Consider the following 72,089-nt stretch of genomic DNA (forward strand, 5'->3'; position numbering starts at 1 on the left):
AAAGAACCACAAAAAACACAAAAAACACACAAAACCAAACAAACAAATAACGAATCAAAACAAAACAAAACAAAATTATAAAAAAAGGCAATAATACTAAACAATAAAAGCGAAGCTATTCAGAACATCGATGAGCTGGTTACAATATCTATCAGAAAGATTGTATTGTGAGATAAAAAATCTATAAGCTGGTGAAAATGGAATATAACTTCGTCGAAAAAGGCAGTTGGTAAAGGCATTGAGTTAACTGAATACTTTCCAATTGTCAATGGATAAATGAGATGAAGCTCTATGCTGGACACCACTGGGAAGAGACAGAAGGGCAGACCTCGTACCACCTAGAAGAGAACCGTTCTGTCTGAGCTGCAGGAAATTAGATACACCTTGTGACAAGCTCTACACATTTGGAAGGATAGAATAAAATGGAAAGACAATTTTCCAGCGTTATGTTCCTGGATGAAGAGCATGTGTTTCATTTCCATTTGGTGTTGTTAATGTTTATTTTTCATACATAAAGTGCATGCGAAATGAACAACGATATACAATGAAATAATTCTATATCATGTCAATTTAAATAATCTACAGAGATGTCAAATAACGAATGGGCAAGCGTCCGTAAACCTTCAATTTCTAAGAGCATAAACTAATGTGTAGGAATATTTCAGGTGTGAAACATGTTTTCTAATTGACTGACGAAACTTCTTCTAAAAAGGAAAATAAAGTATTTGCAAAATTTATCATACAATTCAATATGAATATTTATCTAGCTTAGTTAAATATGATATTTTAATAGAATTAAAATAAAACACTATAACTGCTTACTGCAGGATTATGCGTTATATCATACTGTATATCGCTTAGTTCGTGTCAGGTAAAGTCTCTAAGAAATCTTATCCACCGTTCTGTAGTAGAAACTGGCGGAACAATTTCACTCTAATATATAAATATACTGTTTATGCATCTATGTCAGTTTTTCGTGTTTTTAGATTAAGACTTTTCGATTTTCTCTAATTTCACTTTCGATGAAAGTGTTCCCTTATTTAAGTACATTTTAGATGGTTTGGAAATAATGTGATATTTATTGAAGTCGATAATGTTTTAATATTCCATTTTATAGTGTCTATCATTTCTCATGATGGATCATAAACTGCTTTCTATTAACAACCCATATCCATGCCATTAGAAGTGTTTTCAACTATATTCTGCTAAGTAAAAGAATGGTAATTCATTTATCTATCCAAAATGGATTTTGTCTACTCTTACCTATATGGCAGACGATACTAAATTGAATCCATTACTAAATTAAAAAAAAAAGAATGTCTAGGAAAATATTAATTATAGTCAAGAAATATTATGATGCTTTAAGGGGATGAGATCATTTTTGCATGTGTAAGACCGATGACTTGCGCCGTTAAGTAGCAGTCTTTATAAAAATCAAACAGAAGGTGATTCATGCATGTCAAAAACCCATCGAATCTAGTTTTATTTTTTTTGTTTAGAAACAGTTACTGATCACATAACCTTAGTAACTTAGTCTTAGTTTTTCATCTGGTTGTTGCATTTTTAAGATAAAAAATATATATATTGTACATGAAATTTGCACTTTGCAAGAGTTATCGTCCTTGATTTGAGTTCATTTACTTTTAGTGGGACATGAATGTATGGTTTTCTAAAAAGTGCAAATCTGAATGCAGTAAAGATTGTTGTTATGTGAAATTATAGCATATGTAGACTTTGAAAGCATCATTTGTTTGGTGGATTTTTCTTCACCAGGAACCATTGGCAGTGTCTGAATTTGATATGAACTGGTACTTAAACAATTACACAGAAGAGTGGCTTGAAGGATAACGTTGGTGCACGACTTACTTGGCATGTGATACAGTATTTTGACATAGAGTATTCATTATTTTATAAATTTAATCCATGCTTATGAAAACATTTGCATAGATGTTGCTTTAAATATGTCACTAAGTTCATCTTTGTTAACAATAGTTTTCTGCTGAGTTTCGATTTACAATATACAAGAACAAATCTTTCACTTAAAAGAGCCTTCACACATCGGTCGAGAAGTTAGTTAATAAGATTTTGAAGTTGTGAAGGAACTCTGGTTATATATCTTATCGTTAATTTGAGCTTTTCTATTGGTTCACAACATTGTTTTTTACTATGTGTGTCCTCATGTCAATGTTTATTTTATGTTCGATTGTAGTCGCTCATCCAAATGTTAAGGAAGTGGAACTCTTGGCCTCCACAGTGGAACATCGGTGTGAGATGTTAATCTCAAAATACTGTGAATGAAACAATAAGGGTAACAACAAAATTACCGAACAGTAATCTGATTCATAAACAAGTCAAGTCCAAAATAAACCTGGTAAAATAGATATTACACCATCGTAGTTGCTGGTATTGCAATGGTCCTGACTTAGTACAGGCACTTCAGCCGAAGTGGTTTGTTAAATTTAGGTTTTACAAGTGAGACCAATAGAGAATTAATTGACTTGAAACAAAGAGAAATATACTAGGAAAGTATAATTTAATGACAGAAGTAACACGCTTACTGATAGGATAAAGGATTTTGAACATAATCTCTTTTTTAATGTGATTGTGACGACATCACTACATTTTTTTTTATACTAAAATGATGTATAAGGAATTACTCTCGTACTTTTCTGTCTATTTGACATTATCTTAATGCCCGCGCACGCTTAAAAATAACTGCGACGAAGGTTATTTAGTGTGCACTCCGTAAGTGAAGTAATTAACCACGTAATTCTTCATAGACAGAAAACAAAATAAAACACCCATTCTATAAATGTTGATTTTTCAGAACATATGACCACCTTTATACATACCTAAAGCGGAATAATTTGTTCACCATTCAATATAATATTCATGATAATGGCATTTATATTTATGTTCTTAATATAGCATCAATAAGACAAAGTTTTGCTTAAAAACAAAGAAACATTTCACTTGGAAAATATGAAAATTAGTTCACCACAATAAATTTATAATGTTTGTCCAAGCGGGGCATAACACTAGTAAATATATCTGATCTTCCAGTCTATGACATTTATTATCTATTTCCATCTGTAAATAAAACATCTATTGGTCAGCATAATTCCTATGAGGATATTTGATTGAAAGTAACCTTTTTTTATTTGGCTCTTAAGTGCTCCCTGTCATTGCTTTACTTTCTATTGTTAATTATTATTGGAAATAGGACCCTAAAGAACTGAACTGCATCATTGATCTTTCTACTGCATTAGCGATCAACGTAGAAAATGTAAAAAAAAAAAAAAATACCACTCATATCATCATTGCGAATTTTGGTATTCTGTATACAAGTTTTAGGAAGTAACCTCTCATCAGCATTATTAGAACTAAATATCTAGGAAGGTATATAAATCCCCAAAATAAGTTGTATTCAAACCAAAAATATCGAAATGGGAAGCCGAATCCAGCACCGTCAATTATCTAACAAGTGATTACAAGCAGTATAACATCAGTGTTTATGGCTTTTGCATTTCGTTATATTTCGATTTCGGTGAATAATCTGAGATAAATCTAGTAAGAAAGTTATTACTATTTAAATGATGAAAACGCCTGGGGACCGTTGCTTCAAAGCAGTGGCATCGATCTATTGGTTGTGAAAGCGAAATTAACACTTATATTACATGCTTTTAAACAACTCGGCAGGTGTTTCTAGAAATGCAGAGGACGCTTACCCTACCGGTGCACCTGGTCCATGCTCCCAGTTTTTAGTGGAGTCCGAGTTCCTCATTTGCTTTTGTTACTTTGTATGTATGATTTTAGTTACTTTATGTTCTTTGTTGTGTATGTCTGTTTTCCATGTCTGGTCTTTGTCCCTGGATTACATTATTTTGATTACCGCTTTAACCTTGGTTCCCTTGATTACTCTTTAAAGAATTGAATGATGAAAACAATTATTTAAAAAAAAAACTCTTAAAGATGGGAATTATATAAATTAGTTGTACGTGTATATCCCAAGTATTATAATTAAATTTTCGTTTGTATAAATCTATAAAAGACACAATTCCTTAAGAATACCTACTTACTTCCTAATTTTGTAAAATCTTTAGCAACTTATCCCAACACCATCTATACCTATCGTGGATTATCATGTCTCTTACAGAAATATAACAACGCCAATGAAATCGAAGCCACACTTTCTACCATCAGATACAGTAATTATACCAATCATTTTAATATTTTACAACCCAACGCAACCCAAAAGAGGAAATTCCAACATATTTCAAGAATAAGTCCATCATCTAATCTCTTACACCTATTCCACGACAAAATGCGTTAATTTGCTGTGCAGATGAAGCATCAGTCATTACTTTGATATTTTCGTATACTTGGTTTTGGACCTACACATACCACATACCTGCTGTTCAACACATACAGCTACAAAGCTGTTGAAGAACAAATAATGTATTATCACAATTTCGTATTTGTTTTCTTTAGTGCACTCCAAAACACGACGATTCTTTGTAAGTGAAACCTAAACTACCGTATATTAGGTTCGTTAGGAATTTCACACAGACGCAACCCACCACAAGCTGTACAGCGGATGTCTTGCAAGAAACAATAACTTTTTTTTTAATTTCGGATTGCTTGGTCAACCCAGGTATTCGCCGGGTTTAATGTATTTGTATCTGTTTGTTTGTCCCTTTGTTTTGTATGACTTGGTGTTTGAAGGTTGAGACTTCGGTTTTTCAAACTTTCTATAGGAATTATTCAGTTTTTATACCTTTCTACTTTCTAATAAGCAATATATTTATAACACTTAGCTATGAAATTTTGACCAAAATAAAGAAAACGGCTATTTTCACTCGGTTAACTAGTCGAAGACGAAACTTGATCTTTTATAACTATGAAACATTAATATTTCATCTAGATTGGTCTTTATTGTTGATCTCCATTGTCATATATGACATTCTGTTGCAAAAATCAAATATTGTGAGAAGGTCATTACATTTTAATGCGCCAAGTGTACAAAGGTTACAAAGTAAGTAAAAAGTGCATGCATTTTTACTATGTAACGACATTAATGTGGTATCATGGCATTTTAGTATACCCGGATGTCCTAATTAAAAAATAATTTAGAATTTGAGAATTGTTTTATGCTTACATTCATTACATTTGCATTTAAGATTTGATAAATACCACACAGAAAAAAAGAATTGTCTCTTTAAAATACAATTAAACTGCAAGAGGCTAGAAAAAGAATTTGAAATTTATAGACATGCATCATACTTTAGTAATACTCCTTATCTCGTATTTTGTGAATTATGATTATCGTGAAACTCAACAAGAAGTAGTTAGTAAATTTTAATTGTTTCTGTCGACTGTTGGTTCTTAGTATTCCTTCATTTTAAAATAATTTTCATTCGACAGTTATCGAAGTTTATCTTGACAGATACTTTGTCTTTCAAGAAATGCTATACCAAAGGCAAAATTGATATGCAGAAGTAAGTGATAAAAATGTTGTCAGTGTCTTCAGGAAGTAGACCTAGGGTACGGAACACAACTTTTACAAATCATCGGAACGTTTGTATTCAGGATTTTAAACCAATCTCATGTAAGCATCAAAGTAAGGTTGATTTCATTCTGTTTCAAAAACAATTACGTTTAAAAACGTGATCCATGCCTGGCTGGTAATATCGTTTCGTCATTCTGTTTATCAATTTAGGGAAAAATGAATTTATATAAACAAGAAATGTTAAACGAGATTAGAACCGTCTTGTTAAAGAATAAGGTAACTGAAATGCATAACAAGTTCAGCTTATAGTGCAGTAAAAATGTTAAATATACAACATGTACAAGGACAAAAGTTCAAACAAAGAAGTCAAAACTACTTATATGTGAAAAAAGTAATTCAACATTTTTTTCACGGAAGCTTCAACATAGGTTCTACAGATTTTGTTTCTTCTAATCATTATAACAGAGAAAAAAAAGCTGATGATCATTGAGTAATTTCACAGCTTGATAGCATCCCGCTCCATTGCCTAGGTACTGAACAATACTTGACAGAAATAGTGATTGAAACAACAGCTTTCTATAGAAATAATAGTTTCATTTACTGTAATTTCATGTCAGAAATAGATAGAAAAATAATTTACCCAACAAACCAACTATTATTCAAAATCAGAATGTACTCCTTAAATCACACCTTGTTGAAGTAACGATATATATTCAGAAATGCTGGCATATAAAAAAAAGTTCAATGCTATGCCCTAAATACACATTTTGAAGTGTATTCTATATTAGCTTACATCAAGTGAAAGTAATACTTTAATTAAAATAATCAAAGATAAACAAAAGAAAAAAAACCCAATCAGTTGAGTTTATTGCCCGTATTAATAAATCAATAACGTACAAAACAACTACCTGAAAAGGGTGAGTAAGAATTATTATTAGAATCAGACATAATGGAAAAAAAAAGCAGAAACATGCAATGCAAAAACACACCGATCTCACAATATAATTTCACTCGAGGATGTTTTCTCCACTTGAAAAGACCATATTAATTTCTGCATCGATGGATTTGCTCCAATAGGTTGTTAGAAAAAGAAAGTTTTCTGTCCTTGAAATGTTGACTTTCAGTGGATTTGAATGAAATCATAACTCAATTAACCAAAATGATATAATGGTGGGTTATTTCATATCATGATTCTCAAACTGCCTGACTTTTACAAAGATTAGTACTTCACCGCAAATGTCAACTCTTTAAAACGAACAAATAGGTAATTATAGAACACGAACACAGTCAATAGCGTAAAGAAATAAACAGACATATTTCCAATACACTAATGGTTTACTTCACACGAAAGAGTCCATTTTGTTTGAAAAAATTTATTTAATCTTGTAATATTGATGGCATTAAATGACACACTACTCCAAAACATTATGATATTTACGTGGGTACAATTTAGTTTTTTTAATTACGGCATTATTTGGAGTCATTGATCTCCTGAATTGAAAATTGGATAGAGAGAGTAATTTGCGTTCATTTGTAGTATAATAATGACGAAACAAGAAAAAATCAAGTTTGATTAAAAACAAAAAGCTTAAACAAACAGAAACCTTATAAATGGTACTAAAATATCCCAGGTTAGCGACCACCACTGACTTTTGAACATCTAATTTCTATGACAGCTCATTGATATAGTTCAGCTGACTGTCTCGAATAGCGACAATGATAACAGCTTAAATAATGCAATTAGACGACTCGGCGTCCTTGGTTTTCATATACTACGTATTTAACCCTTCACTAAGAAATCCAACAATTGACATATTTGTGCATTATAGTTCATCAATGGTCATCTTATTGCATACAAGGGCGAGAGGCTCTTGAGAACCTGATTCGATCACCTAGCAAAACAAATAATCTTTCTGGACTCTCAGGGGCAATTAATCTAATAAGAAATCAACATACGAATCAACATGTCATACAACATCAAACATAAGTTTTATGGTCGTCATCATGAACTCGTGGATCGTTACAGTGTATCCATCTGCGCCATGAAAACTTATTTGTTCAACGCGTCATAGTTTTCCTTTCCTCTTTTGTCTACCCCTAACGTAACAATTTATGAGCAACTCGGCGGGTGTTTCTAGAAAAGCAGAGGACGCTTACCCTACCGGTGCCCCTGGTCCATGCTCCCAGTTTTTAGTGGAGTCCTAGTTGTTCATTTGCTTTTGTTGCTTTGTGTTCTTTGTTGTGTGTGTCTGTTTCCTATATCTGGTCTTTGTCCCTGGATTGCATTCATTTCATTACCGCTATAACCTTGGCTCCCTTGATTACTCTTGAACTCTTTACGACTCAAATCGTCCTTGCAATAAGGCTGACTTTATAAATTTAAAATTGACCTCTACCTATCACTGCTGTAACTCTGGTAAGCTGTCGTAACACGATATTGACCCGATGATGCAATTGTAGGTTTTGTCATGCTAATCGTTTCAAAAATTGAAACTTGTGTACTGCATACAGATATTTGCAATATTTATATGATTGGTATTTTTGTATTTAGAAGTTTCAATCGATCTATTACGGTTTTTAAGCAATAAGCTAAAAAGAACCAAAATTGTCAATGTTGACTTTTCAAGGGCATTAACTTCGACGTCATATAATTTCGACCAGGTATAGACTTTTGAAGAATCCTTTCAAGCTGCAGAAAGGACTTCAAATTTATTTCTTTGTAGTTTCGAAATTTATGTAGAAATTGGTGCCTTGACCCTTTTAATCAAAAATAGGAATGGCAGCCATGTTTTACACTTGATATACACAAACGAAACATTAGTTAAAGAAGAAACCTCAAGTTAATTAACCACCACAATTTGGTAATAATCGACCTTCAGATGAAACGAATTATCGACAGAAGAAAACGAAAGACGACGACGGACGCAGAGTGATGAAAATAGCGCAAATGGATCTCTGATCCACCTGACCAAAATGATTATCAGACTAGTTTGTTCTTGTGTTGTTGTTTATACATTGTATATTCAATACAATAAAAGCTTTCGTAACTGTACCCTTAATAAACTGAAAACCCGTCTCCATCAGATATCTTTGGAGGTCTGTTTGTATCCAATGATTTGACACGTTTTATTGAAGTTATATATTGTCGTTTCCTTTTGTTCCCCTGACATTTTCTTACTTTTCATCAAATGTCTTTTTTTATGTTAGCCTTACCTTTGCACCTGTTATTCGACGTGTGAAAATGAGATGCATAATTTATTTCTCGCTCGTTGACTTTTATCACATCGATTCAAGTTTTCCTTTTGTTTGCAGGTCCCACAAAATTCAACATTTAAAAGTCTTAATCCAGTACTGCTGAATCCACAAATGTCTAGATGCAAATAATGACCATTAAATAAATAAATAAAATAAATGAATAAATAAATAAATAAATAAATAAAATAAATAACACAATAATCAGAAAATAGTTATTCCACATGCAACTTAAATACATGTATCTGGATGTGCTAAGTGATTTCATTTTTTGTTATTTTCTGTGCTTTGACTATAAAGTTACTGTCAAAAAAGTTTGTTATTTGATTTAAAAGCTAATTATAGCATAAAACTTTGTACTTAGGCATAGGGTAGCCTTATGTATAGGACGCAGAAACGTACCACCAATATAAAAAATAGGAGATGTAGTATGAATGCCAATCAAACCTCTACAGGTCACCTCACTGTCTTCAAGGATTGGCAAAAATCGATACCTTTGTTTGTATTTATCTGTTTTCCATGTTTGGTCTTTGTCCCTGGATTACATTCTTTTGATTTCCGCTAGATTCCTGGTTCCATATCCGCTAGATTCCTGGTTCCCTATATTGTTTTTAAAGCAACAATTGAACTTGTACAGGTCACCACACGGTTTTCAATAATTGGTAATAAAGCAAGCTGTAAAAGGCCCAAAATAAATAGAGAGAAACTATTCATGAAAGACGAAAATCTATAGAAAAATTATAAAACAAATAACAATGAAAATATAAAAAAACGCAGACAACCACTGGACTACACCTTTCTGGCTTTGGGTAAGTATATAAAGTGTGTGGCGGGGTTAAACATGTTTATGAGCGCTCAACCCTCCCCCAACCTGGGACAGTGGTGGGAAAATACAACAACAAACTATAAAAATTGTTGTATTCGGATTTAACTTTTGAGACCGATACAGATTTACAACACCTTAACAAATAGGACCAAAGACAACAAGATATATCGACAGACTTCTGTAAGCGAGTTCAAAATCTAAAAGCAACCGATAAACACACCTTGTTCACTCAAACAAAAGTATCAATAAAACACGTCCAACAAGATTTAGTGAAAATATGTCATAAAATATAGAAGTAAAACAAGGTTTGCGTGCGAATTTCAAGATAAAAACACAATAACGGTCATATCATATTTAGTACAAATACGCTAATAGATAAAATTTGAAAATTCAGGTTAATTGTTTCAACGAAAACTCGAACACGATGAAATTGTTCAGTATAAACAATGACCAGACAAGCACAAAACCCCAAATCATGATGATGTATTCGATTCCGTGACTGAGTAAGGTAAGTAAGTGAAAATTAAGCGCTTCAACTGACAATACCATTGTAACATAGCGTGATATATCGCTGATATTGTATTTTCTGATGTCCAAGACGGTGACAGTGATTATAGCTTTATTCTGTAAATAAAGTATTGGTTAGTGTCATTGATTGATGGACAAGCCAGGCTAGTTTGAGTGGAAGAAAGCACACTTTCATTTCTAATGTCTAGGCTATCATTTTAAAATTCCTTTTTTTGTTTCGTCTGTCAATATAAATCAATATGCATTAAAGTAAGCATGCACATATACGTTAAAACAATTGTTACGTAATGCTGTAGTTCAATGTTTTGTGTCACATTGGAAAGCTTCTTAAAAGTTTATTCACTGAAAGCAAAATCAACAAGACCAACTTAACACTTCCTTCGGTATATTGTACATAATTCGCTTAATTTCATGGTTTCAGGGTTTTTGTTTGAAGAATATGATAGTTTTCTTTTTCGGTATGAGTTCGTATGTTTTTTTTGTAGAGAAAAACGATGCTTTCTTATAATAAAAGAGTTTTATACAATTCATAACTCGCTAAAAAGGAAGAATGAAATATTTATTTTTTTTTCACTAAGGAGAGAAGAAAATTCCTATATTTTAGCTGTACCCAATTTTCTTACCTACGGTTTGAGAGAGAATACTTACGTTTTCCAGTCAAAAACAATTGGCACAATTGAATAAATAGTTGAAAAATGATCACATCTCGCCGATATGGTGGGATAATTCTTGTTTTGTTGCACGCTTCATCCCCTGCTCTCATTCTGATTAACTTATTTTACGAAATAAACAGTCAGGCAAAGTTGGTAAAATCATTACGTAGCGAAAACAAAACAGGATATTGATAATAAAAAAAGTGAAAATAGCCACATTTAAAATGAAACTTAATGCAAAGTAAACGTAATGAAAGTCTGCCAAGGTAGACTTTACATAATATCAATACCAAATGATACCCTCCCCGCAAAAGTCAAAAATGGCATATTCAAGGTAAAAACCTTCATCACAAATGATCATAATGAAAAAAATAATGGTAGGAACGAACGATAATAATGACACAGTTGTGGTAGGCAACACGAACGATAAGGACGTACTGAAGGCAGAAACCCTCACCATGACCGATATGACATATTGATGGCAAAAACCCTCAACACGAACGATAATGGCACATTGAGGGCAGGCATCTTCACCATTAACGATAAAATAACGTAGTAAAGGTTGATACCCTCACCATGAAAATTAATTTGACATATTGATGGCAAAAACCATCGACACGAACGATAATGGCACATTGAGGGCAGGCACCTTCACAATTAACGATAAAATAACGTAGTAAAGGTTGATACCCTCACCATGAACATTAATTTGACATATTGATGGTAGGCATCCTCAACACGAAAGATAATGACCTAATGAATAGAAAAAAAATGGGTACAGTGAAACGTAACAAATGCAACAGCGTTTCACCTAAATACAAAACAAATAGAAAATATTTTCCGAGATCATCAAAAGGCCTGCAATAAGTGTCAACACACCTTTAAGTAAGTTCTTGAAGGCCCCGAAAACAAAGTAATAAAATTCACGGTCAATGACGATGACAGTTCTTTAAAATCAAATTATAATGTAATTTAACTACACAAGGACACTTTACTGACAAACATTTCCTGACTGTAGAAAGCAGAAACCCTCATCATTAACGAAAAAAAGTCGTGGTAAAGGTGGATACCCTCACAATGAATGACAATAATTACAACTAGCTTAATGTCTAATGATTTACCGTCTCTTTTTTTCTATCGATACGCTTTGTACTCCAGTTAAAGCATTATACAAATTAACCAATAAACAATAAGCCATAAATGTTTACAACTGTAATTAATTCTTCCCGAAACATCAGCATCAGCCTTTAACCATCTTTTTATTGTCACTATAAATTAGCTTTTTCAATAATCGATGTTCGTGTCATAATTAATGTAATGGAGTATTATGCCTACGTTGTTCGCGTTATCATTAAATTGACCCTGAAGACTAAGTTAGGTAAACCTCATTATTGCTATTGATTGTGTCCTTTTGAATTCATTTCGTATCTATTAATATTGTTAATTGCCTCAATACATATATAAAAAACGGCATTGTGCCATGTAAATGTTTTAATACTCCAAACAAAATCAAAACAAAAAGACAACAACTATATATAAAAACCCGAACTACCCTATTGCAAGCACAATGTACCTGAGTATATGTGAATTAATTTTGAACTAGAGAGACATAGATCAAAAATAATAATATTTCCATCGTTTTGCTTAAGGCAAGATTTATGGTCATTATAAGTTTCAGTTATTGCAGTTAATGAGATTTTGTTGTTTTTGCTTCTGTACTTGTAGGATGTATCATCACATTTCTGACCTTAGAGATAATTATTGAATATCTTCAGCATATCCATCGATTAAACACTATCATGTCCCTAGATTATTCATTCTATTACAGGTAATGTATATCCTTTCACTTAATGTGCTATTTCTGTTACTTCTAGCCGTCCTTGTATAGGAACCCTGTCTAAGATCTTTAACTTACGTCTATAATGTGTGAAGGTGTAAAATACCTATATAGATTTAATCATACCAAGCTACAAACAATTTTTCTTGAATAGGTAAAGCGTTCCATTGAAACAAAATTCCAACTGCTTTTGTTTCATCCGTATCTTTAATTACGTCGTTTCTCCAGCTGTAAGCTGACGAGGGAGGTGTCATGTTATTATAATGGAGCACATGAATAGTGCCTAAACAGTAATATAATTCAACGTTTATTATAACCGTGTCGACAATTGTTACATTTCATATTCATTGATTTCAGAAATCAAATGAAGATAATGTGAAATGCAGTTCTACATGAATTTCACATGAACAATCTTGTGTCTTGTGAGATATTTGTCTATATTTTACATGTTTTAGATCACCTCAATAGGTTCTTTAGCAAAGAGCAATCAAGGAAACCAAGATTCGAGCGGAAATCAAAAGAATGTAATCCAGGGACAAAGACCAGACATGGAAAACAGACATACACAACAACGAATGGGAGCATGAACCAGGTGCACCGGTTATTAACCGATGTTATTAGTTTGGGTATTTATTTGTGATTTCTGTCCATTCATAACTTTACTGTTTCGACCATTTCCATTTCTGTTTCACCACTTTAGACTTTCTAGTTTTTATTGTGCCCTTACCGGATTTTATTTCGTACAAATACATGAAACCTACTCATACAAATATTGAAAATGTACGTATTGCAAGAAGTTACTTCTTATCAGCAACATTTAAACCAATTACATAAGAAGAACTTAATCCATAAGTAAATAACACACAAGAAGTACTCAAATATAATAATTACGAGATAAAAAGCAAAATCTAGCTCTGAAAATTCCATCAAGAAAGGGAGAAAGCGTAAGTGTTTTATGCTATTGAATTTAGTAATACTACAAATTTTGGTCAAAAATCTATAATATAAATCGAACAGACATGTCTGACTGTTGAGAGGGGATGGTATATGGCTTTTCAGCAGTGGCATTAAGATAGTTTTGCTAGCATGAGACTAGACGGTTAGTGTTGTGAAAAAAAAAAAAAAACATCTTTAATTAATCGTTCCGTTGTCATCGAATTTTCCTATATCCTTTTTAAATAAGTTAAATATTCATGTTAAGTACGCTTTCTATTTTTCAAGATAATGCGCAATACTATATAGACATATTTATAACGCATTGTATACAGATCTTTTGTGTTAGTTGCTAGGAATTTGCACATTACTAAAGCATTGACATCCAAGTGAGTCACACATGTATCTAAGCATTTGAAAAACTTCTACATATGAGTGGAAAACAAAGCGTTTCATTTTCAGATTCCTAACGGTTCATTTGTATTGCATGAATAATTCACTGTCCTACGAGACAATAAAATGAAAAATTATGCATGGAAATTTTGAAAACGCATAAAGATTAAGTTAAAACCCAAAAAATACTGTATACTGAAACATTATGTCTTATATTTTAAATGCAATGTTGATGTCTGTTGGTTTGTCGGCATTTTTAAATATTACTATTCAAGAGGGCCAGAAACATACGGAAAACCAAAACAATTTGATATGCGAAACTATTTCATCGGAACCTGAGTTGTTCAATAGAAAAAAAAAAAAAACAATACGATCTACTCCTACTATTTGTCTCGTTTTCCATTGGGAACTATTTGTGTCATTTTATAAATAGTTAATAAATAGTTCTATTGTAAACGCCACTGCCAATAGCATAACCCAAGAGCATTGAAAGTTCACTGGCGACCAAACGTTAAGCTGATATTTAAATGACTTTGTAATGACTTTGTAATGCATACAGAATTATTGATTTTCAAATCAGCGAATTGATCTTAACAACTGAAGCTTGCAGCATTACGCATTAGATGTTTTAATTCCAGACTAAAAGATGTTTGTTATTGTGTCTAGAAGGGATACATGTTGCAGACGACACACTCGATCGGAGATTTCTAGAAACTGATTTTAGCCAGAAGTGAAATGCCAATAACTGTATTGGAATTTGGTTGTTTCTCATAATTGCCTTTCACTGATCGATTCCGGATATTATAAGGTTATATATTCTACTATCTTATGTTTGAACTACGAAAGCGTGGCTGCTTAACTCTGGTTGGAGCGACGTCATTTTAATTGATTTCAACTACTTCGGTTCTTAAAGATCTGGACTTTGGTAAAGATAAACAATGCCGAATTTAAGAAGAAGGGAGCGTGACAAGACAATGGAGGACCCACATCCGTCCTCTGTTTTACGACACATCTCTGCCATAGCTGTTCCTGGGATGTATTTATATTACAAGTACAATGAGTTTAAACGACAAAGGATAGAGGATATGAAACGTAAGGTAACAGAACGGGAACTGGATCATCTAAATCAAAAAATTGTAAGTACTGCAAGATTTAGTTTTCTATTTTGTAACAAAAAGAAATAATTTACTATCATTAAATGCTAACGTAGCATTCAGTTAAAGAGGTTATTAGAATATTGAATCAGAATGGGTATAGAGTCTATATGAATATATCAAAATTACATATGCAAGTTATGCTTTAAGCAACAGTTATAACGAATAAAGTTGTGACAAAAACTATAACATGTCTAACAAGTTTGACCCTCTGAACAATATGGAATCAGTTAAACAATGTGCTTTCAATTTCTCAAATAAAAAAGATCAAATGTGTGCATTATATGTTCAAATAATTAAATATACATTTAAAGAGAGTTTTGTGGAATTTCTAAAACAATATACTTGACTTAAGCTCTAAAATATCATAAGCCATTTAACATACGTCTTTTTCTTTATATAGCTAAAGTAAACTGAGATATGAACTTCTTAAAGTGACGTACTCGCTGAAATTAAAAACAACTAGTTTACAATGATAAAGAAAATAAAATATAAGTAGGTAAACAAATCAGAAGAAAAGGTTAAAAAACTAATAATAATAAGATATAACAATAATACTGGCAAAAGAAAAAGTAACACAAACAAACGAAGCAAAACTATGCACGCAAAGGAAAAGCAAAAGAAATAATAAAAATATAGAGATATAAAAAATATTAATATATTTTTCATTTATGACGTAAAATTCCTTTACAGGGAAACATTTATTTCTTGTTTTATTTGTAAGTAATAAAATGTCTTCTACCTATCAAGAGGTCTTTTTATGGAGTAATTCTACAAAATCATTTCAGGCATTACAATAATTCCATTTGAAGGCTATTTGCCGTGTTACAAATTAAATTTCAGTCAACGGCAAAAATATATTTTAGAATGATCTCATGTAATATTTTTTCCGACCGGAAATATAAGGCGAGAACTTAAACATTTGATGTAAATAATGCCCGGATTGAAACCTACAAATGTATTACACAGAATGGGTTTCTTTTACAAGAAGTAGATTTAATGAAGGGATCAGAGTTCGTTTTTCTTACCACAATGTTTGTAACATTATTATTTTACATTAAAATGATACGGATACTCATGTAAAGAAGGATATGTACTTTATTTATAAACAGACACCCCTTTTGTCTAGAAATAAAATAATATCATTTATCATGGTTTTGTTGCCAGTTTGTTCAATCATGTGATTATTCGACAATGCATCTGACAGTATCAGCAATGAAATATAAAAGATTCATAAACAAAACGTTGAAAGTGACATGCTTTTATGTCTGTGAATTATATGTTCTGGAAGTAATTGATCAGGATGCTTTAAAAGTTTTACAAATAAATAAAAAAAATGACACAGACTTAATAGTAAGCTGAGTCCGTTTATCTGTCATGGAGATCTTTTGTAACTATTCGGTAAAAATACAAGGAAATACGTCGCTACACATTAGTCTTGATTGTGTTAAACGTTCTGCAACACTATCTTTATATACATATAACCCTTTAAATACTTTCTGTTCTATGATTAACGATGTTAGTACATTACTTAGCTGTTTTTTTTCCATTTAGTCCTTTTCTACAATTGCAGCTAATATTATAGGCTTCTACCGTTGCATTTGTATGTATAGTTTTTACCAACCTATTTATTCAGTTATTAAGAGACAATTGTCGAGGTGCATATGGCTGGTACTTGCAATAAATAAATCGTGATATTGTTCAAGATAGAGAATATTTTATTTATAAGTATTTAATTTGAATAATGGGAGTTTTTTGTATGTATTCACACAATCCCTGGATGCGAAGGAGTCAATGTTTAATGATAGTTGCTTTTCAATGTTCCCGTTCGTGATCCAAGTCGTTAAAATTATTGTCTACAGAATTACTATGTTTGGAAACATTTTGTTTCGTTCCAAATGACGCCTTCATGATAAAGAATAAGAAATATTGTAGATTTTTCATGATATTCAGTAGGTGAATTGACAAAACCATTTCCTGATTGTTGGAGGAAATACCTGACATTACTGAGCTGTTTTCCACCTACTAATTCAATTTATCAGGAACGGTAACAAGTATAAATATACCTTATTATATCTGATTCAACAATTATAATTGATATGTTGGAAAACCCAGAATGTTGAATCGACTGTACCTTATAATAATTGGCGAAACACTTGCCACAAATAAAGATAATGAAGGAAAAAATGATTCTATCAAGTCACATAAAATGTCTCTTCGACGTCCTACATACGTACATCCACTGTCAAAACATGACATGTGGTTGTTTGAAATTTGAACGCAGACGCAAGTCATTTGGTATGATGAGTGTTGCATATGTCCGTTGCATATTCCCGTTCGTCGAGATCCAGCGGTGAAACAGTATAAAGGTACATTATCAATGAAGTTGAATGTAATTTACATACAAGTAGCACCGAAATTAAAGAATGAGGTATATTTTTTTACAATACTCAATTTTCATAGTTTGTAAAATCTTTTTCACTAGCAACACAGTAGCTGTTGCGTTTTATATCAAAATATAACCGCCGCCTTGACGCTAACGGTTTCATTGCAAGTGCCATCAAAATTAGAAACATAACGTCGATCGGAAGAAAGAAAAGCTATATAACATTATATGTCGTCCAATAAAATCCGTAACGGGAATGTTGTCAACATCTACTAAATATTAGGAGACAGATATTAGTATTGGTATTTGTTATGTCTCTTATGTGTTTGTGTCACTTGAAAGTCAACGTTATATGAAAAGATTTGTTTGTAATGCATACATTGATTGCTACCGTTCTATGGTCATTTTGATTGCTATCAGTGTTTCTAGAAAAGCAGAGGACGCTTACCCTACCAGTGCACCTGATCCATACTCCCAGTATTTAGTGGAGTCCGAGTTGCTCATTCATGCTTTTGTTACTTTGTATGTATGACTTTAGTTAATTTATGTTCTTTGCTGTGTATGTCTATTTTTCCATGTCTGGTTTTTGTTCCTGCACAAAGATTTTGATTACCGGTATAATCTTGGTTCCCTTGATTATTCTTTCTATGGTCATTTTGGTTGCTATTGTTCTATGGTCATTTTTTTGCATTTGTTTAATAAGTGAAAATATTGTTACTAAATCAATTTGTGTTTCTTAGTACATCGGACTGTTATTTTTATTTCATCTTAATACTTTTTTCTTATTAATGTCGTTCACAAATTGTTGACAGTGATTGTCATATTGTATTATCAGAAAGTAGAAAGGTAAACGTGAAAGTGTTTGGTACACGTGTATCATGTTAATTGTATCTCTACTTTTTCATTTTTATTGCCACCATCAAATGAATAAAAAACATTTCAAATACAGAAATAATCAGCATGGATAATATAAAAGTGAACAAAAGCCACATTTAAAGGGTAAAATGAACTAAATACGAATGAAATACAAAGTAAACGTAATAGACCACAGATAGTGAGACCCAGATTTTAGTGTAAAAAGAAAAGAAAAACCACTGTCGACATTAGTCACTTATTTATTTTTCAAATTTGCACTGCTTAATATACAAATGTATCTGTTTAACCATGAGGCGATGAATTACATATTATAAGTTGAATGCATCCCATAAAAGTAATAAGGAAACACATGGTCCTAAGTCTTCATAAATATACATTTTCGATTGTAAAATTACAGCATTAATGAAATATTATGTTGCTGACAAATATTTACACTTGACAACAACGCCATTTATTGGTTTACGTTTTACTATGTATTAAATACTCAACGTAAAGAATGTCAACATACTTAGTGAAATACTACAACCATAAGTAAATCTGTGAGCATATGTCCCTCTTTTTCTTGTTATTTCTTAGCAGTGTTTTATTACCATCAAACATCATTTCATACCAAAATGAATTTCTTGGCTCTAGGATTTCTAAACTTTAAAGTATGTTTTGTATCTATTATTATATATCTATTATAATAGGTAACTTTGTAGATTGAAAAATGAAAATACACCGATCATTGATCTAAGTCTGTTTTTTTACGGGAAGGGCTTTTTCTAAGACGCTACAGAAAATTAATTATCTCCATGTAGCATTTATCATTATTATTATTGACGCTTTTGTCTACAAGGGAGGTGTTTCTTTAATAGGTTGGTTTCACATTTGGCTTAAAACGGGTTAGTGTCCATGAAACTGGATCTGATTATTTGTTTTCTACTCTTGTCTTGCAGTAAAAATATTCTTATACAACATTGAATACATGTATCTGTTTATGATTAATTGTTGAATTTATTTTGCGTTGCTGTAGGTGAATTCGTTCTTTTCATTAAATATTACTTTTATCATATTCCTTTATGATTCCATGAAGATATTGCAGTATTCATGAAGTGACACTTTATTCCAAGATGTAAAAGAAAAAAATAAAAAAGATATACATAAAAAAGGAGTATTTGTTATGCCCAAATATTATCATGAAGGACCAGAAACCATGATGCGAATATTGTATAATGTTAACTTATGTTTAAAAATGAAAGTCAAAATGAATCTTATTTTGAATATTAATAGAGCATAGTCTTATTATTATTATTACTGTAGAAAGTTATGAATGTTTAAATAATATCTGTGCTGTGCAATATTTTCATTTAGTTTAAACACTCGTTTCTTCGGATATGACGGCATTGAAACTTTATTTTCAAATGCTGTTTAGAAGTTATTGTTCCTAAGGTAGATCATTACTTAATATTTCTAGTCGATATATTGTTTAAGTTTTTCTCGAAAATGACCTTGAATGAACATACTCTATAGAATTTAAATGTAAAAAACATAGGTCACCGAACTTGATTTCGAAAAAATTGAGCCTTGAAAAAGGCATCTTTTTGACAACATTTTTGTATAGATTTTCTCGGGAAATTTCATATACTTTTCAAAAAACTGGAATGTCAGATTTCTTATAAAATTATATATAAAGAACAATTCACTAACATTATTTCATATTTCAAAAAGAAAATCGGGAATCACTTTTTCTGTTATTATTAAAAAAAACCCTAACATTTCTATAAATATCTCCCCGTTTGAAAGAATTTTCCTACCAAGTATCTTCCTTTGTAGAAGGTTTTTTACAGTTTATATTTGTAATTTTGCCATACAAATTGTTATATAAAAAATTATTATTGCATGTAATGTATCTTGTTCTTATACCGTTGTATTTAAGCGTAATCAAGGGAACCAAGGTTATAGCGGTAATCAAAAGAATGTAATCCAGGGACAAACACCAGACATGAAAAACAGACATACACAACAAAGAACATAGAGTAACTAAAATCATACATACAAAGTAACAAAAACAAATGAGCAACTTGGACTCCAATAAAAACTGGGAGCATGGACCAGGTGCACCGGTATGGTAAGCGTCCTCTGCTTTTCTAGAAACACCCGCCGAGTTGCTCATGAAATCTCAAGTCCGGAGTACAGAAACGAGGAAAGGAAAAATATGACCCGTTGAATAAATCTGTTATTATGGTGCAGATGGATACACCATAACGATCCACGAGTTCATGATGACGACCATAAAACGTCTGTAGTGATGACTTCAATCTTGTAGCAACATAACCCTGTTACAGAAGCCTATTTGTTAGAGTTCTAGCGCAATCGACATTCACTGACTGTACACAGCCAAATGTGCAACATATGATAATCATACAGTGCTCGATTCATATGATAATCATATGGCAATTATATGACAATCATGTGATATTTAACATTCTCATATGTTAATATGGGCTTGAAAACATATGATAATCACATTTTTGTGAAAAACCATGCGATTATCATATGTTAACTGAAACAAATGATTATCATATGGTGCTCGATTCAAATGATAATCATATGATGCAAACCATCTGATTCTCTTTTGTGGTACATTTGCCTGTATATGCTTTCATTTTTTTGTCTTTTTGTTCCGACATTTGTTACATTGTCATGAAGTCATCCCTTCTAAATATTTTTTTCATAACTTCTTCACAAAATTATAAACTTATATATGCATACATGAAAACGGCCCAACTTGTCAACAAGCTCAGTACACTCTCTTAAATTTTTCAAAACTTTCATCCTTATCCGTATATCGGATTTATATCAAGTCAGTGCGCTGTTATAGCTGGTTAGAAGCAGGTACTTTTAACTACACAAACTGTAATTGGAAAATAACTTAAATTCTAGTACCTAGTTTGACGAATAATTGATCATTTTCATAGCATCATTTTGGGTTTATTATATTGAAATAATTTCATATCACTTTTGGATGACAATTACCAGTTTTATTATCTTTGTACTTTCTTTTGTCAAAATATTGACTTTTTAAAATTATAAATCGGCTTTCCTCTGGTCCGTTTTTATTTGAATATTTCCTGAAAGTTTTACATAAAATTAACGTGATTTGCATTTAAAATCAACTTCAAGTGAACTTCATGCCTTAATTCACATAAAATGCCCGTGACGACTGATTTCATATGAACTTCACGAGATGTTTGCAACAAATTATAGTTGTTCAATTCGCGAGGAAACATGTGAGATTCGTAAAATGAACTTTAAAAAAATGTTTTAAAATTGAAATTGAAATTTACAAAAGATGAAATGGAATAATATTGAAAAATAATTGAACTTGTTATAATCATTTGGGACAAAATTTGCTACCCATCATTAAAGTCGACATATCAGAAATCCGGCATTTGGTGAAATATGGAAGAAAACTATTTTGAAAGTTTCGGTTGACTTTTTGCAACATCAAACAAAGGAAAAAGACAAGATTTAACATATTACTTTAGTACATACAGGTATTACTTTCATTGAAATGCACTACAAAAAACAAATTTAAAGGGCAGATAGCTGTCAAAAACTAATTTTTTTAACTTCTATTGAAAAGGTTCTGATCAAATTCAGCGATACAGGGATCACAAAAATATCTGTGAGTGAAATGTTATTGTCAGATCGGTATTTTTTTGACATGCAAGTTTATGCTGTTTTCCATTTCGCATGATTCTTACAAAAAACTTATACTTGGTGTTTTATGATCATATTTTAATTGCTTTAGCATCTGGTCCTTTTTTCCCTATAATGACGAGAAATACTTATTTAGTGCAGTATTTACAAAAAAAGATGTCAACATATACTTTGTCAGAAAATAATGTCTTGCAAGACGACTTATTTAATTTGCTACGTACCTCAAGTCTTATTAATATGGTAGTATATTGATTACATATTACAAAGGATTTAATTAAAAACGACATAGAATAAATTTTTTATTGAAATATCAGCTATAACTTAATACAGCTATATTACATAGAAACACCAAGCAAAAGTACTAAAAATCAAATAATTAAATTTATAAAGCAGTCGTACTTCGAAATAAATTTAATCAAAATGTAAAATCCTCGTTTTAATAGCAGTCCTTATATTTACTAACCTACAATATTTTCCATGACGGTACTAGATTGACACTAAAATAAGACAAGGGAAAACGCAGTAGTAAATAATTATTGAACACGTTGCCATTTCTTAACACCCCTTATTAGGTCAACACTAAGTATTTTAGCATATAACGGTTTACGTAGGTAGACCTAGGGTAAGGGACGTAACTCTTGAAATCAGTGATATGTTTGTATCATATTCAAATTCACCAAAGCATATCTAGCTTTCATTTGAAACAGAGTGAAATCAAACCAAACTATGGAATGTTTGTTGCTAAGATAGATCTCACAAGGCTGTGATACTTTAAATTTCATGTCTCCCAACCTTTGTGAATAAATTATTATACTTTCTAGAAATTATTTGGTTTCCGGCAGATAAATTAATTGTATTGTATTCATTGTGATGTCAATATAAAAAAAAATTTATTAGTTACTCACATTAACCACAGCTTTTTTGACGTTTCAAAGATTAGGCGAAGGAAAATAAAATGAACAGGGAATCAAAATCTGAAAAAAGAATTTCGTGTTTAAATCTTTTTTCACTTCAAACAGTTAAATTTTCAATTTTAAACACTTGCACTCGAGTGTGGGAAACATAATTAACAACGGATGATGTGTAAAATCTGGTATATCCACCTTATTTTCTGTTATAAACCGATTTTAGTAGTATTCGTTATCTGGCTTGATAAAGTCCATATTCTAATGCATTGTGGGGGAAATTACTTGGTCGTGTTAAAGATCTGGAAAAATTAGTTAGGACATTACGTTTAGAATAACTTAACGATACTTTTGACTAATGGTAAGAGGCAGTCCCGTAACTTGGTAACATAATGCCGTATGAACTTTAAAAATGTTCAAGTAGAAAAGTGTATTCTGAATGCTATTGAACAGATGAGTTATTATTTATTTTATTTTTTATTCATTGGACTCAACAGATTTTGCGCTCTCTTTTGTAACTTTAAAAAGCAAATGTAATGTAAACAAGATTGACTATAGTGCATTGCTACTATACTGAACCAATCAACCGATGCAAGCCAACTAACATTATAAATTTTTCTTTAATTTTTTGCTTCAAATTCGTGTTTGATTGAAAAAACATGACTATCATGCCTTTAATCTTGTTGGAAAAGCAAATAAAAGATTTTGTTTTCTTGAGAAATATCCAATTCATCGCGCTTAATTTTTTCTAACTTTCGAATTTTATATGTTTTTATTACTAAATCTTATCTATCATATGCTATATATTTATACATACACTTCACTTCATTTAATTATTCAAATACGTCAAATTTCTACTTTACTGAGATATCTAGCCTATACATTAAGTAATTTAAAAGGGAGAATTTGCTTTTATCTGACAAGTTAGCTCAATTTCCAATCATTTCTTTTCCTGTATTGAAATAAAGGCAATTATCGATTATACGTCCGTTTCTTATCTTACTCAAAGGAAAAGTAAAACAATAGATTGATATGAAAGCATGATTCTAATATGTTATGACTGTAAACTACGTTATGTAATTCACTGTTTAACTCTGTAATTAACGAATAATTACGTTTTGTATAATGAAATCACATTGTCCACCATACGTCCGTCTGTCCGTCTGGATGTTGTTGAATTATATCGAATTCCACTGGATAGTCTCCTATTATATTTGGTATGTGGTTTTATGTAGATATGACATACGGTTTTTGTTGCTTTCCAGAGTTAAATTATAGAATTCAGATTACACAATGTTGTTATTTCATAAGATTGAAAAGCACGAAGAAAGCAGTAAAAATTGTAGATCAGATCTAAGACTTGTGTTAAATGTTTACACGTTACTAGAACCTCTATGTGGTAAACATCACCATCATCGATTGCGTTTACCTTTTCAAAGATATAATTGATATCATCAGGATGGTTTCAATTATTTATTATTACCAATGATTGAAATAATTAGATTGAAATGATTGATAACATTGGTGAAACGTAGGAAAAGTAATAAATGGTATATAATACCAGAAGGTATGGAATATTTAATATATATAAATTTAAAATTCTCTATGAATTGGTCGTTTTATCTACCTCGTGGACGGCTAGGTATTTGGCGAAATCATATCATAGGAGGATGTTACATACACTTGTGATACGTTGTTGTGATTAGTTGTTATATCGTTTGTGTGGCACTGTCAATAAAGCCCTATTGGTCGAAAGCAACGTTCTGAGGTTTCTTACGTTGATCTCCTATAAAAGAAACTGGTGAAGTAGTTAGACGGACTGTCGATAAAATTTCTGCCATGGTAGATACCGTATGTCAAAAGGCCAGATGCATAATAGAGAAAAAGGTTTTATAATTCGTGAAAATCGAATGTGGCATATCAGTAACGCGCATTATTAAGTTACGAAATCATATCAATCTCGCCGGGGGTCGTTTGTTATGATGTTAAAATAGAATAAATTCATTTGATATTTTACGATATTTAACTTCTTAACTCATTATGAAACTTACAAATATTTCTGAAATTTGTATGTATTCAAATGTGTGAAATTAATGAAAACTATATGTAATTGGGCTTAGGTAAATCCTAATCCTGACAAACATGTTTCAGAGATAATTATGAATTCAAACTTTTGAAAGAGAAATCAAGGGAACCAATATTCTAGCGAATACATATTTCAAATTAATATGAATTTAAAAAAAATTACATTAAGTAAATACGTTTTCACGATTTGAAAAAAAAATTACATTGCATCAAAAGTTTCAGGAACTTAATTTTCAAGCATCAGAATAATGTGTTTTACTAAAGGAGATATCAACAGCGCCCTTTATTTACTTTACGGATTCCTACACGTCTACTGCTTTAAAGCGTTCATGAAATCTGTGTTGAAAATTAATATTGTCATGAATTCGGTTTAAAGTATCAAACTATAGCTCCAAACAATAACAGCAAAATAAACAAGAATTGAACATGACAGAATTTTAAATTCTAAGAACTAATTTTAAAATCGAAAAACGAAAACAAAATATAAAAACATTTTTTAATGACATTGGATACATTCCGCCCACGTTTTTGTACTTTTGAAAAAAAAATTGAAAAGCCTATATATAATGAACGTAAATAAGAGGATACTTAGGACTCACGACACATACTTTCATGATCAATTCCAGTTTTCCAATTTTCTTCCAATTACTATACTTTATTGTCCCATTGATGCTAAGGCCCTGATCTGTCTTTTCTATCGTCAATTCCTCTTAAAGAAAATAAAGAAAATACTGCCGCAAATACCTGAAAGAGTAGTCGAAGGAACGCATTTTAGCGGAAATAAAAAAAATGTTATCCAGGGACAAAGACCAGACATGGAAAGCAGACAAACACAACAAAGAGCATACAGTATCTAAAATAATACAAAGTAACAAAGGCAAATGGGCAACTTGGACTCCACTAAAACAGAGAACATGGACCAGGTACACTTGTACAGTAAGCATTGTCTGCTTTTCTAGAAACACCTAGTTGATCATAAAAAGTCAATATAAAAAACTTTACATTGGCATTACTAGTATACCGCTCTGACTTTGTATATCTAAACTAATGTGGTACACCTTATAGACATACAAACATACCTATCTAAGGATGAATACTGTATGACAATCTAATAGGTTGGCAGACTGGCCTCTCTCAGAAGACGTCGGATCTCGACGAAACCTGGGAATATTCTGCAATGCACCACTAGCCCAACGGAAGTAATTGGTAGTAAACTACAAAACAAAGTCGGACAGATCATGACATCATTTTCGGAATTAACTTTTACAACACTAACACCTTTCATTATATGTTATAAGCTGGCCAAATTCAAAATTCTGTTTAATAATGTGTAACTTATATTTCCTGAAAAAAATATAACCTCAATAAATACTCGCAACTCCAGTATAGCATTGTTTTTATTCATTTTTACCTACCTAATTTGTATAAAAAAACTGTGGGAATTTTCTTCTACGTTTCTCTTCGCACGTACGACGTCGGCTTAATCGGTAGGTAATCAACGAACGACTAATGCATTACATCATGCAATGAAGTTCATTTTGGTCTTTTTAAAATTATGCTGTCTTCTGTTGTATGGTCATTGATTTCTGTTTAAACATCACAAAGAAATATCTAATCATCTTGGATATAACGATTCCTGCCTCTGTGCATATTGTCAAAGCTATTTTGTTACAAAGTGTGTAGGGTGCAGGTTTGTTATCAATAATAAATTGCGTCACCAATTATTGATATATAGATATCTAGCCTTACATTAGGACTTTGACAGCATGAACACTACAAAGAAGTCATTTATAGGAATGACGTTTTGTCTGAAAATATTAAGTGGTCTGTTCAATTAAAACATGATATGCAACAGCTCTGTGAAAGTACTGTAATTCGTTTATACCAATTTTCGTGGATTAGGGAAGAAACACAAGTTTGTGGTTTTGAGGTTTTCAGTATACACATCAAAGGAAATTTCATTTTAGTTGGGAACCAAATTTCGTTGTTTTGTCTATCCAAGAAAACCTTGGAAATTGGTATTCCACGATTTTCACAGTAGTATGCTCACAATACCTTCTTTTTCCAATATAGTGGGACGAAACTCAATCAGGGTTGCTATCATGAATCTTTCGGACAAGAAAGCCAAAACATTGATAGCTGTCTACTATTTAGCAGCGAGTCATAACCAGATAAAAGCATGTGGTTTGGAATTCTTTTTTCAAAAACATTTATATTGAATTAAAATACTTTCTTCAATTGTTTGTTTTCATTATCATCCATGATCCACATTTGTCAATAAGTTGACATTACTTACATCCAGTATTTTTATATGTAGGCTTATATATGATGCTCAGCCCTTGAATAGTATGTGTAAGATTAAAAGCTATATGATAACAGCAATATACATGTACATAATTTTTTTTGGTGATTTTATTATGTACCATTTAGACCATAGACACTTCCTCAGTCTTTAAACTCTTATGTTTGATACTTTTGTCAGTGTTGTTAATGTATTTTATTTCATGTCATAGACAGACTTAAAAGCAAAGAATGTCAGTTATAAATAATTCATAATGCCGTTTTTTGTATCAATTTTAATTACAGATTGAAAGTGTCAATTGTTTCTCTTTTGTCTTGTTAGATGTTTAAAGAAACATTACAATAAAAGTTTCATATGTATAAGTACATAAAAAACAAATAAATAAAAAGAATTTAATGCGGTGCGATCAGTCCTCTTGATAACGTTCGAAACAACAACGTAATGATGATAAGAGATCATAAATAGCTTTCAATTTAACTGATTTATTAGTCGTTTTTCATATTTACGGAATGCAAGCCAATTTTAGCAAGTTTTCCAAAGGGACGCAACCCACCAATACGTGACAACCTGGTTGGCGGTCTCTTGGGAAAAGAAAGAACAGTAAACATTTGTCTTTGAAACTCAAAATATTTACGCTTCGGTAGAAGTTAAATGGTTGAAAATGATTTATTTAAAAGTATCCAAGTACTTACCGCAGCTACAACAAATCAGATATTCAAACTTGAAGTATATTGCTGTCAATGGCTCCAATCATAAAGTAAACCAGTCTCTCGTGTTGGAGAGTTACTTCCCTTTCCTTGAAATGTTATAAAAGTCAAGTTGGGAATTTGAAAAAAGCTCTATTTCCATGTAAAGCTGTTAAAGCTAATAAACAACAGTAAGAGAACGAACCGTTGCCTGAGTAGAGGGTGTGTTCTTTTGTTGTTTTATGAAAATACAGGTAAACTTGTATTGAAAGGCTAGAACATATATGATGAAGAATGCATGGGTTTTGCTCATTTAAAGATATTTCTCTTTATACTTCTATTACCCATATCAGTTAGAATTCCCCGACTCAAAAGCATTCTTCATCGTTGTTACTTCAAAAAAGACGGTACACATAGATACAAATATGTAGTTTTTGGTAGAGATTCCTCATCTTTTGTTAAATAATTCCAAATCATATTTCAATATACCGAAGAACATGTTCAAAATGTTGGATTTTTTAATTGACAACATATTTTCTAGTGTAGTGGAGGCGTCTTTCAACAAACCTTTCAATGGGAACAAATTGTGCTCCTCTACTTGCTGACCTTTTCCTTCACTATTATGAAGCTGGCGTAATAGCTGACCTGATCCAAAAGAAGGAGCAGCGTTTAGCTAGATCATTTAATCTCATTTTCCGCTATATTGACGTATTATAAAAACATCTTAGTTTCGGGGATTTTATGTATCGCATCTAGCTAAACGAACTTTAGATAAATGATACTACAACCTCATATCTTGACCTTCACTTAGATATCGATGCTAAAGCAAAACTATTGACCAATCTATAGAACAAATGCGATGACTTTTCATGCCGTATTATCAACTTTTCTTGCATCTATGGCAAAATTGCTTCAGCACCTACGTATAGAGTTTTCATGTCACAACTCAAACGTTATGCCAGAGCTTGCGATAACTACACATACTTTTTGTATCCAGCTAGACTTCTTAAAATTAGGCTTCTCGAATAGGGTTATGTTGCTACAAAATTGAAGTCATCACTACAGACGTTTTTTTGTCTACTCAGTGGATGTTTAAAGAAAATCAGAGGACGCAACAACTCCATGCTCCCAGTTTTTAGTGGAGTCCGAGTTGCTTATTTACTTTTGTTACTTCGTATGTATTATTTTGGTTATATGTTCTTTGTCGTATGTGGATATTTCCATTTCTGGATTACATTCGTTCGATTTCCGCTAGAATATTGGTTCGCTTAACTATTCTTTCTTAGTATGGTGTTCGATTCCTATGATATACATATTACAATGATATGATAATTTACTTATTATGATCAAGTGATAATTAACATATCATAATCATACGATCATTTACAAATCAGTATCATATCATCTGATAATCACTTATGAATATCGGTTTGATTACATATGATTTTTGAATATGTACTGGAGCATATGACTTTCAAATATTTTTTGAAACATATGATTCTTATGTATTGTGCCTTTGATTGTGTACTTTTAAGACAGTAAAAGTATATTTAATAAACTATTACTATCCTTATTCTTCAAAAGAGTAATCAAGAGAACCAAGGTTATAGCGGTAATCAAAAGAATGTAATTCAGGGACAAACACCAGACATGGAAAAGAGACATTCACAACAAGGAACACAAAGTAACTAAAATCATACATACAAAGTAACAAAAGCAAATTAGCAACTCGAACTCCACTAAAAACTGGGAGCATGAACCAGGTGCACCGGTAGGGTAAGCGTCCTCTGCTATTCTAGAAACACCCGCCGAGTTGCTCGTAAAAAGTCAAACTTGTATTTTGTTGACGAATGTTTTAATGGTTCAATTTATTACTCTTGAATCCCATTGAAATTAAAGGCATAAGCCATAGGCGTAGATTTCCAGGTAAATTATGATACAGATGAACAGCTAATGCCGGTGATTAACTTTTATGTCGTATCCATGTTGACCGAATACAGTCATGTTATCTTTGTATTATTGACTTGACATTGTATTTCCTTATCCGTTATCAGTTAATTATAGATAGAATCTTATATCAGACTTACAACGCATGTTTGTAAAACGGTGTGTCATGATTGAAGGCTGTTATGTTATTGCATTATTAGAAGAACGCATTTTTAACACAATATTCACCGACAATTAAAGAGATGAAAGTTCTCGACCATTGTGAATATATATTGTTCTGAAAGATTAACATTTTACATTTTAATTGAATGTCATTTAAGTAGCACTCCAGCTAAGAATCATGCAAAATGAGATTCATGGTTGGAAATCCTACATATTCTTAATTTTGATTATTTTTGTTTAAAATGTCATAGTTAACAAAAATTGAAATGTGGCTTTTCATATGACTAGTGCTCTTTAGAGAAACATCACTAATTTCTAGATTTATATCCCTTACCCTTTGTGAACCTCCTTAAGGCCAAAATATCGTTTAGTTGAATAATATCAACAACCAACTGCTTTGCATTGAATAGTCTGGTTAATATGGAAGTGGCCTTTCTTTTCACCATTTACAACATTTTTATAGAAACTGATTACACCATCCTACATTGATTTTCGCACCTTAATCCAATATAATTAATTTGATCTAATTGTTGTATAAATAATTTAATAAAACGGCATTTCGCTTGACAGAGAAGTCAATGAGTCATTACTAAGACGCTACACATTGAAACGTATTAAAGCGTAGCAAAAATTGCAAAAATGTCTTTCTTTAATTGAATCGGATTTTACTTTTTAATCTTTATATCTTCCTTCTGCAATGCAGATAAATAGCCCTCCAGCTAACAGTCATGCAAAATGTTAAACATGGCTGGAAAGCCTACGTATTTATTTGTTTGATATTTTGTTTAAATGTAATAGAAAACAGAAATAACCACGTGGCGTTTCCTATCAACCTTGGTCTAATGAGATATTAATTATATAGTACGTATTGTAAAATGTGTAATTGCCACGGAAAAACAAAACAAACCCTCGGATTTTCGAGTGATTTATATCCTTAAAGCAGACAGATTGAAATAAAAAAAAAAAAACTCAACATTTCAGAATATATAGCTATAAAGAAAGTTAATAATAAAAAACAAAGTATATACTGGCTTATCACATATTGAGGAATTTGCACGATTTTTACAAAGATTGATACTTCAATTTCATTTGCAATGATATTTGATAATACGAATACAGTTTTTATCTGGTTATCATTCCACCTTTTGTGTACTTACTAATTTGTTATTGATGAACTTGCGACCTAATTACAAATGTAATACACAGCAAAATTCGAATATCAACAATAAATAATTGATTAAATGTTTATGCATCTGTAATAAGAACGAGGAAACACTGTTTGAATTACATGCCATATCTTCATTTACTTTCCTAGAAGGTCTTAAACCAAATTGTAAATAATTTTACTCATTTTAATAGAATTTTTGTTTGTTACTACAGTACTTGAAAGTAGCAATATAATTCCTGGCAATTTATGTCTATAATTTTGATTTATTTTGCACCAACAAAAGGATGGAAAATGAATTGAATAAAGACTTATCTCAAAACCATGTTCGTTTTGTCTTTTGGAGTAATAAAAGGAATAAAAGCATTATAATTATAATAACAAGTCTGAAAACAAACAACAATTAAAACACCTACCTACAAATTAATTCCAGAATATCGTGCATTAATAAGGCTAAAAGGGAATATGATTTAAAAATAAGTAAAACACCGTGTGCGTCTTTCCTTGCACTGCATATGGTAAAACCTCTCGGTGATTGATTTGGCTTCCTCTTTCTATATTTTTGGTCTTGGGTTTTTCTTGTATACTATTAACATTCTGATTATAACCTTTATACATATTTGATTTCAAGACTGCTGATGAGAGGTTACTCCTTAAAATATGTACAGCATATCAAAATTTACAATATTATTTATCTGGTATTTTTTGTATTTGATTTCCGCAACAATCTTCGTTCCCTTGATTACTCTTTTACTTGCAATTATGCTTATTCAGTGTCATCCCATTATTGAGTCATAAGTTGCCTCCCTTGACTACAAACTTTTGTACTTTTAGATAAACCTGGCCTTACTTCTGACGACCCATTGTTCACGGCTACCCCAGTTTTCTACATACTTTTGTGATAGAAGGAAACATGAAAAACTTGTTGAGCATTAGATTGAAGCGTTAATATACTAACTGATAACAACATTTGCATTGATTTTAGCACCTCTATCTGGCAGTATTAATGCAAAATAATTGTTACATAAATAATTCAATATTTTGAACGTTTCATTGAAAAGAATCAATGCTTGATTTTATGGACTAGACATTTCATGAAAAATCTAATTTTTGAGGAAATAATCATATATTTATTTCATTTAAGTAGGCGAAAACTATATTCAAATGTAATGTTTAACATATTGTATTAAATGAAAGCCTAAAGGCCATATAAAAGATATGGTCAAATATGTTTTGGTAGGAAAAATAAATGTTGGTAGCTGAATTGATATTTAGGGCGAAATTGACCCTTTTGTGGTATGTTTATGAGCATGCTCTATATACACTTCCACGAGGTAGGGCTTGGGTAGAAGAAAAGAATTTTCCTCGCGGAAGTGTATACACATACTCATGACTACCCAAAAGGGTCTATTGCGATGATCTTTAATTAACTCTGAGCTTTAAAGAGTAAAATAACATCTGAAATCCGTTACTTATTAGTTTGAAAACGAAGGATTACATTTCTTTTGAAACTAATTAAACAGTATGGAAGCGTATATCCCTTATTAAAACAGAAAAGGGGGGAAACATTGTTCATAGAATGACAAACTTAAACGAAGTCATTTCAAGTTTCATGTAAAATAAACTGCATCAGTAGAATGCATTGCTATCATTCAAGCATAATTAACTCACATGTCATTATTTCAATGCAATAACGCAATATCAGTTTTTAATATCGAAGGAAAAGCTTGTCAGACCTCAATAATTGAACTGACACAGATGCCTTCATTTGAATAATTGATAAAAGGAAGACAAGCCGTCATGTAAATGATTTTTGTAATAAATCACAAGATGAATTGTCCTGGTGTGTTTTGTCAGAAATAAAGAATATATTCATTCCAAGACTCAGTGAATTGGAATATCTTCTCCTCGGTGATTGATTTGCAAACACATGTCATATCTCAGCACAAGCTTTGAACTTTTAACTTAGAATATGTCTATGCTGGATCAATAATGACTTTATCTATTGCGTTTCACATCCTGAGAAATGACGTTGTCAATAAATTTGACTTTTTGTCTGAAGAAGAAACTATTGTCGGTATTACTAAATTATTTGCGATCGAAATGGCATCATACAAACATCATCATACAATGTAAAAATATCAATAGAAATAAAAGAGGTAAAGTTGAGGAGGTATACCTAGGGTAAGGAACATAATTCTTGAAATCAGTTACATGTTTGTATCATCTCCATTTTCACAAAAGTCTATTAATCTTTCCTTTGAAACAAAATGAAATCACCCCTAGTAACATAGAAGCCTACAGCAGGTTGATGTAAAATGCTGAATAAAATGATTTGATGAGTTGTGTCCTTCACCTTAGGTCTACCTCCTTAAATATGAACTAATAAAACTGAAACTTCGTTAAGACATGGAAGTTTTTACTTTATGAAACTTAGACCATTCTGCATGAATTTTGTATCGATATATAAATTGTCGATAAATAATCGTCTTTGGCGAAAGCAATGCACAATTTGGTAATTTCTAAATACAATGTAAACAAAGTTTTTGTCGCTTTGAATGCATTGATTGACGGAGAATAAAGAAATCAGTAACTATACTTTAAATAATTAAGACAGTTTAACAACTTTTATCAAATGTGTTCATTTTTTACTGAGAAACCTAAAAAATTACAAATATACAATATTGGAGCAAGTTTTAAGTTTGACATGCAATTGAAATTTCGGGTATCTCTGTTTCCTCAATTTTTGTAGTTTCTTTAAAATTCATTTTAAAAAAAGTTGATATGAAAGGTAATGTCACAGGTTTTGGTTTAAAAAACTACACCAAATGAGAGAGGACACACCATTTTAAGTGATCTGATACGCCTACAAGATGACCCTTAAGTAATGAATGATTACGTCCTAATGTCAATAATATTTGACACGTGGGTGCACCATTGTAGCTAGGTTATACTCACTTGCAATATGGCGGGTGCCGCTGGCGGAGTAGGACATGCCTGCATGACTTGGTGTCACTCCCAGTTTTATCTTATGGGAGTTCATATTGCTGGTGTTTAGTTTTTTGTGTGGTCTTGTTTCCCTAATCTTCAGTTTTTTAATCTGTTTATTCGATTCGCTATATTGTGTATGTAAATCGTCTCTGTTTCATGTGTTCAGGTTTAGGCCATGTTTTGGATTTTGAAGTATTTAAATTATACCACCGCTAACGTTCCTGTATTTTTGTGCCGATATTTAATGATCAATGGAGCTGAATGTAGCCGTTATTAAAGTATTAAGAGATAAACTTAAAAAAAATTGGATCATACTCTTTCTAAGTCGCTAGGTTATGGCGGTAGTGAAGCATACCCATTGACTAGTCCGAAATAAGACACTAAAGGTCAATTGTCAATAAATGGATTCAATAAAACATTCGGCACTGATTTACAGTTTGTTTACTTTTTTTCACCATTAGGACATATATAAAATGAGACATACACAAAAGGATGCTTATAAACTTTGTGAATCTCTAAATATAAACTGTCAGATTTATACCATCAAATCTCATAGAAATAAAATGTAATAACATGAACGAAATTTAATTAAATACCGCACTGACGCAGAATGTAAGGACATAGTATTGCTATAAATAGTGTTTTTATTTCCTCGTTATTTAACCATCTCGTTTAACGATATAGACAAATTCTTATCGGCTGCAATTTAATGATTATTTCTTTGACAATATAAAACTGTTACCAAAGATTATTTCTCAAAGTATTACCTTTAAGGCACCGTGTTCCATATAAAGATCTAATAATGTAAAACCAAAGAGTCGTCCACAACGAACATCCAAATTCTTTGATAATGAATACTTCTTACAGCCAATAAAAGAATTTGTCGTTTTATGAAGTTTGATACGACTGAAATTGTCAAATATTCTGAAATTTGAAGATAAAAAGAAACTTCGGACTTAAGTTTGGCTACTTTTTAGTCTGAACTTTTTTTTATTCGTGCTGAGCGGTTTTCTCATTTAAAAATAAAACATGTCATTTTACAATTGCACCTAAGCAGCCTACCTGTCACCTAGTTTATATTATTGCGTGGAAAACAATTAATGTCATGTATCAATAATTAATACAATTATACCTTTATGCACTAGACTTTAATACAATTCAAGACCTACAATATGTTAAACAGGAAAAAATATCGCATAAAGTGTCAGTTGTATTATAAACATATTTGAATCAGGACTCTTAAAATATTTCATTTTTGCAAAAATGTGAAATTAACAGGATGGAATGAAACGGCACTAATACAAAAAGTAAGGAAATGCTTAAGGAGGTAGACCAAGGTTAAGGGACACAAGTCTTTAAAAATCATGGGAACGTTTTTTTCAGCATTTTACATCAATCTCGTGTAAGTATCAAAGTAACTTGGACTGATTTCATTCTGTTTCAAATGAAAGCCTGGTAGGCGTTGGAGAAATTGAATATGATACAAGCATATCACTGATTTCAAGTTTTTCCTTTACCCTTAGTCTACCTCCTTAAGTTATGAACATGTGAAATTAACAGGATGGAATGAAACGGCACTAATACAAAAAGTAAGGAACTGCTTAAGGAGGTAGACCAAGGGTAAGGGACACAAGTCTTTAAAAATCATGGGAACGTTTTTTTTTCAGCATTTTACATCAATCTCGTGTAAGTATCAAAGTAACTTGGACTGATTTCATTCTGTTTCAAATGAAAGCTTGATAGGCGTTGGAGAAATTGAATATGATACAAGCATATCACTGATTTCAAGTGTTTTCAAAGAATACTTCTCTTTGATACCGTGTTCCTAATTGACAATGAAATCATTAAATAACGTAAAAATTATTACGAACTACCACTACATTCTAAAATAGTCCATCATGATTTTTATGACAAACAATTATAGAATCTGTAATATGTAGTATTTCCATTTCCCGCAACTGAGTGACATCGATTATGTTCTGACATCATTGGGTTGATTAATAGTAAGACATTGAATGACTCAATGACAAAGAGACCTAAGAATTATATTTGTTCTGTGGTCATACAGATAAAAGTGATGTTCTGTTGCAATATTTATCAAAAAGTTGTGTATATCTGCAGATGTTACAAAAAGCCCAATTAAAAAGAAATACTTTAGTTATTGAAACAGGAGTGTAAAATGAAGGCGGATAAATAACCTTGTCATTATCTAAAATTGGAAGTTCAATCATCCTGGGATAATACAGGTGTAAACTGTTCTTTTTACTTCATACAAACATTTAAAACAAATTGGGGAATTATATAACACCAAATATGTTGTACTTTGAAATTTGTCATCCGATCTTCATTAACCTAAAACTGAATACTAAGTGTCTGTATAAGTAAAACGTGTCTTAACCTGACCCTGAATAAATGTATTGGCTATCCAAACTAGATTTCTTTTGAAATCTCCTTTATAGCAAAATCATACACACAAAGTAACGAAAGCAAATGAACCAGTTGAACACTGTTCTAAATCGAACAATTTCTTCTATAGCATAGAGGTTCTGATTAGCTAGGTTTTACTGTACTATATAAACCATTCAACTTCAACCTTGTATGATGATACAATTTACTTCAGACAACGTCGTTATGCTTTGAGTCTTTATATCTCGTGCCTTATTGATATAAAAATGTCCATGATGTAACATTCAGTGCATTCTAAAAATAGTTGATGATAAATTCTCATTATGACAAATTACGGTAAATATGATTAAATTGTAGATTTAAATGTTTTCCGTTTAGAAACTAATAACCAAACCCTTTATCTTTATGGCCTTTTTCTGACATTAGTGGAAGTTACTAATTATCATAAGAATAACTCAAAACATGAATTGATTTATTACGGGGGAATCTGGTATATACTGGAAGCTAATTGCTGCCTGATATTCCTTTTTAGTATCGTTTCTTTATTTAGAAGTATATCCCTTTGAAATTATATGGATGTTTTATTACCTTAGGTACTGACACTCGGCCATAATTTGAACTTGTCATAAAATTTAAGGACTATATGCTGCTTGAGTGTGAAATAATACCCTACCGGTGCACCTGGCCCATGATCTCCATTTTTGATTGGAGTCAGAGTTGCCCATTTAGTTTTATTTCTTGGTACGTTTAATTTTGGTTATTTCATACTATTTTTATGAGCAACTCGGCGGGTGTTTCTAGAAAAGCAGAGGACGCTTACCCTACCGGTGCACCTGGTCCATGCTCCAAGTTTTTAGTGGAGTCTGAGTTGCTCATTTGCTTTTCTTACTGTGTATGAATTTTAGTTACTTAATGTTCTTCGTTGTGTATGTCTGGATTATATTTTTTTCTGTTCGAATCCACGTTCCCTTGATTACTCTCTGAGCTAATAATTGTCTTGCAACCTAAACATGCTCCAAGTCTCTTGTGGTGTCCTGACTGTTTATAAACTAGTTTATCTATATATGTGTAATTTTGGTAATTTTATGTTCCTTGTTGTATCAGTCTATTTCACCTGTCTTATAGTTATCCTTGTATTTTGTTCAGAATTTATCCTGGTTTTCTTTTTTTCTTTTTGAAGTATACAGAAAATGATGACTCTATTATCAGACACTAAACAGACTTATCAAACTGACGGTTTCACACAAGAATATATTACATATTCACAAATACAAGACGATATGGCATTTGATATTTCTCTTTATAAAGTTTATAAATCACCCGAAGTAAATTTTCTTGTAAAATGTCAAAAATGAGGAATGTTTGTATTTCCAGGCTTATCCCTGTCGGCTATATTATTGATTAATCGCAAATACAAATCAAACTATTAGTTCTGATGTTTATTTCTATACAAAATATTTTTGTTGCTAAATTATCGCTGTCGGTAAATTGGGGCCATCCTGAGAAAAATTGACCTTATGATTATTCATGTCTGAAAAATGAATGTTTATTTTGTTCTGTATTTTATAAACAACACTGAAAATAAAAAAATGAATTCTTTGTTTGCCAGAAATTGTCACATTAAAGATATAATTAAAAAATGTGAAAAGAATGAGTCGGCATTGGAGTTAAATTAAATAAAAGATAAAACGCATAAAAACTACAACACTTGCAATGGGAACTTTCACAAAAAAACGAAATAAAAATAAGTAAATAAATAGAATTAAAGAAAAACAAAATATATGAATATATGAAAAATAAGCTAAGTTAAAATTAGGTTCTCCGGAAGGGTAAGCATGTCCTACTCTACCAGCTGTACCTGTCTCATTGCGCATTGAATAAAACCCGGTAAATGTCAAGTTCGATTGGAGGATTAATCCCGCAAGATGTGAAATTCAACAAAATCAGATCTCGTGTGTTAGATAGAAACTTCATGTAGGTCAATCAAATTGTGAGGATGATCGTTCAAATTCTGGGGTGGTGATACCAACAAAAGGATGAGCAAATCCCCGATGTGAATCTTATTAAAACCTACGGATTTATATTTTTTTTTATACATACGAACTTGTGAGTTTAAGAATGTGGCTGTTGTAAATATTTTTGCAGATAATTTACATCTTTAGAATGTACCTAAACAAGTTAAATCAAAACGAAAAAAAAAAAAAAAAAAAAAAAACGATCCTTGCAAACATGTGTAATGCTGAGTATGACCTTTTCATACACTTCATTAGCCATTCATTCAAGACGCAGAAGCCGAATTAGGAAATGTTTTTTTTTTTAAATATCACTTCTACTGACTGTTTATTTTTGTTTGTGATCGATGTTAGATGTTTTCAATTTACTTTTGTTGTAAACGTCTTTCAAATTTTAATTGCCACTTGTTGTTAAAATGTGAAGTTGAGTAGTTACAATTTGACAAAATATTAGATATGCATAGTTTTGAATAAAAACAAAACTCCATGAAAGCCATTAATAGGTGTTCCATTGTGATAATTGCAAAACACATTTTACTTTCTACTTAAGCCACAATTATGCCGTGAGAATGTGTTATCTTAAAATGCCAAAAAAAAAAACTTCAACTTCGCAGCAGACTATGCATTAGTTTGACAAATATTTTCTATCCCACGGGAGACATTTTGGGGATAGACTTATTTATGGATAGACAGTAACTGTAAACTTCAAAGATGATGATTCCTAGAAACGATAGGAAATGCAAAGGTTGTGCTGAGCATTTTTACTGGTGCGAGCCGAACACATATCAACATTTTTTTTTCTAAGTCAGTTCTTAAATTTAATGCAACGAAAAGTTAAAAAAAAATTAGAAAATTTAAAGGCTGAAAGATAATGATTTTGAATCGAAGTAAACAACATTCTGGCAACTTCAAAATTATTTAGTTTGTATGTATAGTTTACGCGTTTTGAATGTTATATAGACCTGTTACTATCAATCGATGTATTATAACACAATTGTATTGTCTTCTCAAACAGCATTTAAAATGGTAGTGATATGAAATTGCCGAAATAAAATATCAAAGCATTTGATAGAAATTTTGTTGATATTGAATACTTTAGCTTGAAATAAACTTTACTGTTTTAAAACGAAACACATTACATTGCAAATACTATTGTGTAGAAGCAGAAAAAAATATACAATTGATAATGTTTATGCTGAATGAAGAAAACTGATGTCAAATCTTCTACTCGATGGATAATATATGGTTTGAGAATTGAACGTTGAAAGTCCGAATATCTTTTTTTTTTAGGACAGACTGTTAGCTAATATTGAGGAATCAGACACGGAGTTTAAATTTTTACAAGACACACAGGATGATGAGGTAAACATATTTTTAGGAAATTAAGTACGAGTATTTGTAAGAATCAGGCAAAATGGGAAAAATCAGAAACGTGCATGTTAAACCCCACTGATCTGATAAAGTAATATCATTCAAAGATGCTTTCCCTATTTGATAAGACCGTTATTCGATCTCTACATCAATGGCTTTGCTTACAAATGTTTCCATAGAATGTTAGAAAAATGATGTTATTAACGGAGTTATCTGTCCTTTAAATATTAATTTTCAGTGCATTTCAATGACATTGTAACTCAATGGTCCAACATAATATGGAAAATCTCTTGTCTGTTTTTCTTGATTCTGATTCTGTGCAAATAATCCAATTAAACTATCAAAATGATGTTTTTTTTCATACCATGTTTCACCTACTGCCCGATTCTTACAGGGACTGACACATAATCAAAATTATCAGAACATAAAAGAAAGATCAACGAGTAAAGAAAAGACATAAATAAGGATAAAATATACTAAAACAAGAAAACAACTAGAAAAAAAGGTTAAACAGAGAAAAAATTAAAACAGTTAACCACCCAAATTTTAAGGCATGCGCCACTGGTCATTGTAAAAGTAATCTTTGTTTTTGTATTTACCATTTAGAATTTTTTTCATTATCTTTCCTTGAAAAATGAGCATATTTATAAAAGCAGATCCAATACCGTAGGACAAAGGAATTCAAAACTGAACTAGTTTTCTGAATGCGATGTATAGATCACTGGTAGCCTAATATTTGAGTTTTTTTCTTCCAGTGCGTAATATGCATGGCGTCAAAAGCAACAATGCGTACTTTTCCATGTGGGCATAAGGTTGTTTGCCGGAAGTGTTTCATCAAAACAATCCAGAGTGCTGTGTCACAAAGATGTTTGCCTCTAAGATGTGTAGTTTGCAGAGAAAAAATCTTAAAACTGAGGCAAAGTACGAATATTCAAAGTTCAGGCCAAAAGACTGTCAACAAATCCGCGCGTTTTAGGTTGCTCCAGCATGCCATTAGGTCAACAAAGATTTATCAAAAGGTCAGAAAATAGAACCAATCAAGGAACAATTGACAAAATCATTGACAATATGCATATCAAGCAAATGCAGTTTAATGAATCCATCCGTTCATGATTTGTAAGTATTAAATTCTTGGAGCAGCCGAGGATTTAACTTCACAAAATTATGTTTGAAGGTTCATATTTAATCTACGTTTTGCCCTTTTACTGAAAATGGTCAAGGTCAAATATAGTTCATAAGGGTCATATAAAATCAAACAAAAATTATTGGATAATTAATTGGAAAGAGTGAATAATCAATTGATTTTCCTATTTATATAGATAGCATTGTTTTATCGAATGTTACAAGTGTAATAAATTTCGATAGTTCAAACTCTGAAATGAATTCGATAATTTTACTCTTGGACTCACTGAATTAAAAGTAATATTGAAGATATCGATAGATTGCAAAGAAAATCTAAATATTAAATATGATAATCAATTGGTTACCGTGAAACAACAAAATAGGATCAAACTTGTGTATTTAAATTGTGTGCGGAACATCAACATCGGCAATCGTGATAATATTTTGGTTATTCCCCCTTTCCAATTAGTTATCCTATTATTTTTCCATTATTCGTTGCTGTTTTTTAACATTTATTTCAAATTTTGTGAATGGTGGATTGATATTCATATTATAACATTTTGGTGGGTGAAAGCCCGAGATCGAAATTATCGAAATTACAGAATTTATTTTACTGTGTGAAATATCGAATTTTTTTTACACTGGGAACATACGTAAATCACTGCTATATATATAATAAATGGTTAATGCAAATCATTTGCCCTACTAAATAAGGAATTGAAACCCATCATAACAGTAAAACAACCCGTTTTCAAGAAATTGACTCATGTGGATAATAAAAGCTTAAAAGTAGTTTAATTCTTCCATGACAAATTTAAGGGCGGGCTAATTTCATCCTTATTGTGTCACCATTGTATGTACATTATGATCATTTTATTATGTGAACAATTGTGCACGACTGCTGTAAACTGATGATCATGATGATAGACGTTGCGGTCAAAGACTGCTTTAATATTGTAAAAAAATATTTTGTTTAGAGTAATTTGTTGGCATACACAATTGACTTGAATCTTTATTTACTGAAAATTTTATTTATGTTTTGTCTTTTAGTTTTCAACTAATGTCTCCTCTTATTTTCAAATAACACATTTTGAGGTGCTTACGTCAGTTTGTATTGCAAAAGAGACGTTACGTTTGTGAACATTTGACATTATCTTTAGTTGAAAGCTTTTTTTGCCATCATTATCGCAATGACTTTAGATTCGTATACTTTTTTCTATGCTGTAATGTATTTTATTAACATTTCTATGCAATTATAAAATATGACATCTTTCCAATTTCTTGCTTAATTTTGTTTTTAACGTTGCATCAAATATATTGTAAAATTTTGCTAAAATATTTTTATTTGCTACTTGTACTGTGTAAAGATCACATGTTCATTTGTTTGGTGTCTATGCAAAGTTCTGTTTTTGTTTTTTACAGTTTCATTTACCTTGCAAAATTCTGACTGAAAAAAAAATTATTACATGAAATAAACAAAAATTTTGCCAAATGATCATGCAAGTGTAATGTTCAACCATTCTATATCACCCAACAAAAATACCAAAATTTGCTACCGCTGAGAAGGATATTGATTTGGTGGAATTATATTTCTTTGCAAAAAAAATTGACTTCTTCACTTAAATGTTCGATGACCGATTCGCCCCAAGAATTAAAGGGAATTGTCTTAAAAAAAACGTACAATGTTTAATAACGTTTAAAATTTAAACCTGATTGTTCATAACGAAAAGATAATTAAGGCGATTTAATTTGCCCATACTCTACATTGACCGAATAACCAAGGGAAACATGACTTGAGCGATAATCAAAAGAATATTTTACAAGGAAAACACTAGACAGGGAAAACTAAAATACACAACAAAAATCAATAACCATAATAGCAAGTACAAAAACAAATGTTAAAGAGCAACTCGAACTGTACTAAATCTTGGAGCATGAATATTAAGGAATGAAAGCAAATATTTTGATTACATTTAAGTTCACTCTGCATAAAAGAACAGTACAATTCTTACTTTTGGCAGTTAACTTTATACTTTTAATAATAATATTTATAACAATCCAATTGATGTTTTATATATTTTTATTAAATTTTATTAAAACTGATCACTGTCACCACTTATCATCTGAGTTTCTGATGTAGAACATATTGAATCCGAAGACCAGTCTGCATTCTATTGCTACTTACGGGATCTCAAAAATGCTACATTACAACGCAAATCTTCTATCATACGCTTTTTCATAACACTTTTATGAAGGGGAACAGATATCTCATTTTTACTGTTTTGTTTTTATATACTGAACCCAATGGTCTGAAAATGACAAATCTATATGCATTTGAACGGTAGACAAGGACCCATTCTCGTGAAATTACGTAGTTACATGACGAGACTTACAAACACTATTGCATTAACTACACAGTGGATAAGGGTATAAGTTTAATGAACAAAAATATAACTGACATGTTTATACCATCCAAGAGAAGTGTGAGTAAATGAAAAAGACTATTGTTATGATTTACTCATGACTAAATTTTGATGGCAGGTTTTTTATTTTATTATCAACCAGTTAGCAATCTACCATCTATCTTTTTGTTCAGAAGTTTATCACGGTAAAACAATTAGCATACATTATATTTATCATGGCGGTAGCTATTCTCTTGTTGCATTGGAAATATCCCAGGAGTTGGGGGATATGAAAACTCTATAGACATATTCCTATCAATTGCATAATAAATATCTAGTTTTATTTCACCTCCTGTGTTACTATCATGTCATGAACATATCTTTTATGGCATTAATTTGTACGTTTGTTGAATGGTTTAATTTATTGTTTCTTTATCATGCTTATAGCTATACCTGTCGCGCCAAAACATGATATGCAACTATTACAGTGAATGATGTACACATGTTTACGTAAAATATGAAATAAAATAATTACAAAAACAAACATCTGTATTTGTTAATTGACACACTTACAAGGGTAGCATAAGTTAACAAGCAAAATATGTTCGTTTTTAGTTTACTTTGATGCTATATCGGTACATGTGTTTAATGCCATTTTTGGGGCCAGTCGCATATTTCCCTGTGGTCTGATGTTTCCTCGCCATTCATTTAAACCACATGGCTGCCTTTGAGCTGACAGTTTGTCATCCCAATCTGGTTGATGTCTCCTACCCCTAATCTGGGACAGTATTGGGAAAACAATAAAACAAACTACAAAAGACTGTCGAATTCGTATTAACTCTTGCGATCGATCTAAAATACAAACATACTAATAAATCGGACAAAAAAAAAAAAAAAAAAAAAACAAGCTTTACCTGCCTAAAAGAGTATTTGGTGATTCTGTAAGCTAGTTCAAAATCCAAAGGCTGATAACCACAAACAAAAGTATCAATAAAAACACATCCAATAGGATTCAATGGAAGCATGCATGTTTGTATATTCCCAACAATCATTATGTTACAAACATGTTAAAGTTTGAAAGAACGAGTATCAAAATACTATAATTCCTGGATAACAACTTGACAGGGTAAATGAACACACGTAACAAAACAAAAAAAAAACAAAAAAATAGTATGAGTTGCAATATGAAAAGTCATTAGGTATTGAAGAGATATTGCCAAAGATAAAAGGTAATTGAAGAAATGGAAAGAGGTTTTCCTTTTTATCGGTCTTCAATAGTAGGTCAAGATGAAAGGCTGACTTCATAATGTCATTCTTTATTTCAAAGGTTTTTAGTAGATGCAATGAATAAAACCACCTATCCAAGAATTAGTTATAGACAAAACAAGAAAACTTTATACATATGGCAGTCTGAGATCAAAAGAATCGGGCTAAATCTTTTTTGGATAAAATCAGCTTTGAAAGCAGCTTTATAAGAGTGAAGAAATAGGTCAGTGTGCAGGAGAGCGAAGTTCGTTTCCATTTAAATGTCGATATTCTGATGAAAAAATGGTCAAGGGAACCAAGGTTACAGTGGCAACAAAAAGAATGTAATCCTGGGACAAAGACCAGGCATGGAAAACAGACATACACAACAAAGAACATGAATTAACGAAAATCATACATACAAAGTAACAAAAGCAAATGAGCAACTAGGACTCCACTAAAAATTGTGAGCATGGACCAGGTGCACCGGTGGGGTAAGTATTCTCTGCCTTTCTAGAAACACCAGCCGAGTTGCTCATAAAAAGTCAAGTCCGGGGTAGACGAATGAGGAAAGGAAAACTATGACAGGTTGAGTAAATCCGTTTTCATGACGCAGATGAATACACCATAACGATCCACGAGTTCATGATAACGACAATAAAACTTCTGTAGTGATGACTTCAGTCTTGTAGCTACAAAACCTTGTTCCAGAAGCCCATTTGTTTGAATTTCAACGCAATATAAAAAGTCTGCGTTGCGTCGGCAAGCTCTGGCATAACGTATGAGTTGTAATATGAACACTCCATATGAAGGTGCTGAAGGGATGTTGCCACAGATAAAAGGAAAGATGACAAACCTGCATGAAAAGTCATCACGTTTGTGGTAAAGTTTTGTCAATAGTTTCCCATTGATTTTTAAATGTAGGTTAAGATATGCGCAAGACTGTATATACTAATGTTGTGTTCTTCAATATATATTGATAATTTGGAACTTTTTTTGCAAAGTATGCAAAATCGTTACGAAATACTGCGAATTTGTATCTTGGTGTTCCGTGCGTTAAAGAATAAGAAAGATGTATTATTCCTTTAAGTCTAGATTTCAACTTGGTATGTGGAAGAAAGGACTATGAAGAGATAAAAAATGATGGGTTTTGAAGCTTTTATAATCCGATAATAATACAGAAAAATGGATTATTAGGAGATCTTTCGAATGATCAGGATCCATATTGAATTGACACCATTACGGGAGTAACAAGTGTCTTGGTAACGACTGATAGCTATAATAATGGAAGTTGATACTTAAGAAAGAGGCTTGGTAGTACAATTTGTAGATCCATCTTTGTAGGGTTGTTGGTACGGGTTCTTGTTGAATTTTGGAATCCAATACATGGGTGCAATATCTCTGTTGTCGCTTGTTTTTATAGAGACCAAAAAGATAGATTTATATTTTTCAACCGTCTTCTTTGAAGAGTTTGGTAGCAGTTAAGGTTTCATTACTGCTAGTATTTTCTGTATTCATCTCTAAAAATAAATATTGGATGTAATGCATCTTGCCAACGAAAACGGTATTGTTTCGTGTTTTGTTTCCTGGTACAACAATATATATGTTAAAAAAAAGTAAACATTGTTTAGCTATATGAAAAGTGTGAAAATCGCTGGAGCATCGACACTCAGTGACTATTAAAAACTTTCATTTCATCATGATTAAAGACTTTACAGCTTTCAACCTATCTGACAGTGAACCAGTGATTTCTTGTTCTCGTTTTATCCATTTCCTGACATAGTCCTCTACATCATCCATAAGAAAGTTATGAATCCATTTATGCAGCTTTAAGATTTCACGGAGAGATTCGTATACTACGATATCAAAATCTTCGGAAATGGCGTGTCGGAAGGGACATATTTGAATGGCGAATTTTGGCAAGAGGTCAGGTGCTTTAGCCATGGAGTCTACAGACCTTAGGTCCCGCAATACCTTTTGCAGTTAAAATGTATGGATGCAATAGGTGAAGTATAGGAATACGAAATTATTGGCGAAGAAAAAGCAAATGATGTTTTAAAAATTAAATATAAAAACTGATTAAAACATCCAAAATTAAAATAACGAACAGTTTTTTTTTCTTTTATCAAAAACTAGCAAACGTTCAGAAAATGTTGTAAATGCACTTGCATGAAAAAATCAATTTCAATTTAAAGGGTTATTATCATAAAATTTATGGAGCTAAATTGCATGAAAGCGAATGCTAGATAATTGTGTAATTTTGATTGATGGTGACAAGATTAAAATTGTATAATTAAGTCTTATTTATCTGACTCATATTCAATGTTGTATCTAAATTAAAGTACATTCTAAGGTAATGGCATGCTTAAAGTAGTTAAAATTAAAGGAATTCTAATTGGACATTTACTACAACATGTAAATTAATTTATGGCTACAAAATCTTCAAAATGACATATTTTTGCAAAGTGTATGTGTACGAACACTTTTGATATACCTATCACTCTAAAACTATTGTATGAAATGTTAAAATTGTCAATATAAGTAGTTGAAGGCTGCAACATATATATATTTCAGACCAAATTCTTAAAATGAGATTTTTTGCAAATTGAATGAGTGCGAATACTTACAATTTCCTTAATCGTCTTATATAGTTATTTAAATTGTTAAAAGTGCCAAAATTAGCATCATATGTGTGACTGCGACATATTAATTATTAAAAATATCAATGAATAATGAACTGCAACACTTGTAATCATTAATCTGTTTTAAATACGTTTTTTTAAAGTCTTTCAATTGGTGTCATAGAAATATGATAGAAACGTTGCTTGGGCAAAAGAGAAGAACTTTTTTTTCGATTGACCAATCAAAATTATTCCCTCGCCCTATTCCTCATTGCCCCATTCACCATGCCCATTCCCCATACCTCTTTGTTGTATATGTCTGTTTTCCATGTCTGGTCTTTGTCTCAGGATTACATTCTTTTGATTACCGCTATAACCTTGGTTCCCTTAATTACTCTTTCATACCCCATTGCCCCATCCCCCATTACCCAATCCCCAATGCCCCATACTCCATAAAATGGAAAGTTTATCTCATACTGTAAATGTTTATGTTGCGATGGCATATTTGTTTTATATTTGTAAATCTTTTCGAACGCTTTATATGAATTGAACAATTAATGTAATGTCTTTTGTTGTAACTGTAACAGTTCAAGTGACATGTCTGTGACGTCTTTACTGAACGTGAGTACAAATCTCTTTACGATAATTGAATGCCATGGCCTTTGTAATTCTTTCCTAGAAAATACACGTTTTTAATATATGATCAAATGCAAAAAGAATGCTAATCGAAGTTTGAACAAGTTTGTGCATATCCTTAATATACCAGTCCACCGAACAAAGTTTGTTTAGTTTGTCATAGGTTAAGCCTCCAATAACATCCCTTTATTGTCACATAACGAATCCCATTAAGTGCAAAATGATATCACTTCCGAATATACTACATTTAATCTGATACATCCTTATATCCATTTAAAACAATTATGTAAGAAAGGACATTACATATGATTTATGCTCTTTTAAATACTTTGAGTCTTCCAAAATGAATCTAAACTTAGAGCATAGACATTTTGAATCAAATCACAACAACAACAGACAGGAAAGTACCGAAAGACCAATATCAGCCGAACATTACACTAAATTAATTCGGACGGATGAAGTGCAAAAGGAGGTACCAGGATATACCAAAATAGTCAGTGGTGGTAAACAAAGCGACAAAACAGGACTAATATCAGCCGGAATTTACACTGAATTAATTTTAGTGATGAAAAGCAAAATGAGGTACCAGAATATACCGAATTATTTAGAGAGGAGAAAAAAAGAGAAGCTGATTAGCGAATGTCGGAAAATGTCCATCCTGCCAAAAGAGACCAATTGTAAAAAGATGTAAAATAAATTTTGATAAACAAAGTGGCGCTAGAACTCATCCTAACGTGGTGGTAAGAAGTGGTTCAAATACATCAGTAGAACAATATGCGAACAGAAAGTGGATGAAAGTCTCTGCCATTCTACTAATACTGATAGTTTTGTTTTTTGTTTGTTTTTTGATAGCTATTGTCTCATTTGAAAAAAATGGAAACCATAAAAAACGATATATTTTAGATAACAGAAAACATTTCCCCTTTTAAATAACTAGGTTTAAGAAGAATATGAGTGTGTGTAAATATTATGCAGTAACTGTAACGTCTTTTGTTTTATCAGTATACAGGTATTAACATTCGAAAACACCATCTATGGTTAACATATAGTGTCTGACTGACCAAGTAGTCACTAATAAAAACATAATTATAATACAATCGGCAAAATTGTATCTGATACTGATTATCATTCTATTTCACCCTTAAGGATGTTCGCTGCACATGTTCAGCTATTATGTCAGATTTTCGGACTACTGTGGATTTATCCATTTCAAAGAATGGATAAAATTTGCCAATTGACCCCCACTTTATTTTTCATAATTTCATTGAACAGGCCTTAAAACGTTATTCAAGAAGTTTTTAAAATCAATACACATCATTTCCCTCCAACATTGTAAATGTTTATATCTCAAAAACAAGCACAATGGCCCATCTATGTTTTCAATTTATATTTTTGTAACATAAGCAATCTTGAACAATTTTACAACCTTTGAAATCCTTGTTATTTTTATTCGGAACAGCCACCATCCTTAAAATCAGACGTCATGCATTAATCTTTAGACATATTTGAATTTATTTTACATTTCCATTCCAGTTAGATATGCAATTGCTAGTGAAGAGTTTTACTCTATGTGCACATGCTACAACCCTAAGTTTCTCCTACGGGGAGGATTGACACGGCCATCGAAAACTTTTGTCTAAAAAATCATCGAACTGACACTTGAGAAACTTTTGTCGATGCAAAACAATACATCTGAGTACATTAAAGCTTAATAAATGGTAAAAATGCGGCCTAGACAAAATGTTTAAAATACATCTATGTTATACGTCCGGTTAGAGACCTGGATTAAAACCTGCAATCTACGCCGAACCCGGAAGAGTTCTTCTTATAATTTTACGAATATTTAGAATCTCCCACTTATACACTTATGAAAAATTCCTAAGAAAAAACTTGGCAAAATGATAATTGTCATGAAGTCCAATTTATTGTAAAGGGAACCTGATGATTCGGACTGCGCTCATACTAAAATCCTCTGCCTTCCTTATATTATATGTAAAACTTTATATCTGTAAGTCTATATAGTTTTAAAGCCAATGTAGGTCACACACTGTATTTCACAAAGCAAAGAAAGTCAGTTTTGAGGATTTATTTATCTTAAATATCACACTTTTCCTGTATTGGCGAATATGTAATTGATATATGTTTCACACAGAAACTTCTTTTCTTAGGTTATATAATACAAAAATACAAGTTTTGTATTTTGCATAAATTAAAAATAAGTTCAACTGTGATACATGTATAATAATTCAATTTGATTGTTTATTCTCAACTGGGCAAGATCGGTTATTTTCCATAAACTAACTTGGTACAGGACATCAATAAAGTCGATCGGTTTGAAGTCTGCAATTCAAATAATTCCAAACTAAATAAAGCTTTGATAAAGGGACAAATCCTAATTGTTTTTACTTAAATAGATTTAAAAAAAAATTATAAGGATTGCATTTATTTTTCGATCAAGTTATGATCGCATAACCAAATGTGGGACAGTTTACGCTTATTCATAATCTAAGGCAAAAACTGCTCTAAGGTTGGTTATTTCGCATACAATTGTCTCGGGGGGTAAGAACGAAAGATAATTGTATGAAAATTGTAGTACAGAACGACGTATATAAAATGGCAAGTTGTACGAGAAATAATGAATGAAACTCTCTGTGTCGAATGCAAAGGTTCCACTCAATAGATAGGCTTAGTAGATGATTTATGTCAATATGTAGAAATGATGCTATATACAGACACTGAAAGAAGCATATGTTACATGTTTTATATATTTTTTAAATCCTTAAATTATGGAGTTCCTTAAAAAATCCGTAAAAATGATCAGTTTTCTAGACAACTTTTGGATACCTTCTAAATATTTACTTTGAAAAGACTGGTATTCTAAAATATTAGACAAATTATAACTGACAGGTGAAGTAAGAAGGTATGGTATTGTTAAAAATAACAAAAAATAAATGTGCCTTTTTGGTTGAATTGTATCAGATTTTAATTCTTAAAAGAGACGCGACACAAAAATTTAATTTTTTGACTTTTGATTTTTTTGAAATTTTGTACCTAATATATATATATATAATAAAAATGCCCCGTGAAGCGTCTTCCGTCGTTTAATTAATGATAAATTGATTAAAGAGTAATCAAGGGAACCAAGGTTATAACGGTAATCAAAAGAATGTAATATAGGGACAAAGACCAGACATGGAAAACAGAAATACACAAAAAAGAACATAAAGTATAAAACGTCAATGTTCCAAGTCATACTAAATTTAATTATCCATATGGCCACGTGACCGTATTACGTCATGGGTTCACAAATCGTAGATCGAGTGGTTGAAATGTTTAGGACTTCTGCTTTTATTGCATGATTTCTACAATTGAGATTGAAAATATTGAAAGTGCTGGATAGCCAGTGAATATATACTTACAGTTGTATCAATTTAAATTACGTCGTGAAAAAAAATGATAAAAATTGTCAAATATCCACAGACTACCCACAGAGAAATGATACCACTTTTGTCGAAGATTACATAGAAATCTTGTCATTATTTTGTTCTGTCATGTAAGATGAACTATTCGCATAAGGCAAATACAATTCACATTCTAAGATTTTCATCTGTTCCTATCTCGATCTTCAAAAAAAAAAAAATTGATTTCACCATTTTGTTTTACGGAGCGTTACTTCTAGCAAGTGTACGAGTACAGGCGTAGATTTCACAAAACGTCGTAAGTGTAAGGGTGTACTATACGGTTACATTAAGACGCACTGTTTCGCACACCAAGTTATCCCCCGTCAAATTTTGTAAAACTTAAAATTAAAGGTTGAAATTGAGTGGCTACATTGTTTGAATGTAGTTTTGCATTTACACATAGACAGATGTAATATATTTGTTGGTAAACAGGTGTAATGTAAATGAAGAATGGTATCCGGAACGTTTCAGTCCCCTGCCGTGTTAGGTTCTCTTCTCGGTATCAGATAACTGACGTTGACAATAACTTATTTCGAACGAACGTTTGGTACTAAAATTGCGAGAGAATGAATTGAAAAGGCTCTTATCATTTCTACCCTTTCCCCACCTACTCCATGCATGCTTTCATCACGTGGTAGTGTCTAAGTGCCTGATATTGTATAAACAAATAGTATTTGGCTGTTAGTTTGGGTAAGTCACCCCTGATTTGTATTAAAATTGTTTTCAGTATGTTGCCATGACTACTGGATTTTATAACAATAATCACTAATATACTCATAAATGACTTGAACCTTTACACACAAAAGATTTAAAAAATAAGCAATTTTATGTTAAAACACTTGAAATTCTTGTGCGGACTGCCTCGAAACAGGTTTATTTCAACAAAATAAGAATATTTTCAGAGGTAACCGAACCATATTGTTTTACCTAAATAAAATTAATCGTAAGTAATAACATCACAACCTAAAATAGCCTTACAATTAATTTCAAACTTACGACATAAAATCGTCGCCAGAAGAGTTGTGTGAAATTTGTGTGAAAGCCATCCATTTTCGATTAGAAACAGACATTATACTATTTGACATACATGCATATGATGTATACATTGCATTTAAACAAAGAAATCAGTGGGATAAAGTTTTATTGTTTCCCATATCATAGGATCTGTCTGATTTTTTTATGGGCTGCCTGTTAAGCATTTGTGTATTTTATAAGTGAAACATGATACTTGCATGATTGTTTTAATAAATTGATCATAATAACACAATTCATAGTGATTCACAATAACGCTGTCTTTTAACAAAAATGACGAATCACTTAAACGTCTCGTGTAAGCGTAATCTTAATCCACGGTGCATTGTTATCAATGAAAACATAGATAAAAAATTGCGTTTAAAAATATTTATCTTACTTATGGAATATAATGTAAGTTGAATTTAATTTTGTATTGTTTTTGTTTGATGAACGTGGTACTGGTTGTTAAAATGTCCTATTGTGGCTTATTTGACTAAAAAAAGACATTATACTAATGCCTTAAAATATATTAAAACGTAGGTATCATTTAACATATAACAGAAAAAAACTCAGTATATGAGACAATCTCAATACATGTTTATTATTTTTGTAGTAAAAGGAAATACATGCGAGGACGGTTGGTGGGAATATTCTGGAATGTGCTATTTTTTAGCGGGTCAGTTAGATATTGGGCACAGACATAAGTAAGTTTGAAGAACTCGGCTGGTAGACAGGAGTGTTTGACATACGTATTGTAAGGTGTGTTGGTGAAGCTGAGATTTTCAACAGCATAAAAAGGTATGCATAGGTACGTTGCCTGATTAAGAAGAGTGTCTTTACAAAATAAAAGGTTCGCAAATACTTGTTGGCTGATTCAGTGGTGAATCTTTACAGAATAAAAAAAATACGCAAGGGTACGCTGGCTGATCGAGTAAAGTATCGTTACAGAAAAGAATATAAGCACGGGTACGTTGGTTGATTAAATATAGTATCGTTACAGAATAGAATGGAAGCACGGGTACGTTGGTAGATTACATAAAGTATCGTTACATAATTGAATGGAAGCACGGGTACGTTTGTTGATTAAGGATAATGTCGTCACAGAATAGAATGTAAGCACGGGTACGTTGGTTGATTAAGGATAGTATCGTTACAGAATATAAGCAAAGGTTCTTTGGTTGACTTTGGAGTGTCTCGACAGAATAAAGGACTTTTGTCTGATGAAGTAGAGTGTCTTGACAATATATCTAATATCTAAAAAGTATGCAAGGGTATTTTGGCTGATGAACTAAAGTGTCTCCAGATAATGCAATTGACATAAAGCGAATTTAAGCTTATTAACCGACTGAGACAGAAACAAAGGCATACAAAAGTGTGTCAGCTGATGAAGTAGAATGTAGAAACAGAAAAAAATGACGTAATGATTTGTTGGCTGATGAATACAGGGTCGAGACAGAAACGAAGGTACGCAGTGTTTTGTTGGCTGATGAATACAGGGTCGAGACAGAAACGAAGGTACGCAGTGTTTTGTTGGCTGATGAATACAGGGTCGAGACAGAAACGAAGGTACGCAGTGTTTTGTTGGCTGATGAATACAGGGTCGAGACAGAAACGAAGGTACGCAGTGTTTTGTTGGCTGATGCATAGAGTGTAGAAACAGAAACAAAATTACGCAAAGGTTTGTTGTCTGATGAAAATATTTGTTGAGACAGAAACAAAAGTACGCAATGGTTTGCTGGCTGATGCAGTAGAGTGTAAAGGCAGACACAAAGGTATGCAAAGGTTTGTTGTCTGATAAAGTAGAAAATCAAGACAGAAATAAAGGTAAACAAAGGTTAGTTGCCAGATAAAGTAGAATGTCACGACAGAAACAAAGGTAAACAGAGTTTCTTAGCAGTAACTGTTGACTGTACCGATTGAAATGAAGGCACATATTAAGCAAAGTTTGGTTGACAAATAAAGTTCAGTGTTTTAATAGAAACAAAGGTACGCAATGGTTTCTTGGCAAAATGAAGGTACACAAAGGAACGTTTGCTGATGAATCAACGGAAAATTGTTGATCACAGCGAACGATCTGTTTAAACATACATATTGTGTAATCAGTGATTGCTGAGAAGAAAACTTAGTACATTCAGCTTTGTAAGTGTCTTGTTTTTACCTTCTCATAATGTATTATTTGATCAAATGGTGAATAAAATATATTATTAGGACTGTTAAGATTCATATTTGACAATGAGTCAATTTGTGTCAAAACTATATTTAAATATTTCAATGTTTGGGTTTATTTTCAGCTTATTGCTTATTATTTTTGGTCACTAAGGCAAGTGTATAATAAAAATTATTCCCTTTTTGCATACTGATAACAATGCATGTCAAATTAATCAATTAAATTAATTAATTTATAATTAATAAATTAATTAGTCAATTAAAAAGGAGCCATCCTTGCAGAGCCGGATACTATAGACAAAATCAACTACCTGACGAATATGGCTAATTTTCAACAAGCAAATAACTTAACCTTTCAACAACAAATCTACAATAGCAACAGCAAGTATATTATACGAAGATGCTAAAGGTTCTACAATTGAAAAATGATTTTTTAAGTGTGGTTCCTTTATCATATGCATACTAAAGTTATCTCATATCATTAGATGGCTATTGTTTTGTGCACCTCGGGTAAAACTGCGGAAATTTTTTGTGTATACTTCATTATTTATGATTTGAAAAAAATCCGTTTTATTGACGAAATTACAAAAAATTAATTATGAGGAAAAATACAAGATAATACTAAAAATTGTTCACTTGCCTATAGAGGTAAATAACATTAGAGAGTAATCAAGGGAACCAAGGTTATAGCGGTTATCAAAAGAATGTAATCCAGATACAATGACCAGACATGGAAAACAGACATACACAAAAAAAAAGAACATAAAGTAACTAAAATCATACATACAAACTAACAAAAGCAAATTAGCAACTCGGACTAAAACTGGACTAAAAACATTAAAAAACACTACAAACTGGGAGCATAGACCAGGTGCACCGGTAGGGTAAGCGTCCGCTGCTTTTTTAGAAAAACCCACCGAGTTGCTCATAAAAAGTCAAGTCCGGAGAGCTATTACAAATAAAGATTATGGTACAAATAATCACGTTTTGGACACAGGGGTTAAGGACTTGGTTATGACGTCGTTTCAAAGCAAAGAAAACAAATAGTACAAAGGAAAAACTGCAACGTATGGTTTTTATTATTATAATTATAAATGTTTAAGACCATTATACAGTGTATAAAAAGTTATTTATTCACAACTAAAAATGATAAATTAAAATGTAGTTATTTGTGAAAAAGGGTTATTAATACTTTCATACCAATTCCTATATATAAGGAGTATAATTTTATACGATTTATACAGATTTCTGTAAAACACATGCATTTCCCCTTTTAATCAAAACATCTGTGTTCATAATTTTAAACTAATAAAACATTTTATTTGAAAACGACAGTAAAAACAAAAATGAATTTGTAAACAAATAAATTTGAATCATTATGTTGTGATATGACACTAATATAAACTCTATGTACATGGGTCCCGAATGACAATCATTTCATCATTTAAGTATGAGTGTTTGTAAGAATCAGGCGGAATTAAAAAAAAATCAGAAACAAGCATGTCAAAACCCTACCGATCTGACAATGTAGTATTACTCAAGGATACTTCTATTTGAAATGACTATCTTTTAATCTTTGCGTCACTGGCATTGTGCAAAAAAATATTCTCAATATAATCTTAGAAAAATGAGAGTTTGATAGAATTATCTGCCCTTGAAATGTTCATTTTCATTTCCTTGCATTTCAATGAAATTGTAACGCAATTGTCCAGCATGATATGTACAATCTTGTTTTTATCCTTGATTCTGATGGTACAAATAGTCAGAATCAAAATGACGGTTTTTTCATACCATGTTTCACTGACTGCCTGATGCTTACAGCGAATGACACTTAATTTGATTTGAAACAAGCTTTCTGATCGGTTTGTTCTTTTTGATCAATCTAGGTTACTTTGCTTGGTACTGCGACATCATTTAACGTCGTTTTTATTACACATGTCATACTTTTGCAATCATTAAAAGAATACTGTACTGCTCAATAACCAGAATGTCAAAGTTTGAATTAGTTACAAACCATTAACAAATCAAAATCATCCATATCTTAAACCTTTTACGTATGTGCCAAATACTATATAACAACCTCTATCTAGAATCTTTATTCTCTAAGTATACTAAATTTCGAGGTTTTTACAATCAAAATTTAAAAACAATTGGATTTTCTAGGCTTTTGGATTGGTGGAAAGAAAGGGTTCGAATGGATGTGGATATCAAAAAGAACAAGAATTATTCACACATACTTGAACAGTGGAATGCCTAATAACACAGGTGGCAGCGGTATCATTATGGATCGCCAGTTTGATTTCAAATGGAATGATGTGGGATGTTCATATCCATATAGATACAAAATAATTTGTGACAAAATCGTACGTGGCTTCTTATTTTGTTTATTGAGACAATTGCTGCACCGTGTCAGAAAGTGCTATTTCCGGTTACTCTTTGAAACACGTATACAGCGAACCAAAATTTACAATATTCATATGAATTTTTTTATTATTTTAGGTTACAAAACACCTTACCATATACGTTTTATAATTTTGAAAATTCTTTATGCCTGTAGGAAATCAATGATACTAAAATTAGAACGTTAATCAAATATATCTGATTTTTTGTGAAATTCTGAATAGTACACCGTTACTTTGCCATTGTCCATTTCATATATCATGACTTGGTATTTCAGTCACAAGCTTGATATGGAAGTGCTTCCATGGGGTATCACAATACACTTAAAATGCATTTAAATTGCAAATGGCGCATTTGATAGACAGATAGCAGTATTGACCTACGTTAAACAAATGTCGATTTCATATCATAAAGCAATATATTGTCATTTTATTTTTTTGTTTTTGTTTTTTAATTAGAATATATGTTTTGTTTGTTTGTTGGGCTTTAACGTCCGAGCAGCAATATTTCAGCTATATTCAGACGATGATCATGAAAAGGATGATAAAATGAACATGAAATGATGATGAAATAAAAAAGGATGGGACACAAGGATAATAGGGTCGACAAGTTTTGATTGGCACTAGAAAAAGGGGGATGGGTAAGGTCGGGCAATTTAGCCTCCTGTGGCGGAGCGCGAAGGTTCCTATTCCTATCGAATACCACAGCAGGGTTCTTTAACGTGCGAGGAACGTGGCATCTTTCCCAACGCGGTGCACCACTATGGTTTGCAGTCAGGTTTTCCGTATTATAGCCTGACAACCCCAGCATGTAACACGCCAGGGGTACCCCATTCAACCACCTGGGGCACACATCCCAGTTGCTCTGTGGGCAGAGCGCCCTAGCCCCCGGCTAGGGTTCTGAGCACTAATTAGTCGCCTTTTACGACAAGCTTAGCGCTGCTGCAGGCCTATTCCTTTAACACCCGGACCTGCACGGGGCAATTAGAATATAAGAATTGTTTTCATGGTGAGATTATGGAATATAAACGACGTATATCGGTCGGATTATACTGCAACATTAACCGATCAAAAATGGTTTATATCCAATAATCATACCAACAGTTAAACGCAATCCTTAAAGAACAAAATTCAGGGAAAAAGATAAAATCAAAAAAGGGAAAAGAAATTGCGTAGACAAACAAAGCAAAAAGCATAATATAAACAATCCTTAATCCACAAAAAAAACTGGGAGTAAAAGCGACTATTAAATCTAATTTTATTTTTTAAATCAAGCAAAAGAGAGTTATGATATTGTTTGTGATTTAATGTTAATTATTCTGTAGGTTGGTCAATAACCAAGACTGACGAAAGAGGTCTCAACTATGTACAAATGAAACATAAAGGCATGTTCTTTGACTCAAAGCTAATTCAATCCAAAACAGGTAGTAGTGTTGTAAAGTTGCTAAACGTTTACTTTTTGCAACATCTACGTAGTCATTGTCTCACATTAATCCTCCCTTAATGTAAATGTAAATTTACTATATTCGATATCACTGATGATTTTGAATATAAATCAATCAATCACAATATTTCATATTTATATTTTGCTTATGAAACAAAATGAGTTACTTAGAAAATCTCTATATATATATATATATACAAAAATGTCAATTTTATTAACATTGCCAATACTGGTATGTTGTACAATTATTTCAAGAAGTAACTCCACAGCTGCATTATAACTAAAGATCTAAAAGTCCAAAAATCAATGAATGGATTCCCCAAAATCTACAATATCGAAATAGAAAGACACGTACAGCACTGAGAAGTTCGACCTAGTACAAAGGGAATAAAACCCCAGTGTTTTGCAGTTTTTGAATTTTAAGGCTAGCCAAGTCTACCTACTTGACTAGTAAACTCCCTTGTATGCATTTGGTCCAGAAGCGGTGACATCTAACCAGTTGTTGCTAAATAAAAAAAATCCAACCACTTTAATGTATCAGTTCAATGACAATCATTTCTTTATTGTGAATAACCAAAACATTATTATTCATTTCAAGGACGCTACGTGTTTTAATTTATCATAAACGTTGTTCTATTTATAAAATAATGTGTGATTTGAAAGAAAAAAATTAACGCACGCACGCACGCACGCACGCACGCACGCACTCACGCACACACGCACACACACACACACACACACACAGTTGCCATGTTTCAGTTAATTTTGGATAAAACTATAACTTGAGAAATATAAACTTATATTATCAGTGTTGAATTTAAAAGTAGTGAAATCACACAATGTGATTAGTTTCAGTTTTTTCTTGAACAATGTATCATTTAATGTCTTTTTCATTTTCTAATGTTTTGGAAACTTGGCAAACAGCCAATTTTCACAAAAGGCTCTGTAAGTGACTTCAAATCGAAAATAAAGTATAATTACTGTTAAAAAAAAACAACAGCGCATCCTTAAAGAAATACCCCATATACTTAAACGTAAAAGCGTTGTTACTAAAAATAGACAAATAGTCAAAATCATATGCTTTTGGGGAATCGAATCTCTTATGGCCTTCTTTCATTCCTAATATAAAATGACAGCAATTACGAAATGATTTCCGGACGATTTTTTTTCCATTTTTGCACGATTTTCTCATAAACATGCTCTCAACACTCACTTACAAAATCGAGGGTTATATTGTCATTCAAAAGTACCACAACAATATAACCAGAGTAAATATCATACGTTACAAGATTCTATAATTAAGTACAGAAGTAAGAGCATATTAGAGATTTAAAAAAAAAACTGGCAATAATGGTGCAAATAATGAATAAACGTGTAACTTCTTTACGTTTAATTTTCTGAATCTATTAGATATTACGTAATCTGTAATCCGTACATCTCAGTTAGGATATAATTGGTATAAATTAACATGTTATCGGCATGATTGAAGGAGATTGAAAGCGAAAACCAATACTAGTTCTTAAAGCTGATAATTCAGCCGAAAGTGTCTGTTCGATATTGCGGGAATTTGTGATCGTTTTAACCAGGAAAATGGTATTCAACAAATATGAAAATGAATATACTTTTCCTAACAACAAATACAAGGGTTACATGGTAAACGTATTGTTATTATTGATTTTATAGGCCTTCGTGCATTATATCACCACTATTTATGTTTGAAGCTCTGGCCATATTTTGTACATTGTGTATCTGGATATATGGAACCGCTCACAATGACTGGTATACAAACGGGACACTCCAAATATCGTGTTTAGGTTAGGGAGGGGGTTGCGAAGTGTGATTCTTAATCCTGTTTTTCTCAAAACCATGAGATATTTTATTAATATCTTTTGCAACAGCACATATATATTTTTAAATTGCAATTGGTTCACTCAGAGTAATTAATGGATTGATATTATTGCACTTCACCCGAGTTTGAGTTTATTGTATATTACAATCTATTATTTAGTTCTTTTCAAAAGTACTTTATTTTATGCATTCTAGTATGCTGGTGGTGTTTCATAATTCTTTCACAAAGTTCAAGATTAACGAATGAACATTATTACGTTAAAGTGCCACGTGAACGGCAGTACTTTTTATCTTTGTATTTACACGAGACATTTTATGAGATATTCCTGCTGGACTTTTTTTATTCATATTTTCTTTGAGTAAAAAAGGTGCAGTTATCAGTTGCATTTGGAACTTGAACTAGCTTGCAGAAAAAGCGAGTGCAGTTTCTATGTAGATACAGGTTATTGTCCTCTGTCCTATTTATAAGTGTTTGTATTCTGTATTGATCTCAAAAGTTAATATAAAGGGAGTATCCTTGAATGATATCACATTGTCAGATCGTTGGGGTTTTGACATGCATGTCTCTGATTTTTCCCATTTTGCTTAAATCTTATAAAAACAAATGTACTTATACTTAATGTTTGAATTGTGCGTTGCTTGACTTTTGGGGGATGACTTTCTCAATGGCAATCACACCACATCTTATACTTATTACATACAATCATTTTGATACTTACTTAAGATACTATAAATCAATCATACAATTGAGTCACATAGCTCCCATTTAGATAAATATTTATCTGAAGGTTTCATAGGTTTCAAAATATCAGATACGATTAAAACAAACACATCGTTTTACGACCTTTAAAGTCATTTTTAAAAAAATTCTGTCTCCTTACAACTTTGACCAAAGAAAGCCGTTGTAAGCCTTATCATAAAGATCATGTCATAAGGGCGCTTAACCTACCGGTGCACCTGGTCCATAAAGTTTTTCCCATATCTATTCTTTCGAATATGTTGTTTTTTAAATAGTGGCTTATTAGTGCAACCATCGTTTTTTTCTCCATTCAGGTACAATAATTCTGATAAGGAGACCACCTGCAAATCTCTTCAAGTTTCATTTTTATTTTTCCTTATCTATCATAGGTTTTGAGGAATGCCCTAAAATATATGACCTAACCCCCATGTTTTTTTTTATTAAAAATACACCTGAAGGCAATGTGTTTATACGAATATAAAAATCCATAGACATTATTTGTTCAGAATAACTTTTATCAATATATATATATATATTTTTTTTTCATCAAATCTGTCAAGTAGTATCATAGAATATATTTCAGTAGTTGTTTACAGTCGACGATGAAGGACGTCAATAGGTTACAATAGCTGATAGTCAATAATTAACATTTTATAAAGCAGTTAAACTACAACAAAAATGTCATCATTCGATTTAAGTTATATTTAACAGTTATGAAGGGATCTAATTTCTTTCCGAAACTAAGCTTTTTGCAATAATATAAAGACCAACATCCGAAGAACAGTTCTGCACAATAAACAGGCACATGCAAAAATAATGAAGATACATAATGCTAATAACAAAATATCTTATATAATCAACAGTGTAGAATGTCTAATATAGATATATTAATTTGAAATTTCATACATGTAATAATCCAAGATAAATTCCCGCTATTTTATTTGTTTCTAAGACTAGTCAACAGTTATTTCGTATACATTAAAACATTTATTTTAATATGAGGTAGATGCAGCCTATAGGACCACTTATAAGCTAGAGAACCATTATTTCTAGAATATGTCATAAGCTTTGCGATGACTATTGCGGTGGTTTTCCCACTTTCTCGTATTTGAACAGCAAAGCATCTCCTGTCAGACTGTTAGAATATTGAGATCATTGAAATAACCGTTATGAACAATTTATCCTCTGCTTAGCTTGTAATATTTAATATATTTTATTAATAAAAAATAACGTGGCAGGAAAATTTAGGAATGTCATCGTCTCCCTATTTCTTACACGGACAGATACTTAAATCGACACTAACAAAATCAAGACGATTAGATTTGTTTTGTATTTACGCAGGAAATTGCAACCTTAAGCTGAAAGACTATCATTAGCAGAGTACGAAGTGAATTCATTTGAGATTTGATATTATAGCAAAGAAATTAAGTCTTAGTCTAGACATTCGGCTTTGATTGGCAAAAAATATTTACAAATGAAATTGAAAGTCATTTTTGAGAATCAATCTCAGATATTTTGAGTGTCTAACTTCAGTCTAATGATTCAGGATATTAATGTAGAAAAGACATGATGTTCTCATTACATAGGTCAGAATTCGGATATGATTTTTAGCTTAACTTTGCACATGACGGATTTTAATCTCCATTCAAAACACCAAAACCGATAACAACCAGTAATCGAGCTACAAGTGCTAGTCCAAATACCGATATTTCCTATATCTGTTGTTTGGAATTCACCTCTATAATACAAAGTTGTTTTAGTTCAAAATTAGGGTTCTATAACGTTATCTACATGCGTGTACCAGATTAGCAATAACGACCTTTTATTACACACGACGGATAGTGCGATATATAAATATATCCAAAGCCTGATTCTAATTTACTTTTTCAAAGCAATGTCATTTTTTTTCTTTGACTGATTATGATACAAAATTCAAACATTCAGCGAAAAATCTGAAACAAAATAATTTACTTTTGTTAACGATAAAAAATATGAATCGGAATTGAGAAGCATTCTTTGTAAGAATCATGCAAAGTTTGTAATATGTGTTACAATTCCCAAAGGCTACACATTACTATTTTTGTTATTAAGTTGCATTATGGGTCTATATGATAGAATGTTTAATTTTTCATTCCAGTCTGTCTGTTCTTAAGAAAATAATATATGTTGAAATCCACATAGTTTCTATTACATTTCAATGTCATTTACAGAGTTATCTCCCATTATTTAAAAAATTTACAACACTGTTTATCTCATAAAACAATTGTTATATGAAAAAAACACATGTTACTTTCTGATTACTATAACATTTGAAACAAAATATCAAAAATTGAAATATGTACGCTTTCCATTCATGACTCACATTTTGCCGGACTTTTACCTGGGTACTTAAAACACACAAATCAGAAAACCAAATAAGTGTAAATTCACAAACAAAAACAAAACTAGCCGATTGTTTCAGTTTAGGTTGAAAAAGGCATTTACAGCTAACTGATGATGACAAAAAAAATGCAAGTTAAGGATGTTAGCTGGTAAAGTTAAGCCATTTTGCGGACTCCTCTGGTTTTATCCATGTAATAGCATTAGTATTTTGTGACCCCCATTTTTCTTTTCATAATTTCATTTAACCCACATTCAAATGTTTGAGAAGTTTTTTTTTTGTTTTTTGTTTTTGTTTTTGTTTTTGTTTTGTTTTTGTTTTTTTTTTTATAAAATCCTTGTTATACTGTTGGTGTTTTAACAGATAAAACCTAATAAGACAAAACCTATGATAAATCTTTATTTTCTTTCTTCTTTTAAAGTTAAAGATCTTAAAGTTTTCACAACCATTTGAAATCCATTTAATTCTTGAATAGAGCAGCGAACATCCCCGTGCAGGTCCGGGTGTTAAAAGAATAGGCCTGCAGCAGCGCTAAGCTTGTCGTAAAAGGCGACTAAATAGTGCTCAGAAACCTAGCCGGGGGCTAGGCGCTCTGCCCACAGAGCAACTGGGATGTGTGTCCCAGGTGGTGGAATGGGGTACCCCTGGCGTGTTACATGCTGGGGTTGTCAGGCTATAATACGGAAAACCTGACCACAAACCATAGTGATGCACCGTGTTGGGAAAGATGCCACGTTCCTCGCACGTTAAAGAACCCTGCTGTGGTATTCGATAGGAGTAGGAACCTTTGCGCTCCGCCACAGGAGGCTAAATTGCCCGACCTTACCCATCCCCCTTTTTCCAGTGGCAATCAAAATTTGTCGACCCTATTATCCTTGTGACCCATCCTTTTTTTTCATTTCATGTTCATTTTATCATCCATTTCATGTTCATTGTCTGAATATAGCTGAAATATTGCTGCTCGGACGTTAAAGCCCAACAAACAAACAAACAAGCGAACATCCTTATTGCAATGAAAGCATGATGAGGAAATGGATGTATATTGAAAATGATTGTAAAATGCGTATAACAAAGTCAAATAACAAATAAGCAATAGTTATAGAAGATCAAGCATTCAAGGTTGATTGATTGATAGATCATATAGCTTTTTAGTATCACTAGATATGTATTTGTAATAATAAGTAACTTTAACATTGTAATATATATTAAAGTTTAAGTGTATGACATTTAATTGTATTGGCCTTTTCACACGCCAAGATATGTAATAATTGTCAAGTGTGGTTGTAATGTAACTCCGATTGCTTTTTTTCAAACATTTGAGTTAGGTTTGTATCAATACCAAGAACATATATCAGGGGCTGTTATAGTACAGGCAATACATTTACTCTTTTTGTCGTCGTTCATTGTTCGTTTGCGTTTATAACAGGCATTAATTGCGAATTTGTTTAGTGCGATATGAAGTGTGCATACTTAGTCTAACACAAACAGTGCGCATTTAACTTAATAAAGCAAGTAGTACTTTGGTTAAAAATGGAAATAAATAAAATAAAATAAACACATTCATGAAACTATAAAACCAGGAACAATTTTGAAATTGTATAAAACCATGTCATATCTTTATGCTTATAAAACACAATTTCAAGCATTATATTAATTATATCATTTCCTTCCCTTTTTGTGTTTTACTTTGATGACAAAGAGAAACAAAAATGATATCAAAATGCGCGTTATCAATGCATATAAATTTGTGTTCCTTAAGAACAGAAAGCAATAATCTTACATACGCCTATGTAACTTTATATTTTATTGATTCCAAAATCTATTTGCTCGCATATTTAAAACTTCACGCTCGTATGACTAGCATCTGTATTTTTGAGGCACTTTGTGGATTTTTTTTTATCCAAAAGTAGTATACATGGAGGAAATCATTGATGATAATTACAGCTAAACTGCCAAGTTATCTATTCTACTGAATCTTATAAGTCAAATTTGATTTGAAAAATAGTATAAAAAATATTATCTGAATGCGATACACTTGATAGCGAAAAGAGTAATCATTGGAACCAAGATTCTAGCGGAAGTCAAAAGAGTGTAATCCAGTGTACCGGCAAAATATCACCTGAATGCAATGTACTTGATACGGGAAAACATCTCCAGATTGACAGAGTAGAATAAAACCAGTGTAAAGAAATCCCATTTTAGATTTAGGGTTTTGTTCGGTTAATGAAGGCGTATTTAAGGAGGTTGACCTAAGATAAGGAACCCAATTCTTACAAATCATTAGAACGTTTGTAGCCAACATTTTTCGTCAATGTCATGTAAGCATCAAAGTAACTTGGATTGATTTCAAATGAAAGCTTGATAGGTTTTGGTGAAATTGAATATGATACAAATGTATCACTGATTTCTAGAATTTTGTCCTCTACTATATATTTGGTTTTCTTAGGTTACCCGTTTATCCATGGTTCAGTTTAGACAAGTCTCACTGTATTCAAATGAACAAATATTTAGTATTCTGTCTATTATGATGAAAATATCAATCAATTCATAACAAGATACAATAATCGTTCAAAGCTGATCCTTAAACAACTACCAGCGTTGATCACGTATTAAACTTTTGACCACTATCTATCATTAAAAGTCGACTTTCCGTCGAGAAGTATCGATGTCTGGGGTAGTTACATGTTGTATAATGCCTTGAAGCACCATCCATCATGGGTTGAGCTCCACTTTGGCTTAAGATGATTAATCACTAGATGACCTATTTAACGTGTCTTCTTACATCAGATCATACAGTTGTGAAGCGAAAGAGAGGCTAATTAATTTATTGTATACTTTGATAGCAATTGACCTCAAAATGATATTAGTGAATTGATCAAAGTGAAAATCAGATTATGTGTGGATTGAGTTCACGAACTTTTCTCATTTCTTATTTGCTTCAAATGTTTACATAAAAAAGTCTTTTTTTTTATGATATTTTCACATATCTTATGTCAAATTAGAAAATTGAAGTGACAATTACGCCAGATGTCAATGTTTGAGACATGATTGTTTACTGCATATTTTCTACGCGATGAATTATAGGAATTGATTTTTTTTCAATTATTTTACATATTAGGTAATGTTAAATGACTGCCTACTTGGGTTGCATTAGGAGATAGATTTGAAAAAGCTCGTAAATTGAATTGGCCAAGAAATTAAAATGTAAGCCAAATCAGTTTGTCACTGGCATGTCACCGGGCAGTTTAGATTCCGATAATCGGTGACGACGGTATAGTTTTGTGAATCAAATCATGCTCTCCTGTTACAAATTAAATATATATTTAATAGCGTATGCCGCTTTGTTGTTCCAGGAAGGAGAAACTACATGTTGTTTGTAGGACGCCAATTTATCTTCGAGGTTTTATACATTATTTTTTAACATAAAATTGGTATTCCTGTTTAAGGACCTACAGAAATCAAAATGGTTTAATCGTTTAGCAGCAATCATATTGATCATATCGACTGATCAAATCGTTTTATAATCCAAAAAGGTAACGAGTACTCAAATTTTCAAACAATGTAGTTTTCTAACAAAACAGTCTATGAATAAGCATTCAATGCTTTGTTATCAGCAAAAAAAAATTAAAAATCTGGATTTTTTGCATATTTATCTTTTTAACCACTTTTATCGTACAAGATCATGCAAGTGCATTACACAGTGAATTTATGGTGGTGGCTTGCAAAGTTGTTTTGAACTAGTACTGAAAGAAATCATATTATTTTCGCTGAGCAGGAAACGAAATTTAAAACGCATTGGGTAATTATAAAAATGTGATGTTTACCCAGGAGGTGTATGTAAATTTCATTTTTTATATCTCGACAAATCATGATAAATAAATTTAAATATAACAATAAATGATTCATTCCTGCCTGAGAATTTCCAGGTTTCACTCCATTTAACCTTTAAAAATATATGAATATAATTGTCACGATTTGACAATTTTATTTTATCGATATCATTGCAAGGATTGGTTTGCTCGGGACGTTACAAATATACAACACTTAACGGTAAAAATTCTACATGTGTTTTCAATATGATTCCTTGATAACGGTAGCTATGATAAATTGTTGCATAAAACCATTGAATAAAAGTTCATTTTTCTTTTACTTGATAATCATTATATTTCTTTATAAAGAATATATTTTGTTCGACTAAAATGAAAACAAGCTTTTGATTTATGGATATTACATGCTGTACCACAGCTGTGGTACAAATAATTAACCTAGTATACATATGATTGTCTTATTCCCGACGTCATAGATAAGTTTACCAAATTTAACAGACGTCACAGTATCATACGGCAACATGTGTGCATATATTTATAGACATGCATAAACTATTCATATTTCATGTAGAATCGCAATAATATGCAGAGACTATTTTTCATTGTAATTTTACCACATGCTGCTTTATGCAATTAGTTAATCCCAAGCGGTCGCTTGGGTGGTACACAAAGATAAAGTGGAGTCTTTGTGAATAAGGCCACCACCAGATAGTTTCCATTTTGTTATTGTTAAAGGCGAAAAGCAGTCCTAAATAACAGCAACTTAGTAAGAATATGCAAAATAATGATTCTGGACCAATTAATAATTATAGATTGAAAGTACGACCAGGAAACACATATGCATAGACTATTTACGTGCTAACTTGATAATGCAGATCATGATGTAATTCTTTGGAGTTAGCTAATTGCTTTAATGTAAATATATTTGCTATGCTTGTCCTAACATCAATACCTCAAAGTAACATGATGCCTCAGATCAACGAATTTGAAGAAAAAAAATATTAAAAAAATTGTTATATTTAAATTACATTAGGAAAAATGACATAAAAGGGAAGCAATTAAAATGAATTGATAGAGGCCCGTGCATTTTTGGTCTATCATTTGAATACAAAAACTATCGTCTATTTTCTATGAACTCTAAGATAAACATTCCGACTGACTATGCATTATCATATATTTTGATATAATTTTACGGTTGATTTCATATTCATCAACTCTGTGGCTATATTTTAGGATGCAATATATTTCGTAAAACAATGAACCAAACTAAATGATAAAATCAACAAAGTTATTACATTACATACAAATTTCTTTTCGAATATTGTCTTTTTTTTTTATTAAAAATAGAACGTCATAACCCGAACACTTAATACTCTCGAAAAGATATCTGATCAACGATAATTTCACTGACAAATGGAACACCATACACCAACTAACAAAGAACAGAGTGAGATGGAGAGGTATTGACAGTGGTCTTATCTCCACATAGAAGTAAATAAGGGTAAAGTCAAGTAAGTCGCATTTATCTTTAAAAACCCTTACATTTTTTTTTCAAATAAAACAATGGGTACTTAAACAAGCGATATGAAATTGTCGGAGGAAATTAAACTTTCCTTGTAAAAATTCTAAATGAGTCATGAAAAAAAGTAAAAAATAAAAAAAAAATAAAAATAAAAACAAACCCCGAGGCATTGAGAGTAAGACAGTTCTAATACATGAAAATCCAATTACATGACCTAAAATGACCCACTGAATTAGAGACGTTCTACATACACAATGCAGCGAACATAAGATAATGATATTATATAAGATAGCTGAATATAAAGAAAAAAGATACCCGACAAAAACTATCACATCCAAACTGAACTCCAATTGAAAACAAGGGTTACATCAGGTGGTCCAGAAGGGTGAGCACTCCAAGCTCAAACAGCGACACCCGCCATGCGAGTAAATAGACAAATCCAACGTAGAAGATCAAACAATATCTAAATATGTAGTACGGACAAAATCAATTTTTATAACTGAATATTACATGCCAAAAATATGTATCACATATCGTATTAACCCGAATCTCCTACATGACTACAAGGGCCGCTGGCCCCCGATGTGATATAGGTTGTAGGTTGATACCGCATGAGATACAAATTTTGACATGACGTGTTCGTTATGTTATATATCTTAATTATCCTTCAAATTTGTTCCGATTACGAGTGCGATAAAGGGTAAACAATATAGCTCTGAGGAATGAGATATATGATGAACACTATAGGTTAAACAATATAGGATTTACAATCACTTAAATGAATATAAAAAAGCATATAAGATATATAGTGGTTATGTTCACGCCGATATTCCTTCGTATTACAACATAATATGAAGAAGGATAACCCAAAACGCATAATATAAATATCATTAAGACTTTTCCGATGAGCTGGAAATATTTTACCCACAAACAGAAACAATAACAAATTTAGCGGTTAATTTATAAATTGGGTTCTAATACTTTCGTTTGTTCATCTTTCTTGATCACTCGATGAATGCATTTTTATCGATCTATATTTCAATACAAACAGGTATTGACCTAACACAACAAATAAGTTTGAGAACGACGTAAGTGTTAGTAAGATTCAAGTAGTGTCTTATGGACTAGCATTTGAAAACTACCAGAGTAAAACATCCGATAAATTAGAATATAAAAAGTCAGTAGAAATATTTTCTTCTTCTATTTATTTGTACAACTTCAGTTTAATTTGTATATTACTTATGTAGTAGTGTGAACGAGCCGTTAGAGCGGTCATTAAAAATATTTACACATTCATTATAAGCGCAATTGAACTACCACTACGTATGTTTTGTAATCTTGATTCAACATGGACGGTTATATCTGAGGAATAGTTGAAAGGGTGCTGTCAAAATCATACACTTACATGTAACAACTGTATGCCACTTTACCCTTATTTACTTCTATGTGGAATAAGGTCACTGTCAATACCTCTCCATCTCACTTTGTCCTTTGCTAGTTGGTGTATGGTGTTCCATTTGTCAGTGGAATTATCGTTGATTAGATATCTTTTCGAGAGTATATTGTGTTCGGGTTATGACGTTCTATTTTTAACTGACAAATCAAAACAATATTCGAAAAGAAACCTGTATGTAATGTGATAACTTTATTGATTTTATCATTTAGTTTGGTACATTGTTTTACGAAATATATTGCATCCTACTATATAGCCATAGAGTTGATAATTGTCAATATTATAATTTATAACCTAAGAATTTAATGACGAACCTTACCTGTACACAATGTACTTGCGTTGATAGAATATAGAATTTCAAACAACAGCCCGCATTTGTATCTCTAATCAAAATTTCACTAAACGATGAGTGCATCTTGTGCCCCAAATTTGCTTTCCATGGAAAGAGTAATCAAGGGAACCAAAAAGTTAGCTGAACTTAAAAGAATGTAATCCAGGGACACAAACAAGGCAGGAAACAGACACACACAACAGATTTAAAGAACATAAAATAACCAAATTGATACATACAAAGTAACTAAAGTTAATGAGCAACTGGGACTCCAACTTGGTGGTATGGATCATGTGCATCGGTAGGGTAAGTGTTCTCTGCTTTACTTCAAACAATAGGCGAGTTGCTTATTAAATGTCAAGTCTGGGGTACACAAAAGAGGAGAGGAAAACTATGACCCATTGAACAAATCGATGCACGTCTTGCAGATAAATAATTGAAAAAGGCAATTTTTGTAACCATGCACCTTCTCAACCCTATCAGTATTGCCAGTTACCTTTGCTCTACATGGGAGTAAATAACTCTTTTTTTCCGATTAAAAATTCTGAATTTTTTTTCAAAGTTAACAATCTATATGAACTTCGAAGGAAGTTAAACATATCCTTCCTTCCTTATATGTGTTCTAAATGAGATATAATACAACAGAATCTATCAATTTTGTACAATACCTACTCCTCTTGATTTAACGCTGTTCATTGAAATGTCAAATTTATTGCTGCTTATTAGTCGTGTAACTTTTAGCTGTCAATCATTTCTGAAATGGAAATCATAAAAACCTTGACAAAATAGCTCCACAGGTATTTTAACTACCATGTTTTGTTTCAGCGATTTTTTGGGATTGGCCGAAATATCAGTTTTTACCACTTCCCCCCTTTCTCACATACGCAGATGTTTGCCTCAGTAGAAGTTCTACTGCATTTAATAGTTTAAGCCCAAATTATGGGTTTTATATCAATAGTCAAAGGGCTGTGGAGTCACAGTTAACATTCGTTTATTACGGTGGAGTTTAAGTGCCGCAAACAATCGTTCATGATAATACGGATGTTTAAAAAGTATTAACAGTTTAAACAGACTACATACAAATATCTTCACATTTAAAAAAAAAATATCATGTAGATGTAATTTTTTTTTCATTTTGTGCTGTATTTTATTTTCGAAACATCGAACTATGGCAGAAATAGACATTAGTTTCCTTAAGGAAATTGATACTAAAAATTAAACGGAACTATCTCGATGAAAATATTTTTATATATTTCTTACAACTGTATTAGCTTAAAAAAACCATAGTGACATGATTCATATGAGGCTCAATAAGGAAATGTAATATCAATAACAATCACCTTGTTGCATGCAATAACTATACAATAATAATAAAAAGTATATTTTCGAGGGGTA

General features: G+C 31.7%; 1 protein-coding gene and 1 long non-coding RNA gene across 2 annotated transcripts; one reads left to right on the plus strand and one right to left on the minus strand.

Moving 5' to 3' along the window:
- The first annotated feature begins 14,483 nt into the window (after positions 1 to 14,483).
- Positions 14,484 to 44,152, plus strand: LOC148603196 (uncharacterized). Its single transcript, XM_088552879.1, has 3 exons — positions 14,484 to 15,067; positions 40,004 to 40,075; positions 40,840 to 44,152. Exons 1-3 carry the CDS (start codon positions 14,870 to 14,872, stop codon positions 41,113 to 41,115), a joined length of 546 nt encoding a protein of 181 aa, XP_088409005.1. The 5' UTR covers positions 14,484 to 14,869; the 3' UTR covers positions 41,116 to 44,152.
- LOC148603197 (uncharacterized) lies at positions 24,521 to 26,253 on the minus strand. Its single transcript, XR_015916664.1, has 3 exons — positions 26,122 to 26,253; positions 25,651 to 25,786; positions 24,521 to 24,743 (listed from the first exon to the last, which is right to left on the minus strand). It is a non-coding gene; the product is annotated as an uncharacterized LOC148603197 (long non-coding RNA).
- Positions 44,153 to 72,089: the final 27,937 nt, after the last annotated feature.

This window comes from Perna viridis, chromosome 11 (genome assembly GCF_037379345.1).
Source record: "Perna viridis isolate PV_CMFRI_1.1 ecotype Kerala chromosome 11, ASM3737934v1, whole genome shotgun sequence".
Classification (NCBI taxonomy): Eukaryota; Metazoa; Mollusca; class Bivalvia; order Mytilida; family Mytilidae; genus Perna; species Perna viridis.

Excerpts from the sequence above, each read along its gene's own strand:
- LOC148603196 (XM_088552879.1), top strand. The coding sequence starts at position 14,870 with ATGCCGAATTTAAGAAGAAGGGAGCGTGACAAGACAATGGAGGACCCA. Across the intron at positions 15,068-40,003 it reads ATCATCTAAATCAAAAAATT|GACAGACTGTTAGCTAATAT; the intron begins GTAAGTACTGCA and ends TTTTTTTTTTAG. Across the intron at positions 40,076-40,839 it reads AAGACACACAGGATGATGAG|TGCGTAATATGCATGGCGTC; the intron begins GTAAACATATTT and ends TTTTTCTTCCAG.